At 35.4% G+C, this 72,089-nt stretch overlaps 1 long non-coding RNA gene across 1 annotated transcript; it reads right to left on the minus strand.

Moving 5' to 3' along the window:
* Positions 1-9,583: 9,583 nt before the first annotated feature.
* On the minus strand, positions 9,584-20,654 carry LOC141503360 (uncharacterized). Its single transcript, XR_012472825.1, has 2 exons — positions 20,438-20,654; positions 9,584-9,891 (listed from the first exon to the last, which is right to left on the minus strand). It is a non-coding gene; the product is annotated as an uncharacterized LOC141503360 (long non-coding RNA).
* Between the last annotated feature and the right edge of the window lie 51,435 nt (positions 20,655-72,089).

The following is a 72,089-nucleotide window of genomic DNA, read 5'->3' on the forward strand; positions in this document are numbered from 1 at the left end:
TAGGGATCTTAAAAGGCATCAGACAATGCATCATCCTAAATACTGTGTCTGTGTGGAAGACATGACAATTACAAAGTGCTCACTAATTGCCTCATAATGGCTAAGTCACCTGATACTGGCAAGGGTCTCATTTAGGGAATTGAGCTTTCCAAACAAAGGAGCTATGAAGTAGGTAGAAGAAGAGTAAATAGGCCAATGGGAAGAAGACTAATTAGTGAGTTCTGGCATCTTTCTTCTAACAGCTGTTTCTAAAGATTCTTGTCTCTTCACATCCTTAGTGGAGCATAGGCTAGGGGCCATATGGTACCTCCTAAGATCACTTGTTTCCCATTTCTCTATAACTTTCCCAATGAGATGCTATTAATAGAAAAGAGCTCACTTTATAAGCCCTGGCTTTAATCTTCAGGACAAATAGGCATTAGAAAGAATGAAATGAAATGCTGAGAATCATTGAAATGTCCTGAGTCCAGTTTATTTGGGGAAAGATTCTTTAAAGCTCTCATGCTTCTGACTCTTCTAAGTGTCAAATCAACTATGGGCTGTGTTTAAGTAATTTTTTCCTAAGGAGTGAATATAAATTGTAGTGAGAAAAAACACTAGGGAGAATAAAGTAAAAATAGATTGTCACAAACTTGTTTACTAGGTGATATTTATTACAATTAAGGATCATAGGATTTAGAACTAGAAGAGATCTCAAGTCCAGGTCCCTATGGTTTTTAACAAGAGAATTGAACTGGAAAATTTAACTGTACTCCAAGTTACACAGGTGCTGAGACACTCAGCCGTAGATATTAAACACCTCATTCCCTTCAGTCTTCTCTCCCCTGTGATCTGATGAGGGCAGAGGGTGCAGCACTGAACTTAACCTAAAGCTTTCCTTGAGAGAGAGCGTAAGAATTGGATTTCCAATTCATTCTATTCTCCATCAGCAGTTATGCTCCACTTCAACTCCACAAAACAAGATACACTAGCATTGAGCAATCATTGCTTTTCCCTTTCCAGTTTCCTTTTGTATGTTGTCTTTCCCAATTCTATGATAAAGTCCTAGAAGGCTGGCCCTATCTTTCTTTTTCTTATTTAAATCCTCACAGTTAAAATTTCCAGTCCAATTTTCTCTTAAAAAACCATATTGCTTTGGATCTTAGGTCTTTTCTAGTTCTAAATCCTATGATCCTTAATATAGGACAGTGATGTGGTGGCTAGGTGGCACAGTGTGATAGAGCACCAGCCCTGGAGTCAGCAGTATCTGAGTTCAAATCTGACCTCAGACACTTAATAATTACCTAGCTGTGTGATATGGTCAATTATACTGATAGTTTTCCTAAAACTGCCTCAACCCTGTATTCCTAGTATAAATCCTACCTGATCATAATGTATCATCCTAATGATAGCTTGCTAGAATTGCTTTTCTTAACCCCACTTGCCTTACAAAAAAACCTAAAAAAATACAGGACAGTGATGGCACATATTAAAATGTTATAAATATTTATTACATTTTTGAATTGATTTATTAAATAGAAGTTCCAAGAAGAGACATTACTTTAGCTATTTTCACTTGGGGTAAAATATTTTTAAATGTCAGTAAGGGTAACTTGCCCAAAGTTGCATATGTAATTAGTGGTAGAACTGAGACTTGAACTCATTCATGTCTTCTGACTCCAAATTTAGTGATCAGTTTTATAAATGTGAAAAAACGAGGCCCTGAAACAAGAACCCAGTTAAATGTGATAATATATGAGAAGAATTTTTCAAATATTATAATATTATGAAAATTTGACCTATTTTATTAATTCTTATTGATTAACAAACTTATTATTAATTATTGTATTGATTATTATATTAATTATTATTTAAGCCATTTATTATTATTAATTTCTCAAGGTCACAGAGCCAAGAAGACAACATTATTATAGTAGGAGGAGGAGGAGTAGAAGTGGTAGTAGAAGTAGCAGTAATAGTAGTAGTAGTAAGTTCTTGTCCTTTATTATCAAAGAAGACAAGATAGACAACACTATGTCTGAGACAAATTATAGTATATCTGACTGTGATTGATCAGATCTTGGAATGCTGAACCACACGATGGGCACAAATAGTCCGTGTGAACACCTATGTCACATTCCCTTTGAACTGCTTCTATTCTGCCCTTCTCCTAGACTGTAGCACCCTCACTCATGAGGGCAAGCCAATGCTGAATGGTCCTGTGCCAGGGTCTCCCATCCTTTACAATCAATTGTAAAGGTCTTAAGAGAGACCTTCAGGGTATCCTGGTAATGCTGCTTCTGACCTCCTTGTGAGCACTTTTCCTCTGTGAGTTCTCCATACAAGTCTTTGTGGAAAGCATACTTTTGACATTCTAACATGACCAGCTCATTGTAGTTGCACTCTCTGTAGTAATGTTGGAATGCTTGACAGTTCAACTTGAGAAAGGACCTGAGTGTCTGGTATCTTCTCCTGCCAGATGATCTTCAGAATCTTCCTAAGACACTTTAAATTCAGTTTCCTGACATGGTGTCGGTAGCCTTATCAAGCTTCACAGGCTTAGAGAAAAGAGGTCAGCATAAATGGTTCTGTAGATCTCTCCCTCACTTTCAGACTTCCCAAATACTGAGTTAGCTCTGGCAGTGTATGTGTCAACCTCATTGTCTAGGTGTACCTACCTGGAAAGGACGCTGCCAAAGTAAGTGAACAGGATTCAGAACTTCTCCATTTGCTGTAATCGATGGTTCCACATATGGATGGTGAGGTACTGGCTGATGGAGCACCTGAGTTTGGTGTTAAATGTTATGTCAAAATTAGCACAAGCAGCAGAGAACTGATCCATTCTTTGTTGTATCTCAGCTTCAGAGGCTGCATTGAAGGTACAATAATCTGCACCAAACACACCCTCTGCTTTGATCTTGGTTTGTAGCCTTTTCAAGTTGAAGAATTTGCCATCAATGAGGTAGCTGACCTTGATACCATGTTCAAACTCAGTGAAGATGTTTGATAAATGGCTGAAAATAACATGCTAAAAAGCATGGGAGCAAGGCCACATCCTTGTTTCACCAGGAAATCTTGAGAGAGTAGTAATAGTAGCAGCAGTGCTGGCAGTTAGCAATAGCAGTAACAGTAGGAGCAGCAGAGTAGAGGCAGTAGTAGCAGCAGTAGCTGCAGTAAGAACAGTAGCAATAGAAGTAACAGCAGCTGTAGTAGTAGTAGCAGTGGTGGTAGTAGTAGTAGTAGTAGTAGTAGTAGTAGTAGTAGTAGTAGTAGTAGTAGTAGTAGTAGTAGTAGTAGTAGTAGTAGTTGAAGATACCTTTGAAGTGCTCAGTATCTACTTTAGCTGTCTTCATGGTAGGAACAAATTGTTATCTGCCCATTCCATCAGGGAATTTTCAAATTCTTGGAGTAAACACCCTAGTATCTCACCAACAGATTTACTGCCAATCAGGGTGAGGTCTTTGCACATGCTATAGCTTCCTGGAACCACAGGTGAGAATTGGTAACCCACAAATACTAAAAGTGGATGAGCAACCCTGAAAAGGACTCAGAAGCCATCACAACAGAAGTGCTAGTACTCCTTGAACACCCACATACCCCATGGTAAAAAGAGTGTAGAAATTGATACCACTAAGAACCAGACATGTAATTTGCTTCTGATCCTGCCAGATCTTAAGCAACTTTAGTAAATCACAATCTACCTCAACCTACGGTTTTATTTTTTTGGGGGGGGTGGTGCTTGCTATTTTCAGCTGAAAAGTGAATGGGAGGATCTCAATTACCTTTAATGTTCCTCTCAGTTCTAGAGCTATGATCCAATTACGTGATCCCGCCTCTCTGCTAATTCTTTCCTTACTTCTTCTGCCTCATTCTGCTAGTTTATTCAGGTCAAGGGTAGAATGCAGCAGGATTAACACAAAGTTTGTTCTGGATATTATTCTTCAGGTAATGTCACCTAAGATCACATGATCTTGTTTGGTTTCCTCATCCCTGTTAAGTGAAACTGACCTTTCACTTAAACTAAAATTCCCATGTTTTCTTCATATAGTTAGCAACAATTCCCTAACTTTATACCACTTCAGCTGATATTCCCCCTCCCACACACAAAGTAGTTACCTAAACTTATTTCTAGAAAAGTTCTAGAAATAATACTATTGAAGGAATAGATAGTAAGCATTATTTCTTTTAACTGGAATGTAATTTAATTTATTTTTTTCCCAATTACATGCCAAGATAGTTTTCAACATTCATCTTTTTTGTAAGCTTTTGAGTTGCACATTTTTCTATCACTCTCCCTTCCCTCCCCTTCTGCCCATGACAGCAAGAAATCAGACATAGGTTATAACTGTACAATCTAGTTTAATATTCCCATATTAGTCAGATTATGAAAGGAGAAGCTGAATGAAAGAGAAAATCCATGAGAAAGAAAAAAAGGGCAAAGGTTTTATTTTATAAAGTATACAATCTCCATAGTTTTTTTTTTTCCTTTGAATGTGGGTGTCATTTTCCATTATAAGTATTTTAGTATTATCCTTGATCACTAAACTTCTAAGAGTAGCAAAGGCCATCCTAGTTGATAATCACAAAATGTTGCTATTAATGTGTATAATGTTCTCCTGGTTCTGCTTCCTTCACTTATCATTAGATCATTCAGATCTTTCCAGGCTTTTTTGAATTCTATCCCCTGGTAATTTCTTACAGAATAATAGTATTCCATTACAGTCATATACCAATGGACATCCCTTCAATTTCCAATTCGTTGTCACTATATTAAGAGCTGCTATACATATAATCACAGTTGTCAGATTAGTCAATATGACAAAAAAAGGTAAAATGATAAATATTGAAAGGAATGTGGGAAAACTAGCCTACTCTTGGTTTGGTTCTGAACTGATCCAACCATTTTAGAAAGAAATTTGGAACTATACCTAAAGGGCAGGAAAACATTGCACCCATTGAAATAATCATATGATTTCTATTAGGTTTGATATTGATATGGTCAATTATACTGATAGTTTTCTTAATCTTGCCTCAACCCTGTATTCCTAGTATAAATCCTACCTGATCATAATGTATCATCCTAATGATAGCTTGCTGGAATTGCTTTTGTAATATTATATTTAAAACTTTTGCATCAATATTCATTTGAGTTATTAGTCTATAATTTTCTTTCTCTGTTTTGACTCTTCCTCTTTTAGGTATCAGATCCCTATTAGTGTCAGAAGGCATCTGACAAAATTCTGCCTCCAATGTTTTCAAATAGTTTACATAGAATTGGAATTAATTATACTTTAAATGTTGGTAGAATTGCTTTTAAATCTATCTGGCCCTGGAGATTTTTTCTTAGGAAGTTCATTGATGCCTTGTTCAATTTCTTTTTCTGAAATGGGCTTAAGTATTTAATTTCCTCTTCTATTTATCTGGGCTATTTGCAGTTTTGAAAATATTCATATTTCATTTAATTGTCAAATTTGCTGGAATGCAGTTGGGCAAAATAGATCTGAATTATTACTTTAATTTCTTCCTAATTGATGGTGAATTCACCCTTTTCCTTTTTGATACTGGCAATTTGCTTTTCTTTTTTAAATCAGATTAATCAAAGGTTTATCTATTTTATTGTTTTTTTCATAAAATCAAATCTTAGATTTAATTCATTAGTTCAATAGTTTTCTTTCTATTTTATTAGTCTCTCCTTTGATTTTGAGAAATTTCTAATTGGGTATTTAACTGTGGATTTTAATTTTTTCTTCTAGCTTTTTCAGTTGAATGCCCAATTCATTCCCATCCTAACACAATTCCTTTTATTTAATGTCTTAATTTTATTTGATCATCCTATCAAAATCAATTTATTCCCATACTTTCAGTCTAAGTATAGTCCCTGTAATGAAAATTTAGGTGGTACAATGATAAAGCACTGCCCTTTAGAGTCAGGAGGACCATAGTTTGAATCAGACACAACACTAACTAGCTATATGACCTTGGATGAGTCATTTAACTTTGACTACCTCACATCCAGGGCCATCTCTAGTCATCTTGATGAATATTTGGCCATTGGTCTTAGTTGATTCTGGAGGAGAAAGTAAGGCTGGTGACTTAGCACAGCCCCTTACTCAAATCCAATTTACATGCTTGTCATAGCATCACCTTCCTGATGTTGTAGTCTTCTTTGAGAATGAAGGACAAACATTATTTATTATTGTTATGATGATGATGATGATGATGATGATGATGATGATGATGATGATGACTTCCTCTAATATACTTAAAATTCTCAAGAGCTGTGATATCTTGTAACTTGGGGTATAGCCATTTTAATCATATTGAATAACAGTCTTATTCTTTTCCTCTCTTTACATTTTTATGTCTCTTGAGTTTCTTGTTTAAAGATTGAATTTTCTGTTCAGTTCTGTTTTTTTCATCAGGAAAATTTCATTAAATGTTTAAATATTTCATTAAATGATTAACGTTTCCCTAGAAAGAGTATGCTCAATTTTCCTGGATAGTTGATTCCTAGTTGTGAACCAAGGTATTTTGTCCTCCAGAAACTTTAATATTAATACTGCCAAGTCCAGAGTAATCCTGACTGTGATTACTTGGTATTTGAATTGCTTCTTACTGCCTGCCCTGCAGGAATTTCTCCTTATTCTGATAATTCTGGAACTTGGCTACAACATTCCTTGGTGTTTTCATTTTGGAATCTCAGGAAGTGATTAATGGATTCTTTCACTGACTATTTTAACCTCTGGTTCTAAGATATCAGGGCAGTTTTCCTTTATGATTTCTTGAAAGATGTTGTCTAGGTTCTTTTTTTTTTTGATTGTGTCTATCAGGTAGTCCAATAATTCTTAAATAATCTCTCCAGGTTCTATTTTCCAAGTCAGTTGTTTTTCCAAGGAGTGGAATTTTACATTTTCTTCTATTTAAAGTTTTTTTTAATTTGCTTGACTGATTCTTTTTTATTGATACTTTATTTTTTCCAAATACATGTTATGAAAGTATTTTCAATAAAATTCTCTTTCACCCTCCTTTCCCACCTTCCTTCCCTCCATAGTGAATAGTCAGGTTAACATTGTACATACATATTTTTGATAAATATGTTTGCAGAGTATTCACTTTTGATATGAAGAATTATGATTAAGGGAAAGAGATACTAAAGAGATAATTTTTTTTTAGGTTTCTGCAAGGAAAATGGAGTTAAGTGGCTTGCCAAAGGCCACACAGCTAGGTAATTATTAAGTGTCTGAGGCTGGATTTGAACTCAGGTACTCCTGACTACAGGGCCGGTGCTCTATCCACTGTACCACCTAGCTGCCCCAAAAGATAATTTTTATAAAGTGTTCATCAGATTCATCAGCTTCATCAAATTCAGAATTTGTTGTTTTGCTTTGTTTTTCTTCCTCTGTATGGGGGTAGCATTGTCCATAACCAGCTTAATACAGTTGTTCTAGCTCTCTGAACTGCTGGGAGAAGCTGCTTCCATCATCTCAAATAGTATTGTTAATGTGTACATTGTTCCCTTGGTTCTGCTCCTTTCACTCATCATCAGGTCATGTAACTCATTCCATGCTTCTTTAGAGTCCACGATTTTATATTTTCTTACAGAACAATATTATTTCTATGGAATATTATTCATGTACCATAACTTGTTTAGTCACTCATCAATTGATGGGTATGCTTGACTGATTCTTGATGTCTCATGGAACGATTAACCTCTGCTTGCCTCAGTCTATATTTCAAGGAATTAATTTTTCAATTAGCTTTTTATCTTTCATTCCATTTAGTCAATAACATTTTAAAGGAGCTATTATCTTTCTTCCATTTGTTTTTTATTTGCTGAATTTACATACACACACACACACACACACACACATATGTTTTTGCCAATGGGGCTTAATGATTTGCCCAAGGTAATTATTAAGTGTCTGAGGTCAGATTATTTGAACTCAGGTCCTCCTAATTCCAGGTCTGGTGCTTTATCCACTGAGATACCTAGCTGCTCCCTAATTAAATTTTTAAAAGATTTACTTTCTTCAGTCAATTTGTGTGTTTCTTTTTGCAAGCTGTTAACTTTCTATTGCATTTCTTTTCCCAATTTTTCTACTTGATTTTTTTCAATCCTTTCTGGGTTCTTTCAAGAAATCTTTTTTTGGGCTGGAAACCAATTCATATTTCTCTCTCTCTCTCTCTCTCTCTCTCTCTCTCTCTCTCTCTGTATATATATATATCTGTATACATATGTATATGTATATATATATATATATATTTATATGTAATGAATCCTTTATAAAAAACACAATATGGATCTCTTTTAAATTCTGGCTTTCTAGATTCAATTCTTCATTCTATACATCACTATATATCAAGTTCTTTGTGGAATCTACCTCTGTCATTCAGTGCTTCAGCTATGGGTTCCAACTTCATATCATTTGTGGATCTGATAAGTTTACTGGATATGGCTTCATTGTAGAAATTATAAAAACTCTTGAAAGAGCAGAAGGACAGTTTTCGCTGGGCCACTCCTCCAGAGACCTCTCTGGACCCACTTTCTGTTCTCCACAACTAGAGTACTTTATTTACTCATCTCTGTCTTTTGGCTTCCCTCAAATCCCAGCTAACATTTCACTTTTTATACCACAGGAAGCCATCCCCATCCCTCTTCATTTCAACACCTTTCCTCTTTTGATGATTTCCAATGTATTTTGTAGAGCTTAGTACATAGTTTGTATTTGAATGTTGTATCTTCTATCTGATTGTGAGTTTGTCAAGGACAGGACTTATCTTTAACCTTTCTTTAAATCCCCAAATAGCATACAAATAGTAGGCACTTGATGCATGTTTATTGACTGACAAGCTAAACACTACATGGAGGTTGACTGTACTTTTCCAATAAGCTTTTATTTCCTTATTTGTTTATTTATCATGACTCTAAAGTCCCTTGAGATCAGAATTTGATTATCACTTTTTAAACATCTCCAACACTTAACACAGTGCCTTACACCTAGTAGGAGTTTAACAGATGGCTTGTTTAATTGAATTGATAGTAGCTATTCATGCTTCTTGAGTTCTGCCAAAAATCAACCTAATCCTACTCTCATCCAAGAGGAAATTGAAGTATAGAGAGATGGCACAGTGCAGGGAGTAGAGTTGGAGCAAGAGTTTAAAAAAAATTAAATGAAAAAAGGTTCAAATCCTAACTCTGATTCTTGCTACATGGATGAAATAGGAGAAAAAAACACAATTTGTTGAGTTCAACTTACCTTCAATTTGAAATTAGAGATAACATTATATAGGATAAAGAATGTTTAACTTTTAGTTCTAAACTTGGAATCTCCAAATCCGCTTTTGAATCTTAAATATTTCACTAGTTAAGTGAATTTAGTCAAAACACTTTATCTCTCCTCACCTCAATTTTTATATTAATAGAGGGATTTGAATCAGGCAACCTACAAGGTCTTTCTAGTTCAGGATCTCTGATCCTAGGTCTCAATGACCATTTATGTCTCTTCAAGCTTAAAATAAATATAATAAAATATTAGCTGAAGTAGTTTGCTTTCTTCAGTTCACGCAGTTATTAGTAGAACAAGTGAGACCTTCTGAGTCCAAATCCTATTCACTCACTTTCATGCTAGGAGACTTTTATTGCTTAGAATAGTAATTGTTTGTCTTAAAGTCAGGGATGAATGAATTGAGAACATTTGTTTCTCTTCTCCTGCTTCCAAGTTAACATTTATTCTCCATTGATTTGCACCTGGCATTATATCACATCCAAGAAATCCTAGTGACAATGATCAGTGATGAAAAGTAGGGCTCCTGGCTGAGCTTGATTAAATAGAAAAACTGCAGAGGGTGGAGGCAGATGGATCTCCTGAGGAGCTGTGCAGAGAAGCACCCTGCTGTCCAGAAAAGAGGTTGCTGCCAAAGAGAAGAACACAGAACTTGACTGCAGGTCTCAGGGGTGTCTTTCACATAAACTACACCACTAAACACCTTTTGGAGTTAATATGAGGATCCCAGCAGTTTGAAGTCCATAAAGCATAGAGCACAGTTCTGAGGAAATATTGCTTGATGAATACATTAAAGCATGCAAACATATGACAAATGATATAGAGAAACAGAAAGGAGGGAGAGAGGAAGGTGGGAGAGAGGGAGAAAGGGAAAGATTGATAGAGAAAATAAAAAAAAGAAATGTAGTGATTGACAAAGGAGATTTAAAAAGATATAAAGACATCAGTAATATGAAAGTCCCCATTTCCCCTAAAATTATAGCAATATGTTTAAGATTACTAAGAACTGGAAGGGGTAGCTAGTGGATAGAGTGCCAGGTCTAGGGTCAGGAAGCAACCTCTTTCTATGTTCAAATCTAACCATAGACTTTCTAGCTGTGTGATCTTGGGCAGTCATTTAACCCTCTTTCCCTCAGTTTCCTTATCAGGAGATGACAGACTTTGCTATTATCTTTGGCAAGAAAACGCTAAATGGTGTCTCAAAGATACAGACATATCTGAAAACAACTGAACAACAACATAAATTGGAAACAAAATGTATATTTGACAATTGGGGAATGATCAAATAAATTGTGATATTTGAATTTAATGGAATATTACTCCACATCATTTGTGAGAAATAATGCTGGTGGGGCAGCTAGGTTGCACAGTGGATAGAGCACTGACCCTGAAGTCAGGAGTATTTGGGTTCAAATCCAGTCTCAGACACTTAATAATTACCTAGCTGTGTGGCCTTGGGCAAGCCACTTAACCCCATTGCCTTCCAAAAATCCTTAAAAAAAAGAAAAAAAAAAGAAATGATGTGGGTGATAAAGAGAGAAAGTATGGAAAGCTCAACATGAACGAACAGAATAAAATAAAGGCCAGAAAGCAATATACATAGTAACCACAATTATGTAAATGAGTAACAAGAATACAGAAAAAATAATAGTAAGCAAAACAAAATTATAAAGGTCAAGAAGGTCTCAGATGAAGAGATATGAGAGGATTCCCCCCAATCTACTTTGTGAGATACATTGCACAACCGGTCAGATTTTTTAAATAAGATTGATCAGCTGTTCTGATTTTATTCCCCTCTCTATAAAATACTATTTGTTGTAAAGGACAGTTCACTGGGAGGTATACTTGGGGGTAACTATGATGATTTAAGAAATGGAAAATATTAATTCCAAAACTACATATATATATATATATATATATATATATATATATATATATATATATATATATTGAGAGAGAGAGAGAGAGAGCAATAAGAAGACCTAAATTATTATATTATTATGCCATAGTGTCATGATCCTTCTATGATCACAATTTAGAACCAGAAGAGAAATATCCAATACAACCCCTTCATTTTATTGATGAGGAAATAGAACTAGAGAGGCTAGGTGATTTACCCATAGTCACAAGTAACAAATGCAGAAATGAGATTTGAGCACAAATCTACCAAAAGGAGAAAAGGAAAATCAAAACAAAGTAGAGAGAGGAAAACAAGAGGGTTACCTCTATCTATACTAACTTTATAATTAAAGTCAGACCAAATCAAAATGAAAAAATCTGGGAGGGCTGTGGGTTCCTTGGTTCTAAATATATTTAAGCAAAGAATACTGAATGATCACTATGTTGTCAAAGAGATCCATGATTTGGATAGGAGACAGATTAGATTTTGGGGGGGGTACATTTGAGATTCCTTCTATTTCATTTCTAACTCCAGCATTCTTTTCATTTCCACAACCAAGATGTCTGTGGCAATGAAAAGCACACTGGATTTCAAATCAGAGAATCTTTGTTTGAATCTTACCTCTGCTACTTATCATATTGGGCAAGTTTCTTCACAGTGGGCCTTAGTTTCCTTATCTGTAAAATGATGGTATTCTAGCTCATGTTCTATGAATCCACTGAACTTATTTATGGGACTTTCCTCTTTGACACCCTCCTTCACAAAACCTCTCATTGTCATGAAAAATAAAAGGACTTCCTAGCAGCAGGAAGCTAAGAGGCCTTTATTTCTATACTCTTTTTTTAAAAAAAGACATTTCATATATATATATATATATATATATATATATATATATATATATATATCTGTAAGCAGCAGTGGAAAAAAATAAATATGAAACACACATACTAAACTCTGGAAATACCAAAAAAAGTCTCAAAGGCCAGAAACACTTTTCTCATTAAGCAAATATATATTTTTCCTGAGAACAAACATTTTATCATGAGGCAAATATTGTTCTTTCCTCAAGGTCTTTAAAACAAATAACTTTAATTTTTAAAAATGGCAAAAACTTTAATGAACTGTAACAAATGTGCAAAAAGTTTGAGGTTTTTTTCTTTTTAATCCTCTACAATTTCCTGGAACTTTTAGGTAACAAGAAGGACAAGGTTGATAGCTTTTGGGATCAATTCAGAGGATCATAAATTTCAAACTGGATGAGCACTTAGATGTCATCCATTTTCATCCATTCAAAACATGAGTAAACCAAAGTCCAGAGAGAAGTAAGGTAGAAAATCAAAATTTAAGTAGTGGTCTTCTGGTTTGAAAGCCAACTGTACTTCCATGAAATCTTCAGATTCGATTTTTTTGGGGGAAAGTATCTAAGTTGCTTTTAACACAATACATGATCATGAGTAAAACATCTCCAAGAGTCATCAGTTATTGTGGAACAGTGTCCAGGAGTAAGGCACTTTTTAGTGTGACTCAGGGAATGACTGGTCCTTCAGTTTGACTGGGAAGCCAATTTCTTAGACCCCCATTACCATACTAAAAGACACCTGAAGATGAAAATTCCTAGACAAAATAGTCAAAGTGATACCTGATAAAGGTAGGTCATGTTGCCCAGTCTGTCTCATAACAAGTTAGGAGGGCAATATCACTACAGTGACCTCAATAGATAATCAGCCATCAGCCTTGGGGTGACATAGGGTGAATGGGACAAAGGTGAGCTGACACTTTCCCAACTCCCTCATTATTTTGAGATCAATCATATTTGGTACAAAGGTCTTTGAGCGTACCTGGGGAAAATCTGATGCAGAAGTCAGGGTGGGGAGAAACTCATATTTTAGATCTTTCTAAGAATTTTCCATTGTCAACAACTGGATAGTTGAATACTGACATTGTTTATATTGCTTTTACTGGAGTAAAGAGGCCATGAGTAATCCTTAGTAGACAAGGTTGGAAGACTCCTATGGGAATGGGAGCCTGAGTTATTATTTTGATAGGTTATGAATTATTATTAGAAAATTCATACCTTTCATATCCTAGATAGAAATCCAAGAAAAGAAGATGATAATGGCACTATGGATTTAAAATGTACAGTAGGAATTGAGATATTGCTTAGTCCCCACAAGGAATAGTTCATTTGTGAAAATAAACTGGAACAACATCATATTGAATTACCGTCTTGTGGCCCTTAAAAACATTCCATCATGACTCACTAGTTGTAGTAGAAAAATGTGGAGCACTTGATATGAGTAGTTTCATTTTTGAAGAAGCTTTCAATTCAGTGTGAACATGCAGTCATAACTACTTCGTAATGTTTTTGTTTTCCTCTACCAGTCTATAGGTGAGGCCAAGCCCACAAAATTAGCACATTAATCAGATGAAGTCAACAAGCATTTATTATCAAGCATCTACCAAGTGTCAGTCACTGAAAAAGCAAAACAAATAAAATAAAAGCAAAACAAATGTCCTTTTTCTCAAGGAACTCATAGTCTAGGAGGGGAAGTAAAGTACACAATTATGCACAAAGAAGAAAGAGAGGGGACAAATATGAGATAATCAGCAAAGGGATGACAGAAAGACTTCTTGTAGGTGATGGGATTTTAGTTGGGACTTGAAGGGGACTCAAGTCTAATGATAGACCAGCATTTTTTTTTTCTAGGCAATGGGGTTAAGTGACTTGCCCAAGGTCGCACAGCTAGGTAATTATTAGGTGTCTGAGGCTGGATTTGAACTCAGGTCTTCCTGACTCCACAGCCAGGCTCTATCCACTGCACCACCCAACTGCCCGACCCTGCCTTTTTCTTTTTTTTTTTGTTACTAAAATTCTTCAAAATTATTTTTATTCTGAAGCCTATTTGTCCCCTAGGGAGTTCCCTTCTTTATGGGCCCATTAATTTCTCCATGTTATAGTTTAATCAAAGAATGAGATAAATCATTTCTAAATGTACTGTTGTTTAAGTGTCCTATTAACTAAATTGGAAGCAGCTCATCACATCTTCTACACACACTTTCATATATATTGATATATAATAATGTGTATTATATATGCATGTATGGACATATGCATATAGACACACATTCTAGTCATTTACTCTTAGTAACTTAGAAATACAAGAAGCACTGATTGATTCTCTTTGTGGGTATATGTCCTCTAGGTGTCTTCTACAGATTATAATCCTTATGAGATAGTAGCAGCTATATTCAATGGGGAAATAGAGATTGGATAACAATCCATGAGATGGACGGTCCCATTTGTGGAAAGTCGGGGTATTATTAAGCCCTATTTATATGAACTTCATCTCAAGGGCTCTAGGGAATTATTGGCTACCGTGTTTCAGAATAACCTTAATTGTCTCTCAACCTGCAGAGGAAGAAAAAGCTCCCAATAATAACTTCACATAATACCACATTATTCTTATTTACATTGAGAGTTCACTTTTTTACAGATATTGGGTCTCACACTGTTGAGGCAGATCTTATTTGCCTTAGGATCCACTTCTCCAGTAGTTGATGTGGGTATATATTTTATTCCTTGGGGGCAAGAGTTCTGATAAGCCTCTCTGAGCGGAGTATACTGGTCTTCACATAGATGCACATAGAACAAATACAGTAACAAGTCTATACTCAATAATTTTCTGATTTGGTAGGAACTGCTAAAGTATATCCTTAGTCAAAAAAGATTTTGAGGAATAATAGTTACTTCTATACCACCAAGATGTACTGAAAAAAAGATTTTAGTAGTCAAGTTGTTTAAGTGTCTTTGACTCTTTGTGAGCACATTTATGATTTTTCTTGGCAAAGATATCAGAGAGCTCTGCCATTTCCTTCTCCAGTTCATTTTACAGATAAGGTAACTGAGGCAAAAAAAGATAAATGATTTACCCAGTGTCACACAGCTAGTAAGAGTCTGAGGTTGGATTGAGCTCTGTTTTCCTAATTTCAGACCTGGCACTCCATACACTACTCCACACAACTGCTGTTGTTTGTAACCCTAGGTTTTCTTTTTTTTTAATTTTTTGGAGTTGCTTTTTTTTGGCAAGGTTTTGAATTTTGCATTTTTCTCTCTCCCTCTCTTCCCTTCCCCCTTCCCCCTGCCCCCTGACAGAAAGTCATAGCCTTTTATATGTAGCACCCCTTCTGCTTTTTTTTGTGAGTTTGTGTTTTGCCCATCCTTAGTTCCAAATAATTTTCAATGGACCCTGCTTTTCTCTGGCCTTTCTTATTCATTTTGAGATTTGATACTTACCCCAAGATTCTTATGTTGGGGGAGGGAGCTTGCTTGCAAACATTTAGTGTTTGAGAGACCTAGAGGCTAGCTAACTGCCCTGGGCTGTTGTTGATAGGAATTCCTAGGGGTTGCCCAATGGATTGACTGGTAAGGGACACCTGAGTCTTTCTCTCTCCCTGGGACATCTGTGCTGAGGATGTCAGCTTTTCCTCCCTACAATGGAAATCTTCAGGTTGCCCATAGTAGCCCAGTGGGCTAGGTCTACCAGACTGGAAGTGTCTCTATGGATCAACTGTCAGCTCTGGGAAGGCTTCAGGCACCCTGGGCTGTTCGGAAATGCAGGAACACCTGGGGCCATCTTCAGGCTATATATTCCAGCACACCAGGCCCTCTTTCCTGCCTAGGAATGCCAAAGGCATTGTTGTCATGGTCAGGCCAGTCAAACCAGCTGTTTATGCTGAATGTAGGTCCTGAACACTCAAGCTATAGCTTTCCCAGCACACTGGAGCCACCCACCTCACAGCCAAAATCTAATCCCAAAATCTCTGCTCCCATAGCAAAGGATCTAAGGTTAATTCCCCTGCCTTTTCCTACCATTCCTGTGTTTCTGTTTTCTTCCCTGGGCTTCCCCCCCCACCTCACTTCCCCATGACAGATCTTCTGGATGATGATTCACTCTGATTTTTTTTTTGTGCTTTATATCACTTCAGAATCTGTAAAGAGGCTTAATTAATGTCAGTTCTGAGGAAAATGCAGAAACACCTTACAGAAGTCATGGTTTCTCTCTGCCATCTTAACCAGAAGTCTCGACCCCAGTTTCTTGACAAAGAAACTAAAGTGATTTGCACTTCCTTCTGCAGCCTATTTTACTGATGGGATCCTGAAACAAATAGCATCAAGTGATTTGCCTAGGGTCACTAAGCTAGTAAGTTTCTGGTGTCAGATTTGAAGTCACGAAGATGACTCTTCCCAACTGCCCAAAATTCTATCCATTCCAACACAAAGACTTTAAACTCTGAGTAAAATTTTTGATCTAAGCCACTAACAAACCTGGGTTTCTCTGCCCCAGTCATGTAAATTAGTATGAGATTCTTGTATATCTTTTTATGAAGACTTAATGGGAAACAGGGAAGATGTCCAAGAGTTATAACGTATTTAGAAAAATGAGGATACCAAATGGTATTTAGGTAGTCATTTCTTTAAATTTAAGTCTAGTAATAGTCTTGTTAACATATATTTTAGATGCTCCTAAGTAGAGATATTTTAAATTAATGATAATTTGAAGAGAAGATCAAAAATTTAGAATAGAACCTTTTTCAAGTATATACTTTGTTATTTGGGTCATAAAATATATACCTTGCTTCAAATAATTCAAAATAGAACAAAGTACTAAAGAAGAGACAAAAGGATCCTTCACTACTACGTTTGAATATTAGATCATGACCATTTGATCATGAGAGTACATGAGCCCCTCCTATCTCCCAGTCTTTTTAGAGATCAATAGCATTGAACTTGATTAAAGGCAGAGAGGGCATAATCACATTTTCAGATGTGACACAAGTCTGGGAGGGACAACAAACATAGTGAAGAGCAGAATTAATATCTAAAAATATCTTGAAAGGCTAGAGCTTACAAATGAATCCAGAAATTTGAAATTTAATAGAATAAATGCAAAGTCTTACATTTTGTTTCAAAAAGATTATTCCACAAGTACTAGAGACATGATTAGATAAACTTTTTTTTTCTTTCTGGACAATAAATCCTGGGGTTTTCTTGTAATAAAAGTACAATATGAGTCAACAATTTCATGTAACAGCTAAAAGGAAGCTAATGAAATCATTGAGTATACTAAGAGGCATGATATCAAATACTAGGAAGGTAATGATCCTGCTGTATTGTGACTGGAATATTGTTTTCCATTTCTAGTTTTGATATTTTGGGCTATAAATTGATCATCTGGAGAGGGTTTAGAAGATGGCATCCCATATTGTTAAGGCCCTCTACATCTTGCCATATATGTAGATGAATGGAAGCTCTAGGCAAGGTTTAACCTAAAGAAGAGAAGATTGAAAGGTGAATTTGATAACTATCATCAAGAATTTGAAGGATTGTTATATGAAAATAGGATTAGATTTGCTCTTGATGAGCCTACAGTCTAATTAGAAGCAAGGCATGGAAGTTGCAAAGTGGTCAATTCAGACTTAACGGGTTATTGATTGTTTTTTTTTAAACTTGCTAAATTACAGCTAACCAAAAATAGAACTATCTGCCTTAGATTGAAGAGTGCTCTTCCAGGCTGAAAATATTTTAAAAAGGGTGATGATAACTGGTACAGGATATTGCACCAAACACAATTCCTGTTCTTGATAACCCATAGAGGCTCCTTTGAAATCTGAGCTTCTAGGATCCTGCAATTTTTTGATTTGGATAAAGAAGATCCAGACTTGAGCTCCCATTCTGCAGCTGAATACCTGTGTGACTAAAGAATTGATTTCATCTTTCTGGAATTAGATTCGTACAATAAGGAGAACTATAGAAATGTTTCATTCTTTCTATTGATTTGTCATGAGTAACAAACTATCATTAATCAGAATTATTCACCGGTAGAACAAATACAAATTATATATTGCCAATATTGGACTGAATAAAAGTCTTCATCTAAAATGGAAGTAGGATTAAGTATAAAATTGCCTGGGTAGAAAGTCAAGTGGATAATTGAGACAATTTCTACATAATTCCAAACTTCACTTTCCCACTCTCCTAAAACATCACATTTTTGTTTCAAATAATCTGATAATCTGGTCTAGATGATTGATTTTCTTGAATTGTTTTGAGACTCACCTCACTAGTCCTCTTTGTGTCAATAGACAATGTCACTCAAATTTGGGAAGCCCTTCATCAAACAATTTTCTGGTTCACTTTGCCTAAAAGACTTTAAATATCCTTTCTGATTATTTTAAATATGCTTGAAACTATCCCTTATAAGTCAAGGTTATGAAAAGAGGAAGCTAAATTGATGATTATCAATAAAAGGTTTCCAATGATAGTAAGTATTCTGTAACTAAGGCTAGATTTACAGCAGCAGAGGTTGAATTTTAAAGTGGCTGCTGTAACTTCAGCTGACAATGACTTGAATCATTGTGGAAAGTAGAGATATAACCAGTTCTTTGGGACTGCAGAAGTCAACTGAGCCTTTGAACAGGGAATGGAAAGATACTCATCCTTTGAAAACACTGTTCCCATGTACCCCAATACCAATGCCTTTCATTTCATCTTTTTAGCCTGCCATTGTACAAAGAATACTAGATTTAAAAGTCTGAAGGTCCAGGTTGAAGTCTGAAAACTTCTCTTAACCATAGGCAAGCTTCTCAAACTTTCTGAATTTTAATTTCCTTACCAGAGAATATAAAGATAACTGTATTTACATTGTCTTATTCACCAGGGCTTATATGAGGATCAAATGAGGACCAGTATAAATAAAATGCTACATAATCACACAGATCTACGTGAATAGGAGCTCTTCTTATTACCAATGAGAAATCTGAAGTAATGGAGAGCGAGATGGCTTTAGTGGCAGGACATAAGTTTTAGCCTAGCTTCTCACATATTAATGATGAAACTCTAGGTAAGTCTCTTTAACTCCTAATGTAATAAACTACATTTGAAAATCATAAAAGTGAAGACATTGCTAGCCTTCATAGCTAGAAAAATTTTCTTCCCTTGTAGTTGCATGCCAGTGAAACCAGAGGATTTTTATACGAGGATGTATAATATGGATATATACATATGTAAATGTATATTATATATGTAATATACATTTATTATAGATATTGTTATTTCACCATATATAGAAGTATATATGTATGTATATAAGCACATATACATATATGTATATTACACACAAAAGGACATATATATATATATATATAAATTTTCATTTTTTATGGGGAAAAATGAACCCTGAACTTTTAATCTAATACAAGCTCAATATGAATGCAATATGAATAAATGTATATTCATGCACACATTTGTGTGTATATTTGTACAGATATATCTTGATTTATTTTTATAAATCATATATTATGTATGTCTCGATATTTAAAATTAAATATTAATTATCATTAGATAGAACTCTCTAGTTCATATGACAAAAACCTGATGTGATAAAATTTTGCCTTTTACTCAGTTTTAGAAAACTCAAACTGACCTAGCCATTAGATTAAAAGGTCAACATTCTGAATTTCCTGAGATTTGGTATCTTGGAAAAAATATGTATATATTGAAGTCCCACATGGAAGACATAACATAGCAAGCATTGTGTGATATTATATCTTTGCTTTCTACTACCATATGCTGGTCCTTTGATTAAAAGAAATGAAATTTTGTCTCTGAAAATCTTCCATTAATTGAACTTCTCACTAATTCTAGCTGGTCTGTTTCCCTGTTGGTGTGAATTGATGTCAAAAACACATATGCTATTTCTTGAAATAGATTATATTTCTTTGGAGTTTGTATCATTCATTATTTAATGTACTTCCCCCATCCTGCAAGGGTGCCCAGCATTCTTATCTGTCTCCTCAAAAGATCTTACAATTTGAGCCAGCAGTGTGATATTGACAGCCAAGTATGAAGCAAAAATCACTCTGGCATGATTGATGATGCATAAAGAAAGGGTCAGGGTCCAGAGTGAAGAAAGTGATACTGTCTGATCAGAACACTTTTAGAACAGAGGGTTCAGTGTTAGTATATAGGTTGACCTAGCTTATTCATAGGCAATTGTTCAATTTTAATTTGAGTATTTATATTTTAGGGATTGGCAAATGTTATAAATTAACTTTGATTTACTGTTTTCTTGATTATTAGGCCCTAATAAAATGATGAGAAAAATATTGATAATAAATATGTAAATGTAAATGTGTTCTGGATACGCTTTCAAAACTAGAAACCTGATTTTAAATATGTGCTATCATATCTCTGGATTCAATCTATGCTTCTTACCTTCCTAGAAGAAAATGTGGAGGCATAGTTAGAAGTTGCAGAGTCAGATTTCAGATCAAGCTAAAGCAATAAAAGGCTTATGATTAGAATTGTTTTGAAAAGGAATGAGTTATCCAAGCCAGATATTTTCAAGTGGAGGCTAGAGGACTACTTGTCTGGGTCTCTGTAGAGGGAATTCTAGATATCACTGGAAATGACCTCTGTACTGCTTCTAGTCTAGCACTCACCACAATCATCCTAGAAAGCAGGACCTCTGTTGTGAACTCGTCAGTTGCTTCTGTGGATGATGTAGTCACAATTACAGAGGATACAGAAAAGAACATTCTTATCACCAAAGTTCCTTATGTTTTCAAATAATTAAAAGTGAGTAACTGATAATATTTTATCAGTGGAAATTACATTATAAAAGGATTGCCCTATGCTTCATCACTGTACCCCTAAGGACCGTAAGACTTTCAATAAGACTGGTAATTGAAACTTCCTTTATGTATTGTCTGCTAGTAAGTGAGCTTCTTGAAAGCAAAATCTTCTACTTTTCCTTTAGTATCCTCAGTATTTAGCACAGAATTTTGTACATAGTACACTTTTAAAAATGTTTTTTTCATCCATCCATCTATTCTATAAACAACAGTAAATCACTGAAGAGTCTGGATACAGTAGGAAGGAGGGGAGGAAGTCAGAAAGAATCGGAAAAAAGTGTTACTGACACTTCAATATCCTTGTGTTTCTACAGGGGACCTCTTTAAGATGACTATGATTTACCAAGTCATAAGAAGTTGAACTCTAGACATAGTGCCACTGAGATGTGAGAAAGATTCTTATTCAAAGATTTTGTCAAGTGTTTCTTAAATCCCCTTAGTCTCTATTGAAACAATCATTATAGTTTGAAAAAACATTTTTGCTTCAAATTAGCTCTAATTATTTCTCATCTTCTCTTCGTTCATTCTAAGTCCTTAAGTCATTTAGATAAGAAGTTTACAGAGGATGGTGACTCATATTGAATATTACTAATTGACTGCAAGTGAGCTGGTTCAAGCTGGCTCCAGCATATTATTGTTCTTCTATCTGACAGAGCTACAAATATTTGAAAACAGGGATCAAGTCTTGTCTTCTGGCTGTCCTCAGATTTATCTTGTTTGTTATCATCTCCCCATCTTACTTAGCATTCATAAGGTGTTTTCTAACTTGTCAGGGACCTTTCTAAGTATAAATTAGCACTGAACTCCTTCTTCTCAATGTCCTAACTGAGCACAATCATTTCCTTCCTTCTGGCCACAGACCCTTTATTTATTCATCATTATGTAAAACAGGGTAGTTGTCATTTAAGTTTTAGATTCCATGTCACACTATTGACTCATATGGAGGTACAGACCAAACACAGATGCCAAGGACCTCAGGACTAGTTACATTAATTCTCTGTCTATTATTCTCTTAGAGCATTGTGAGGCTTAAACATGTGAATGAAAGCAAAGCCAGCCCGCAACTAAAATATCTAATGCCAATAATAACGACTACAAATACTTAAAAGCACCTCATGTGTTCAGAGCTCTTTATTAAGCACTGAGGATGATGTACAAATTAAATAATATATGCTTGCCCCCCCCCTAGACCTAAGGATGAAGTCATTGAACTTCAGTGAAACACCTTGCCTCTGGCAAGGATTCAGAAAATCCCCCCGGGGTCATAAAGACAAATCCCCATATCAACAAGCCAATAAATCCCTGTCTTAACCAGACAAAATGAAGTCTTTGAGGTATGACTCCTCTTCTGCTTGGCCCTGATTACTTTATATTCCTGCTCCTTTAAAAGCTCACCCTCTCCTCATTTGAGTTGCTGGCTCCTTTTGTGAGACTAGCCTGCTTCTGGGGAGGATGATAGACCAAAAATATGCCTTCATTTGGCTTGGGAAAAAAGTCAGAGTCTAAATTCTTTCCATAGATGACCTGTGTCATGGACCTCAGCACTAGAGCCTTTCTCAATCTGATCCCTTCCTTCTTTTTCAATCTTCTCCATATTCTTTCTGATCATTGCTGATTTTTTTACATAAGATCATTCCTCTCCCATCAGATAATCTTCCGATCTCTTCCCTCCTCACTTTTACTCTTACCTCCCATCTTTCTTTAAGACACACCTCAATTCCCAACTTAAATATTATATCTTTCTCTGTCTGACTCATCTCGATTCTTGCTAGTGTCTTCCCTCTGAGATTACTTTCCCTTTACACTTTACAATGAATATATTTTGTACGTATATAGTTATGTGCATGTTGTGTTGGCAGAGACCATATTTTTGTCCTTTGTATTGAGCACTTAAATATAAGATTGGCAGATAGTAAGTATGTAATAGTAGAAGTATAAATTAATTATAATATAATTATATTATTTTATATAATGTATATAAAATCAGAATTATATATAATATAATCAATAATAATAGAAGCATATATTAATTTTTGTCCTATTTAAGGCTTTAGAGCAAGTTTTGGGAATACAGAGAAAAGAAAAAAAAATCTTAGTCCTCAATAAGTCTACAATATAATTGGGAAACAACATAGAAATTACCATGAACATAATGAATACTGACTGAGTGATCAAATTAAAGATACTTCACACATTTATATAAGCATATAGGAGAGGCACAAAACTAAGACTTAGGTGAGGCATGAAGAAGTAATTTTTATGAACCTGCTAATAAGGGGAGACTATACTAATATTGAAGATGTGACAATATGCTCATAATACTCTCATATTAATTAGTTTAGATTTTTGAAGATCTGCTAATTATTCAGGACATATAGATACTTAGAAATAAAAGTTTTGATTATACTGGTCATGAGAAGTCTCCCCCCATGTTCCAGGAAACATGAGCTGGGTTCCAATTCCACAATGTGACATTCTGAATTTGACAAAGGTATCTTTGTGGCAAATGCATGCAAATGTCATGGGAACCATTTCAACTATATTTATAAAGGCATATTGGCCAGAAGCCTAGTGTCAAAAATAAACCATAAGGGAAGAACTCTGTAGGTGTAAGAGGATTTAATTGAGTTGAGGGAAAAGCAAAGATTATTGTAGGTATTTCCTGCCAGTAGCACCTGAGGAAGTATACTGGACAGAAAATGGAGGACTCTTAGGGTGAGATGTTGCTGATCACATGATCAGAAATGTCACAAGTCCATGACATCTAGGGATCTCTCAAATTATGGTGATATTTTCTCTTCTTGGGCTTTGCATTTGCAAATTTTGAAGTCAACAGATTTCAAAGGCTCTACCAATGAGATAATGGAATAATGATATAAGAGAATTAAAGGATCTCCATTAGAAGAGATCGCAGAACTGATACTGTATAAAGGTTCCTGAGCAAGTATTCCTTCTGGAACAATATCTTGACAAATAGACATTAAGCAGTAGAGGACCTGTTATCTTCAGGAAGCAGACTGCCCCATGCTTCAGTACTTCTTATCATTTGGAGGGTCATACTAATTCTTGCTGAAGTTTGGGAGCTTGGAATCTTTTCAAACTTCGATGTCATACTAAAAAAGCAACATTTTTTAACTGTTTCAGAAACAATTGAACTACATAAAGTTAGAAGTAATCATTAAAATAGGAAACTGCTAGACAGCAGATAACTTCTCTGATACTCCTCTTTCCCTTCCCTTCCCCAACCCCAATTCTACTACCATAGTAAACTCACTAGTTATTTCTTTCTAATGAAATAGAGTCTTCTGACACATAAGTGATGCAGGGTGTTATAGACATAGGAGATGTTGTGATTAGAAACAAATTCTGTAGAAGAAAAGATATTGTCTGTGTCTATCTGGGGAATTTCCTGTTGTTCAAAGTGACTGCATTGTTAAATATGAATTCAATAAGATGGGAGCAGCCTCAACTTGTTCCCCCTCCTTCAGCTTCCAGTTTCTAGTCTCCCTGAACTTGGTCATTGATGGTTCAAGATTACACTGATATGAAAATCATCTTTGATAGGAAATGAAATGTTGGACTTAGAGGTAACATACCTTGGGAAAGGAAAGACCAGCATTTAGCTTGCCTATTGGAGAGCACCTAGAACCAGTTGCTGGACCACTTCCCAAGCACCATCCACTACAGAAATATATTTAATTTGGACCTGAAAAGAATCTGTCTCTCTTCTTCATCCTGGAAAGATGGCTCTCTCTCTCTCTCTCTCTCTCTCTCTCTCTCTCTCTCTCTCTCTCTCTCTCCTTCCTCTCCAATCACTCTCTCTGTCTCACTCAATTTTTGCTAAAATTTTCTTGAGAAATTTTTTAAATTTCTGTTTATATGGAGGATTATAGTTCTCAAATCTCCATGAACAGAAATTAAATTTCTTAAGAAATCTATTGCTTAATTTCCTTGTTACTTTAACATCACAATAATGTATAAAAACACTTTTTTGACCCTAATAATTCTAGATCTAGAGTTAATATTTTAAGTGAATTTATTCATTTAAACTAGACCATCTTACCATTTTTTCCTTCAATAAGTTGACATTGTCACAGAATACAAATCACCTAGCCAGAGTAGTAAGAATATCCACGTCATGAAGCTTGAAGTGACATTGGCACACGTACTCCCTACATGAATACCTCACTACTGTTGTAATGTGGTATAGAATGTGTTCAAGAAAGACTAGTGTGATGTGAGGGCTGCTGAATCCTTTCCAGGCTTGCTTTCTACCTTTGATGTCTACCTGTGTCACCCAACTCTCAGCTGTTGCTCCAAGAAGTTGTAGCATACATAGTGGCTATACCTGGTAAATTGTTTCAGAAGATAGGCTAAACCAGGTTGAGGGTAACTGATGGGGGTCTCAGCCTCTCAATGAGTTGTGGATGGCTGTCTACTCCAAACATGTGAAGACTTCCACTAATGAAATGGGAGGATGAGGAAAATTCCTTCTAATAGTCACGAAGTCAGCAGAAGCAGATACTATGGAGTTCTTAGAACTTGGTTAGGCATCAAAGACACCAAGGTCATCCACTGCATCTAGTTATCATCAGTTGTCTTGATTCCATTGTGCCACTGGACTGTGATGACTTTGGAAGAGAGAGTGAGGCAGATGACCTCATGCAAATATATCTCAATTAAATTCAATTTATTCATAAATCAAAAAATATGACCCTTACCATTTTTACCATTCCTATTTCAGAGTACTGTAGTGATAGGCAAGTGATGAAACAGCAGGTGCAGATACACTGGGAGCTGTAGTACCCAGGATACAGGTGCCCTAGGACAACAGGGACATCTCACTGGAAGAAGCTGTAGAATTTGGCAGCCCCTTGTGTGTGTCTGAGTGACCTTTTAAGGATTGTTCTACTCATCTGCTAGTGATGAAGGCACTAGAAAAGGTGTCCTAAAAATTGTCTGCTTATCCAACCCTGGCCTGATTAACCAAGCAGGCAGGGATCCCATCCTATACTTGAAGCACAAAAAATGTACAAAGACTTCTTCAGAGTTGATTCTTCTCATATCAGTATGTGGGAATGTGCACACACTAATAGACAACACAAGATCCAATAAACCTGAAAGATGAACAACTCTTGTTGCAAGAGAACTCAGCAGGCATCACATCCAAATAGCAGCCCTGAGTGAAACAAGGCTTGTAAATGAAGACCAGCTTACTGAAGTTGGAGATGGATACATGTTTTTCTGGGGAACCAGTGAAGGGAAGTACCATGAAGCTGGATTGGGTTTTTCAATCAAAACTAATCTAGTTAAGTCATACAAGTTTGTATGTCTACAAAAGAACAGTCAATGGCAACAGTGCCTATGATCCTATCATGATAAACCCCTATGAGGTCAAAGAAAAATTTTATTATGACCTGAAGACCTTTATCAAAAGGGACAAGCTTATAATTCTGGGAAACTTTAATGTTAGAGAAGGCTCAGATAACTAGACATGGCAGGGAGTCTTTGGAAAGAATTGAGTTGGAAACAGCAACAGTAATGGTCCCTTGCTACTGATCTTGTGACTTTCTCTCTCAAACACTGTCCTCTATTATCTAAATGCAATGAAATTTCCTGGATGTACCTTCATGGCAAACACTGACATCTAATAGACTATATGCTCGTAAAAAGAACAGACAGATAGGAAGTGAGAGTGAGAAAGGCAATGTGGGTGGAGAGCTGAATTGATCACACTCATGCCTTCCAAACTGAATATTCACATACAGCCTCATCAGTGTCCCCAAGGTAAAATGGATATCAGAAGAATTAATGTCAAGGAACAATTTGTTGCTAACTTGGAAGGCAAGTTGAGCCCCCACAGAGTTGACAACAGTGAAGCAGAAAAGGATTGGACAACTTCCAGACATCTGGTATATAGTACTGTATTTGTTTATGTGGGTCAGAATATTCACAAACATCATGACTGATTTGATGAAAATAATGGGGAAATGAAGAAGATGCTACATGAAAAATGAGAATTCCACAGGGTTTACTAGTAGGATAGTTCACCTATTTCTATGAAAGTAGCATTTAATTATTTGAAAAATAAAGTAAAGAAACTTAGAGAGATACAGAATCCTTGGCTCAGTCAGAAGTCAGATGAAATTCAGTTTTAAATAGATAGTAACAATCCCAAGTGCTTTTATGATGCCCCAAAGGCTGCTTATGGGCCAAGGATGTGGAGTGCATTTCAACTATCATTGCTGATGAGCTGAACACTTCCATAGTGTTCTTAACAGGCTATCATCAATCAATGAATAAACATTTGAAAGTTTACCTCAAGTTGAAGTCAATTATTCCTCAGTTGAATTTCCAACAGAAAAAGAGTGCTCCTTTCAAAGCACTAGGTATTGATTCTATTCCAGCTGAGATCTACAAGTTATGGGGTTCATTGATCATATAAAAGATAACTGATTATATAGCATGAGAAAGTTATCCCCCAGGAATTCAAGGATGCCTCCTTTGTCCAGCTCTATTAAGGAAAAGGGAACGGATTGTCTTGTGACAATCACACAGGTGTTTCTCTTGGTCACTACTGGCAAAATTCTTGCCAGAGTCATCCTTAACAAGCTTATCCTTCATCTGGAAGATGGTTACCTACCTGAGAACCAGTGTGACTGGAGGAACAATTTGCTGCTTGCTGCCTGACAACTCCAAGAAAAATGCCAAACGCAGAAGAGAGTTCTACATACAACATTTGTAGATCTGACCAAGGTCATTGATACTGTCAGTCATGAGGGTTTATGGAAAATTATGTCAAAATTTGGTTGTCCAACTTCCTGACAGCATGCATACCTGGGTTCTTGATAAGGAACAATGCTTTCAAGATTTTCCAGTCACCAAAGGAGTGACACAAGGGTTGTGTCTTTGCTCTCATATTTTTTAGCATAATATTTTCAGTCATGCAATCAAACATCTTCACTGAGGATGAAAACACCATCAAGGTCAACTACCACACTGCTGGTAATTTCTTTAATTGGAAAAGGCTACAAGCCATGACCAAAGTAGAGGAAGTGTTAGTGCGTGGTTTTCTCTTTGCATATGATTGTGTCCTCAAAGCAGCCTCTGAAGCTGAGATGCAACAAAGTATGGCTCCATTTTCTTCTGCTAGTGCTAATTTTCATCTAACAACACCAAGAAAACACAGGTGTTCCATCAGGCAGCACCATATACCATACAAATGTGGAACCATCGGATATGGCAATGGAGAAGTATTGAGTACTGTGGACAAGTTCACTTACCTTGGCAATGAAGTACACATTGATAAGGATGTTGATATACACATTGCCAGAGTTAGCTCAATATTTGAGATGCTCGAAAAGAAAATGTGTGATAGAAGAGGTATTAGATTAACTACCAAACCAAAGGTCTACATAGCTGTTGTGCTGACCTCATTGCTGAATGCTTTTGAAACCTGGACAGTCTTCCAGTGCCATGCCAGGAAACTTCCATTTTAATCCTCTTAGAAAGTTTCTGAAGATAACCTGGCAGGCAAAGATAACAGACACTGAGGTCTTTTCTCAAGCTAAACTGCCAAGCATTCAAACATTACAACAGAAAGCACAACTATGATGAACTGGCCAGATTGTTCAAATGCCAAATGTACACTTGCCAAAAAGACTATTTTATATAGAACTCACACAGGGCAAGACCTCACTGTGGGGTTTCAAGGTCTCTCAAGAACTTTGGAATTGATTGTGCAGCATGGGAGACATTAGTAGACAACAGTCCCGTCTGGCATGCTCTCAATAGAGAGCTAAAAGGAAGCTAAAAGGAAACTTGAAGTGCATAAGTTCAAAATACCCACCGCAGGTGTTCACATGCACTATTTGTGCCCAACCTGTTGTAGAACTCTACAAGCTCATATTAATTTGATAAACTAGTTGGACACACTGTAACTTGTCTCTGACATAGTAATGTTACTTTTGGCCTTTTTTTAATAAGGAAAGACAAAAACCAACCCATCCACACTATTTTGGTTTTGTTTGTATTCACTTTTCCTTCAGATTATTTGTATTTGTGAGAAAGTGAGCTGCATATTTGGGGTTTTTTTCCTTTATTTTGTCATCTTTGAGCAAAAATGATTTCAAGGCTCAGGTATTTTGCATGCTGCTGCAGAAAAAGCATTGATTTAATTTGAAGATTGCTTGACACTAACATGCCTGTGTGAGGGGAAGAGTTTGTATAAGGTCTTGGGGAAGAAATAGTTTTTCTTTCCTTCTTTGAGAGAAACCAGTGAGGTTGCAGAATTTTGGGGGGATCAACTCCAAATATATGAATAGTAAACTTTGCAGGGCAGCAATTAAGAGGGAAACTAACTCTTCAAAATGTCCTCGATTTCTCACTTAAACTGTCATTAAATTTCCACTTGGGTGATATCATACTTTTCTCTTAACTGAATGAGACATTTCCTCTTGCTTCCAACTATATTCTAATAAACATATTATTATTTATGATGGTCTTTTATGTACTTAGTATTTAGTGGGAAGGAATCAGGCCGAAAGGCATAGACTTCTGGATACCTCTCTCATTATGACATAATGACTAGGAAAGCTGCTTGAACATAAAAATTATGCTCCTAGATCAGAAATATTTAGATAAGCAGAGAAGTATAATATCCAATCCAATATGTCTGTCTCTTTTTACAAGAAAAAACAGAATGGCCAAGGTTGTGGTCTTTTCTCATGATCCTTGCCTCAACAGAATCAGTAACTCTTGAAAAGGGGTCTCATATTGTAGAGACATTTATCCATACCTCTTCATGTGTTGCATTTAATCAACTCATTTGTACATAGAAATTTTACATGGGCAGCACACAACTCTACTTTTACTAAGAACTAATTGTATGTACTCACACTTCTACAACAATTGTGAGTTGTAGTGCCAGGAGTAAATGCCCAAAGAACAAAGTAATAACTCTACCCTACTTCTCCCCCTAACCTATATTCTTTATAATAAAGAATAAGTGAAAGAAAGAATGATTGACTATAGTTAGTGAATACATAAACAAATTATCTTTATCTGTAATAATCTAATATTGTCTATAGTGTTCTTTCCCCCTTATCCGGATTCATTGCAAAAAAAGGTGGAAAGTGCTGTCTCATATTTCTTCCTTGGGGCCAAGTTATAATAAGCTTTTGTCAAACTGATGATTCCAAAATTCTTTCTATAGTCTTTTTATCAAAGAGACTATATTGTGTAGTGTATAGGTACCACAAAGGTTTAGTGTATAGGTGCCATATATCAACTTTTGATTCATGATTCTGCTAAAATGACTGAAACTCTAAGCAACCTAGGCAGCTCTAATAATTCAGTTTCAGAAAAGGCAGTGACTTACATTAATGAAGCATCTTCTTTACCTGGAAGTTCTCTGTACTAATCAAAGCATGGGTTCATTCTAGGAATCTGCTAATAAATGTTTAACAATCAGATCTCTGGAAATTAATCTAAATTAAAAAAAAATCTTTATTATTAGCATTTTCTCCTTCATTTTCTTAAGTCCAGACACCAAAGAAAGCAAATACAGCCCTGATTTAAAATTCATGAATTGGGGCAGCTAGGTGGTACAGTAGATAGGGCACTGGCCCTGGAGTCAAGAGGACCTGAGTTCAAATCTGGCCTCAGACACTTAATAATTGCCTTGTTCTGTGACCTTGGGCAAGTCACTTAATCCCATTGGCTTGTATAAAAAATATTTATCAATTAACAATGTATGGATATTCACGCTGAAAACTTAATAATCTGGTCTTAAGAGTCAGATCAGAAGCTGGCTCAAATATACCCCTGGTCTCTGTCTCTTTTGTAGATAAGCAAATTAAAGTTAAGAGACCTGAAATGACTCACTGAAAGTTACATGGTTGGGAAATGGTAAGATTATAATCCAAACCTAGTTCTTCTGCCAGTCCTCTTTATACTACAGACTTGAGGAAATTTGAGGTTAGTAATTTTCCTATAGATAATACATAGTAAAACTCAGATTTAGACACAAATCTCTGTACTTGGGGATGGTTAGGTGGTACAGTGAGTAGAATGCTCTGTCTGATGTTTTTGTCCTTCAAAGAAGATCATGACATCAGGGGAGGTGATGTCATGACAAGCACATGAATTGGATTTGAGTGAGGGGGGTGCTGTGATAAGTAGTCAACCTCACTTTCTCTTCCAGATCCATGTGGAGCCAGATTTGAACTAGGATGACTAGAGATGGCCCTGAATTCAGGCATACTCATCATCAACAGTTCAAATCTAATCTCAGACATAATAGCTGTGTGACCCTGGGCAAGTCACTTAACCCTGTTTGCCTCAAATTTTCATCTGTAAAATGATCTTTGCCAAGAAAACCGCCAAATGGGGTCACAAAGAATTAAACATGACTGAAACAACTCAACATCAATAATTTCTGTGCCTAGTCAAATCTCTTTCCACTATAATTGATCCTAATTGTTAGATAAATCTAGACCTAACTTTAATGAAGACATAGACAGCTATCTTATCCGATATTCAAATAGTATAAAATTGGGAGGATTAGCTATTTTACTGAGTGACAATCAACGGACCAATCAGCAAGTATTTTCTTGGATCAACTATAAGTCAACAACTCTTTTTTGAGATTCTGTGTATAAAAAGACAAAATTGAACAGTCCTGACCTTTTGGGAAAGATAACATGTAAATGGAAAAAAGATTTTATAAAATATACACAAAATTAATATAGGTAAATAGTTTGTGGAAAATAAATTAAGAGCTAATGATATCAAGAAAGCCTTCTCAGTGGAACATATTTCTTGAGAAGTTTGGAAGAAAATAAGGAATGTGAGGAAGTAGAGATGGGGAGTGGAGAACATTCTAGACAATGGGGATAGTTAGTGCAAAAGTATGGTGACAGGAGATAGACTATTGAACATTAAAGACCAGTTTGCCTGAAGGGGGATTAATATATAAGGTTGAAAATAGGTAAAGACCAGGTTGTGAAGGGTATTAAAAACCAGAGGAACTTATCCTTGATACTGGAGGGAATAAGAAACATTTGAAGTTTAGTGAATAAAGGAATAACATGATTAGATTTTAGAAAATGTAATTTAAAAGTTTTAGAAAAAGAGCTTTTAAGCTTGAATGTTAGCATATAAAAAGATAGAAATCAATAGATATAAATGTAAAGACACTTATTTGGGTATGAAATCAATTGTACAAGTACAGGAATGGATAAGGCAGGTTAAATAACTTTTTAAAAATCTGTTGTTACAGCAAACTATAAGGTCAGTAGTAGTCAACAGTGATGTGGTAGCCAAAAAGGTAATGCAATATTAAAGGGACAATGTCTAGGAGAAGGAGAGAGAAGGAATGGTTCCCTTGTCCTCTCATCTGGAGCACATCTAGAGGAGGGCAATCAGAGTTAGAGACATTGTTGAAATATCAATGGAAGACCTACAAGATCTTTTATCCTATAAAAGACAGAACTAGGATGTTATTTGTTTTCGAGAGTATGAAAGACAGTCATATGAAAAAGATATTTGATAAGCTCTGCTCAGTTCTGGAAGGCAAACTCACAAAGAGGCAGAATTAAATTCAACCCAGTGGATCTCACCTTGGACAAGACCTTGAACCTCAAGACAATGGAAGACCTAGTAAAGGTCTCCAAAAGTCAAATGGGCTACCTTGTAGCATGGCAAATTATTTCTAATGGGAGGCATTTAAATACTTACTGATCACACAAAAAAAGAATATTATAAAGGAGATTTCATTAGGGGTATGGGATGTACAAATGGACCACTTAAGTCCTCTACCTCTAAGATTCTGTGGATCTTGGAGCTAAAACTATGAATTCACTGAAATAGAAAACCCCTAGGTGAGATAATTGCTTTTACCAATATTGCTCAGCATATTATTTGCAATTTCTCAAAAATTGCCTAGATAATAGAAAGGGTAAATGAATTACCTAATGTCTAACAATTAGTATTGGGCAAGTCTTTCTGGATTCCAAGACTAGAGCTCTATCCACTATATTGTGCTGCTCCTATGGTTCTTTGAGTTCACTCATAATGTTGCTTCATGTGTCTCTCCTGGAAATTTCCTGAAGCAAATTTCCCTCTGGATTCCAAGAAGCATATCCATTCATAATGCTACCCAAGAGTCATTTGTCCTTCTTCTCTTCCCTGGGCCTCCAGGCAATCCACTGCCATTATAGACTCACTTGGAGCCAAGCGAATGCTTTCTCCTGTGAATGTCAAAGTCATCAAATTGATGTCTCCTACTTTTTCCCAAATGGAATTCTTCTTTGAGTCAGCATACCTATCAATCATTACCTTCTTCCATGCTTGACACTCATCAGCGCCTGAGGTGAGAAAAGCAGCAGGTCTGGAATTCACCAGTGGATCCCCCCACCTGCTTTTATGAGCTAAGAACATTAACTTACTCTAGTTGCCTTTTGAACTAAAAACAAATACTTGGCATGAATGCTGACTACTTTCCAGATAGTTGACACTTACCATATTCTTGCTTGACTTATAAATAAGAAAAAAAAAAGTTGACATTCCCTCACTGGGAAGCTGTCTCCAGCTAGACTGATATTTGACCATAACATTTGCTGTATACATCTCCAAGTAAATGGGCATGTTCATTATTTGAAAACTGTTTAGGCTTTCAATTATCTTGAATTGCTCAACAGCATGAATACCCCCTACTTTTAATGTGTATTTTTTAGGGGGTTTTTTGCAAGGCAAACAGGGTTAAGTGGCTTGCCCAAGGCCACACAGCTAGGTAATTATTAAGTGTCTGAGACCATATTTGAACCCAAGTACTCCTGACTCCAGGGCCAGTGCTTTATCCACTACGCCACCTAGCCGCCCCTTAATGTGCATTTTCTGTAAGGGATGTGTTATGGCTCTGAATTTTGTAACATCATGATCTCAGGAGAATAACAATAACTGATAGAGATACCAAAAAAAGCAGTGAAACAAACCAAAGAATACCAGAAGGAATCAAAGTTCTCAAGGGGACAGAATAACATTTTTGATATGACCTCATTAAATTAAAAATAAAGTTTGAACAAAAAAGGTTGCATGTCTTAGAAATTCAGTTTCATGTATAATTTTTTCATTCGTTCTTTCTGTATTAGGGTGTTTTTGTTTGTTGAAGATTGACAAATTCACAATGAAAAAGAAATAAATGATTACAAATTTGATAACAGCAGCTATGGCCACTTCCATTTACATAGCATTTTAAGCCTTGGAAAGCTGATAATGATAGTTTTACCCTCTACAAAGAAAGCACAGCATTTGAAGGGTAGGAAAACTATAGTTAAAAGACTTTTCCCAGGAATTCAAGCTAGTATGTTTCTGATTAGGAATTCAAATCTAAGTCTTTCTGACTCTAAGTCTAATTATCTCCACCAAACCAAACTGCCTCTTAAGACAAATGAAAGGTCAATGGAAATATTCATTCCAGAAGTATCATAAAATCATCATCAAATGTATGTGTTATCATAAAAGGAGAAAGTTGGTTTTAAAAGAAAATCACCATTGCAAAATGTTTATAAAGTATTGGATCTGAAATCAGAAACATCTGAGTTTTAATCATGCCTCAAAAACATGATGCAAAGCAAGTAATTTAATGATTATGAGCCTCAGTTTCCTGAGCAGGTTTTAAAGAGCTCTGAACTGTTGTTGCTAATAATCAGATTAATATGCTTATAGTGAAGAATGGGGAATGGAAGTGCTTGTATTTTTTGATAAACATTTACAGATTAGTTATTTTTCATATCAGGAATTAGGATTAAGGGAAAGAAATACATGAGATAATTTTTATAAAGTATTCTGAAGGATTGCTGTGTGTGTGTGTGTGTGTGTGTGTGTGTGTGTGTGTGTTTTGTTTTGTTTTTCTTCCTCTAGATGGGGATAATATAGTTCAAAACTGGTCTAATACAATTGTCCAAGCTCCCTGAACTGCTGAGAGCAGCTACTTCCATCAAGGTTGTTTATCTCACAATGTTGTTGTTGATGTGTATATTATCCTCTTGGGTCTGCTCCCTTCACTTAGCATCAGATACTATAAGTAATTCCATGTTTCTATAGAGTGTGTCCATTTATGGTTTCTTATAGAACAAACAGCATTCCATAGTATTCATGTACCATAACTTGCTTAATCATTCCCCAATTGATGGACATTCCCTCACTTCCCAATTCTTTGCCATTTCAAAAAGGTCTGCTATGAATATTTTGGAACAAGTAGGATTTTCCCCTTTTTTATAATTTCTTCTGGATATAGAACTAGAATTGTAATTGCTAGGTCAAAGGGTATGAAGAGCTCTATTGTTTTTTGGGCATAGTTCCATATTGCTCTCCAGAAACGTTGGATCCATTCACAACTCCACCAGCAATGTATCAATGTCCCAATCCTCCCATAACCTCTTCAAAATTGATTATTTTCCCTTTTCCTCATCTTGACCAGTCTGATAGGTAAGAGGTGTTACTTCATTGTTGTTTTAATTTACATTTCTCTAATCAATGATTTGGAGCATTTCTCATATGATTATATATAGCTTTAATTACTTCATTTGAAAACTGTTCATATCTTTTGACCACTTATCAATTAGGGAATGAATTGTAACCTTATAAATTTGATGAAATTCTCTATATATATTTTAGAAATGAGATCTTTATCAAAGCTCCTAATTGTGAAAATTGTTTGCCAGCTTTCCGCTTTCTTCTAATTTTGGCAGCATTGATTTTATTAGTGCAAAAACTTTATAAATTTATTATAGTCAAAATCATTCATTTTGCAGTATATAATGTGCTCTAATTCTTGTTTGGTCATAAATTTTTCCCTTTTCTATCAATCTGATATAGTATTTTTTGGTCTATTTATTTTAGTATCATTCTTTATGTCTAAATCCTGTACCTTTTGATTTTATTTTATGGATGTGGATCTATTTCTAGTTTTTGCCATACTATTTTCCAGTTTTCCCCACAATTTTTGTCAAATGATGAATTTGTATCCCAGAAGCTGATGTCTGGGTTCATAAAATAGTAAATCACTGTTGTCATTTACTATGGTTTCTTTTGAATTTATCCTAATCCACTGATCTCAATCAGTACCAGACAGTTTTGATGATTGTCACTTTATAGTATAGTTTTAGATATGGTAGTGTTAGGCCACCTTCCTTTGCATTTTTTATCAGTTCCCTTGTGATTCTTGACCTTTTATTGCTCCAGATGAATTTTATTATTATTTTTCTAGCTCTGTATAGTAGTTATTTGGTAGTTTGATTGGTAAGACCCTGAATAAGTAACTTAATCTGGATAGAATTGTCATCTTTATTATCTTAGCTCGACCTAATCATGATCATTTGACATTTTCCCAATTATTTAGATCTGACTTTATTCGAGTGAGAAGTTCTTTTTGTTTTGTTTTGTTTTTTAGGTTTTTGCAAGGCAGATGGCGTTAAGTGGCTTGCCCAAGTCCACACAGCTAGGTAATTATTAAGTGTCTGAGGCCGGATTTGAACCCAGGTACTCCTGACTCCAAGGCCAGTGCTTTATCCACTATGCCATCTAGCCATCTGAGAAGTTCTTTATGATTGTTTTCATACAGTTTCTGGGTTTGTCTTGCGAGGTAGGTTCCCAAGTATTTAATGTTATCTGTAGTTATTTTAAATGGAATTTCTCTTTCTATCTCTTGCTCTTGGGCTTTGTCAGTATATAGAAATGCTGATGATTTATGTGGGTTTATTTTATATCCTGCTAATTTGTTGAATTTGTTAATTGTTTCAAGGAGTTTTTTAGATGATTTTCTCATATCATCTGCAAAGAATAAAAGTTTTGCTTCCTCATTGCCAATTTTGATTCCTTCAATTTCTTTTTCTTCTCTTATTTTATGGCTAGCATTTCTAAAAATATATTGAATAGTAATGGTGATAATGGGCATCCTTGTTTTACCCCTGATTTTATTGGAAATGCTTTGAGTTTATTTCCATTACATATAATATTTGTTGATGGTTTTAGATAGATATTATTCATTATTCTAAGGAAAACTCCATTTATTCCTAAACTTCCTGGTGTTTTTTAATGGAAATACTGTTGTATTTTATCAAAGACTTTTTCAGCATCTACTGAGATAATCATATGATTTCTATTGGTTTTACTATTTATATGTTTAATTATGTTGGACTTTCAGATTCTTAGAGACAGTTGTCATAAGATAATCTTTGGCTGCAGGACTAGAACCAAGTGTCAGAGAAGAAGTTCAGCTGCAGGAAGACCTGAGGTCAAGTCCATCCTCAAGTACTTGATCCTAGGTAACTGATCCCTGTCTTCCTGTTTTATCTCTAGTAAAATAGGGATAGTGATAGCTCTTGACTCCCAAGCTTGTCTTGTGAATCAAAATGAAACACTGCTTAAGTGGTTAGCACAGTGCAATATATAATGGGTACTACTCTGTCCCTCCCTTCCTCCCTCCCTTCCTTCTTTCCTTCATCTTTTCTTCTTCTCTACCTTCAATTCCCTCAAGTGATCTTTTTATCACCCAGTCTCCAATTGTTTCACAATTATTCTTGCCTTCCTTCAAAGTGATATCAACATGAATACATGATTCCCTTCTCTTTATCATTCCCTCAGGATCAGGTCCCCACCATTTAATAGCTATAGCTCTATCAGTTGACTTTAGAGGGCATGAAACATTCATTTTTCCTAGTTTCTCAGCAACTATGACACTATGTAAGTGGTAACAGTAGCAGTAACAGAAACAGCAGTAGTAGTTGTACTAGTAATGACATAGTTGTAGTAGTAGAAGTAGTAGTAGTAGTAGTAGTAGTAGTAACAGAATTAACAGTAACATCATCAGCAACAGTAGTAGGAGAAATAGTAGTAGCAGGAGCAGTGATAGTGGTAGTAGTAGTAGTAGTAGTAGTAGCAGTAGTAGTAGTAATAGTAGTAATAGTAACAAACAGCAACAGCAACAGTAACAGTGGTTGGTCAGTTCTAGTCCTTCATTATCGAAGAAGATCAAAATGACATCACTACATTTGAGACAATGGTTTTCTGACTATGGCTGATTAGACCAATATAAGCTTGGAATGTTCTATCACAGGTCAGGCACATATGATTCATGTGAGCATCTAGGGTGGGGACTTTAAACTTATGGATGTCACATTTCCTTTGAGTTGCTTCAATTCTGTCTTCCTCCTCATAGAGCACATCACCCTCACTAATGAGGGATCATCATGCTGAGTGGACCTGTGCCAGTGTCTCCCATGCTGCACAATTAATTCTAGAGGTCTTCAATGAAACTCTCAGGGTATCTTGATATTGTTTCTTCTGACTCCCTTGTGAGAACTTGCCCTGTGTGAATTCTCCATAAAATAATGTTTTTGGCAAGCATATTTCTGGCATTCTAACAACTCGACTAGCCCATCATAGTTGCACTCTCTGTAGTATTATTGGAATGCTGGAGAGCTTAACACGAGAAAGGACCTCAGTGTCTGTCAGGACCTGTCAGGTGATCTTCAGAATCTTTCGAAGACAATTTAAATGAAAGAGATTGAGTTTCCTGATATGGTGCTGGTAGACTGTCTGGGTTTCATAAGCATAGAGCAATGAGGTCAACACAACAGCTCTGTAGACCTTCAGTGTGGTCATCAGTCTAATAATACCTCATATCTCCCATATGTTCTTTTACAACCTCCCAAATACTGAGCTAGCTCTTGTAGTGTGAGTGTCAACCTCATTGTCAATGTGTACCTCCTTGGAAAGGACACTGCCAAGGTAAGTGAACTTGCCCATAGAACTCAAAGCTTCTCCATTTGCTGTAATTGATGGTTCTGCATTTGGATGGTGTGGTCCTGGGGGTTGGAGCACCTGTGTTTTTTCTTGGTGTTAATTGTTAGGCCAAAATAAACACAAACAGCAGAGAACTGATCCGTAATTTGTTGCATCTCAGCTTCAAAGGCTACATTGAATGCAGTCATCTGCAAACAGATGATCTTGCACAACACTCCCTCCACTGTAGTCTTGGCTTACAGCCTTTTCAAGTTAAAGAATTTGCCATCAGTGTGGTTGCTGTTCATCGTCCATGAAGGTGGTTGATAACATGACTGAAAATATCATGCTGAAAAGTGTGGGAGCAAGGACACATCCTTGTTTCACTCCATTGGTGACTGGGAAAATCTTGGTTCTATCCAGAACTAAGGCATGTAGACCATCATGAGATTGTGGTACAATACTGATGAATTTCTCTGGGCAACGAATTTTTGACATAATTTTCCATAAACCCTCATGACTGATGGTATCAAAGACCTTGGTCAGATTTACAAATGTTGTTTCCAAACATCTGTTCTCTTCCTAGCATTTTTTCCTGGAGTTTTCGAGTAGCAAACACCATATCAATTATTCCTCTACCCTTTCTGAAACTACACTGTCTCTCAAGGAATTGACTATCTTCCAGGTGAAGGATCAGCCTACTGAAAAGGATTCTCCAATAATCTTATTAGCAATGAGAGAAATACCCTTGTCATTGTCACAGCTTAATCTGTTCCCTTTACCTTTATAGAGATGGACAATGGGGGCATCCTTAAATTCTTGGGGGATAACCTCTTCCATGCCATATAACCTGGAAAATTTCAGTCAGATTTTGGATGAGCAATGTAACTCCCCAACTTGTAGATCTCATCTGGAATAGTATTAACTCCAGGTGCTTTGCCACCTGAAAGAAATCTAATGGCATTAAAAGATCTTCAGTTAGAACTTCAGCAAGGGATAAAATGACTTCAACTTGAGGTAAACAGTCAATGACTTCTGCATTGATTGATGATGGTCTGTTAAAAACACTATGGAACTGCTCAACCTATCTCTCTAGGATCATGTCCCTATTGTTAATCAATGTGGATCCATCAGCACTGAGTAGTTGAGATACTGCATAGATCTTTGGCCCATAAGTAGCCTTCAGGGCATTATAAAAAGCATTTTGGTTTGTTACTGTCTGCATAGTAGCAGTAGAAGTAGAAGCAGCAGCAGCAGCAGCAGCAGCAGCAGCGGCAGCAGTAGTAGCAGTTGTAGTAGTAGTAACAGAATTAGCAGTAATAGCAACAGCAATAGTAGTAGTAGTAGTAGTAGTAGTAGTAGTAGTAGTAGTAGCAGCAGCAGCAGCAGCAGTAGGAGCAGTAACAGCAATAGTAGTCATAATACTGGAATTTTATATGATGCTTTATGATTTTGATCATCTTATTTGATCCTTGAAAGTAGTATTGTCCTTTTATTAGAATGTGAGTTCCCTGAAGGCAGGGACTTATTAACTTTCTTGGTATTTTTAGCACTTTTGACTGACGCATAATAAGCATTTTTGAAATGGTCCTTGATTGACTAGTAAAAAAGAAAATGAAAGATGAATCTAGTTCAAAAGTCTAGGAAGTATAAAAGTAAGAATTTGAATCCACATCTTTTTACTTCCATGTTCTTTCTACTATATCATGCTTCTTCTCAACTCTTCCTAACTGTCTGACCTCTATATATCTGTTAGATTCTAACTTTTTCAATGTGTGGACTTCTTGAGCAGCATAAGAGAGATTCCTATCTCTTTTCTCTCCCCAGTGCAAACAACAATTAAAAAAAAAAAAAACTTCAAATACTTTTTTGTACTTGAGCACTCATTGATGGCATTGCTTTGATTGAAACTCTAAAGAAAGATAAACTCATTTGTATTTTTTGTCCCCAGTACAAACTCCTCTCAAATCCTCTGCTGCTTTTGCATCTTGGCATGGAACCATAACTTTCACGAAAGGAGCACAATCTGTCATGTGTGACCTTTGGACTAAGAATACTTTCATTTTCCACTTCTTTCATTTATTGCCATGTAGTCTTGGGCAAGCTACTTAATCTTTCTAGGTCACTAAATGTGTATGTCTATATGATTGTACATGTAGATGTATATATATATATATATATATATATATATATATACATATATATACATACACAAACATACACACATATCTATATTTATATACACATATATTTGACCCAAGTCAAGTCCATTTACCTGTTTTAGTTTCCTCAGTTGAAAATGGTGTTAATAATAGGTAAATATATGTAAATGTATGTATGTATGTATCTATCTATCTATTTAATATGACCAAAGTCAATTCCCTCATTTAAAAAATGATAATGATATATATGGAAAACATACAAATACATTTAAATAGTTATTATATACATGTGCATACATATTATGTACACATTCATATTTATGAATGTGTATGTTTATACATATACATACACGTGTTTGTGTCTCTACCTAGAGCTATATCTTCATCTATATCTATTTGACCAAAGTCAAGTCCATTTATCTTTGAGTCTTAGCTCCCTCATGTACAAAAGTGTTAACTGCATATACATATACATACAAATATATGTAAACGTGTTCATGTATATGTATGCATCATACAAATATGTGTAAATGCTATGTGTTTCTACATATATGCACATACACAAATATATACTATATATTTATACACACATACACAAATATATATATATATTATATATATATCTACATACATTCTTTACATGTAGATTGTAGCTGTAGAGGAGCAGAGAGATGAATGGATTTGAACTTGGTCACATAGCTTGTAATGTCTGCCTTTCATTCTTGAAGAAGACCATGACTTCAAATGCACATGAATTGGATTTGAGTGAGGGGAAACTGTGCTAAGTCACCAGTCTTTCTTCTTTCTCCAGAACCATTTGGATCCAGCGGCTAGATGTGAATCAGAATGACTGTATATGGTTCTGGATGTAAAGCAATCAGGGTTAGTGACTTGCCCAAGGTCACATAGCAAAGTTATCAGGTGTCAGAGGCTAGATTTGCACTCTTGCCCTTCTGACTCCAAGGTCAGTGTTCTATCCACTGAGCCACCATAGTCAGAGAAAAGCTACAAATGCAAATCTCGGACTCTAAGTACTGTACATTTTGTGCTATCTCACAAAGTTATTACCCCAACAATTAGGTCCTTATGATTTGAAAGCTTCCTATCCCTTGTATTTTGAAGCTTGTTGAGCATATCCAGTATAATGCCATCTATCAAAACCTTCTGAAGTTGATGATCATGATGATGATGATGATGATATAAGGGCACAATTGCCTACCCTTGATGAATTTAGTTAACCTAGTTTAGAAGAACTAGGGTACTGAAAGATCAGAGAGAGATATAATTGCTGAATTATTGTTAGTGACTTTTGAAAGCACATAAAGAACTAGAAAATTACCACAGATTTTTCCCCAGTCAACACCCCCCTCCAATAAAAATGGAGAATAAATAGTACAAAGTAATAGCTAAGCTTGATTTCAATGCCTGGAGAGTGGGAGAGTTAGAACCAGAGCCACAGAGACAGAGAGAGATAAACAGAAAAAGACTAAATTGACAATTAAAAAAATAAAAAGATAAATTTTCAAGGGAGAAGATTTTGGGGAAAAAATCAAAATGCACTATACAGAATTAAATATTAGTAAACCCAAGAATTTAAAAGAAATGAATGATTGCCTCCAAAATATAAAATAACTAATTTAAGAAAGCATTTAATAGAGATCTTAACCCAGAATCAGAATTAAAGATTTTTTAAAAGCAGCAAATAAAAAATCCTATATCATATCAATTTACAAAAGGAATTATACTACATAATTAAAAAATCAGAATATATGTTATACTTTATTATTAAAGCAAAAAATACCTGAGAATAAAAAATTAATGAAATAAACTAAAACCCACATGGGAATAGAATACAGTATGCTATTCCTGACTTCTTACCTTATATTTGAATTTTCCTTAAGCTACTGTCAGTGATCAATTAGTCAAGAAATAGAGATATATTAATTGCCCACTATGTGCAAAGTGCTGTACTAAGTGCTAGGGATATAAATAAGAAAACAAAGTTATAAAAACAGTCACTGTCCTCAAGGATCTTACAATCTAATAAAAATTTTAAAAAATTGAGAACTTCCACTCCTAATTCTTTTTTTTCAGTAATTATTGTAGCCATAGAATGACTGATATCTAGATAATGACTGATCTTAGGACAATTGCTATCTCAATTCCATCAAAAAAGCAGAAAATCTACTCTAAATTACTTATTCAGTGCCATACCAATTAAACTACCAAATAACTAATTTACTTTACTTTTATGAGCTAGGAAAAAATAGTAACAGGATTCATCTGGGATAAAAAAAGGCCAAAGATAGCAAAGGAACTGATGGGAAAAAAAATTAAAGGAAGGTTGCTTAGCTCTACCAGAGATCCAAAACCATATGATAAAACAGCAGTCATCAAAACTGCCTGATAAAGGTCTCTTTCTAAAATCTATAGAAAACTGCATCAAATATATAAGGTTGCAAGTCATTACCCAATTGATAAATGGTCAAAGAATAGGAATAGACAGTTTTCAAATAAAGCAATTAAAGGTATATAAAATCATATGAAAAAATACTCAAAATCATTATTGATTAGAGAAATGCAAATTAAAAGAACTCTGAGGTATCACTTCACACCTATCAGATTGGCCAAGATGACAAAATGAGAAAATGATCAATGTTAGAAAGGTTGTGGGAAGATTGGGACATTGATGCATTGCTGATGGATTTGTGAATGGTTCCAACCATTCTGGAAAGCAATATGGAGCTATGCCCAAAGAACAATAAAATTGTTCAATCCCTTTGATCCAGCAATTCCAATTCTAGGCCTATATCATAAAAAATGGAAAAGCCCCCACATGTTCCAAAATATTCATTGCAGCTCTTTTTGTAGTGACAAAAAGTTGGAAATTGAGGGGATGTCCATCAATTGGGGAATGGTTATGCTATATGAATTCTATGGAATTTTTTCTTTTATAATAAATGGTTGGACTGCAGAGAAGCATGGAATGACTTACAGGACCTGATACTGAGCAAAGGGAGCAGAACCAAGAAAAGAATATACACATTAACAACCACATTGCATGATGAACAACATTGATAAAAGCAGCTCCTCTCAGTAGTTCAGAGCTAGAACTACCCTTTTAGACTGGTTGGGGACAATGTTATCCCAATCCAGAGGAAGAATAAAAACAAAAAAAAAAATCAACCCTTCAGAATCTGATGAACACTTTATAAAAATTATCTCTTATACATCTCTTTCCCTTATTCCTAATTCCTCATACAGAGAATGATGAATCTGTTGACATGTTTAACAAAAACATATATGTACAATGCTAACCTGACCATTTACCATTGAGAGGAGGGGGGTGGGAAGGGAGGGTGGAAGGAAATTTTTTAACTTAAAAATATACATGTACATATGGATGAAACAAATAAATAAATAAATAATGAATAAAATAAATAAAGCTGAGAATTGGGTACTAGTACTAGTAGTAGCAGCTGATGATGATGATGACGATGATGATGATAATGATGATGATAAGATGATGGTGATGAGTAAGGTGATGATGATGGTGATAATGGTGAAAGTAAACAGTCACAAAAACAGCTCCCTAAAAGATCTACAACCTATGATTAAGCTATGCATGTACATTCAGGGAGAATGACTAAAGTGGAAGATACTAGTTAGGGTGAAATTCATGTGCCCTGACTTCTATATTATTGCTGTGAAGGTTTGGAAAGAAAACTGAAATATTATAAAAATTGTGATTTGTTGATTTCACTGATTGGTTAACACTCTGGTCATTCTGATATTATTGCTCCTAGGTAAAAGAAGTAGATATAGTAGCATAGGGTTATATGCAGGTTCTACTCAAAAATCATCATGGAGATCAATTTGACATTGAGGAAAGGAAAGTGAGTGCTACTCCTTCATGTTTTGCTAACTTAAATAATCTTTTCTGTCCAGAATCGTTAAAGATATTCTACTCCCAGACTGATGTTTTATGATAACAAATTCTGCCTTCTTTTGTATCATTTCTTACCTAACCTTAATCATTGAATGGGAATTGCCTCAGAGATCCTGAGAGCTGGAAGAGACCTTCATATAGAAAGGCCAAGTCATGCACTGAATGGCCATCACCCATCATCTTGATATTTGTCTTTCCACTGGAAGTTGATAACTTTGTAGGAGAGAGTGAGACTGACAAATTTATGAACTCTGCATCATATCTAATTCACTAACAAATTAAAAACATCATCCTCTTGAAGATATTGGCCCTCTTCCATAATGAAGGATGAACAAGCTCAATATAGTAAATTTAAACTAGGATCAACAGAAACATAGAAGTTCTTTCTTAGGCTCCTAACTCAAAAGTCAGGAAGATAAGAGATCTGAATCAAGAGTAGGCAGGGAACCAACATGGATCAGATCCAGTGTTTGAAAGGCAATAAATCTAGAGAACCAGAATTCCAGGAGGGAGTGAATACCTGCAGGCCTGAATGCAAGTACTTTCATTGTCTCATTCATTTAATCCTTATGTGCCAGATGTAAGTATATAGTGCAGATGGCCAACATCAACCAGATGAAAAGATAACAAAGTTTGCATTAAGCTAACAAGTACAGAATATCAGAATACTTAAGGTATATTTCTCCTGCCTCATTCTTTTGCTTTTGGTCAACCCTCACTAGTTTGAAACACAATAAGAACACAAAGGAGAGCACCTGCAAATCACTTAGCCCCTCTGGGCCTCAGTTTCCTTATTTATTAAATGATTGAGCTGAGCTAGGTTACTCTAAGATCATGTACAGCCCTACCTCTTTAAACTGCAAAGTGCTTTTCAATTGTGATATTCTATTTTTCTATGTAGAGTGGATTCTATTCTGAGGTCCCTTGAAATTTTAGCATTCTTTTCTTAGTTTTAAATATTCTATAGTACTATGGTTTTATTTTAATACTCCTAAACTGAGACTTGTTCTAAGAGATCACAATAATAGGAAGACCACCTTTACATCCTTCCAACACTTTTGAGGCCTTGCTATAACAATACTTCATTATTTCTCACAATGGCAGCTAGAAAAATTTTACTCTACTAGCAAATATAATAGAGGAGAAACAATTATTTTGTACAGTAAGAAAATAATCTTATCAAGATAACTGCTCATGATCTTAAACCAAATCCCTTGGCAATCTACATTTCACCTGGAATATTAAAATGCATTTATACAGTTCCAGACTTTGGCTTTTCAGGATTATTTTATGTTTCCCACATCTCACTCAGAAAAACAAAAACAAAAACAAAAAATAACAACATGTAACTGGTAAACTGTTTGACTTTCAGTGCCCATTTGGTGCTTTGAATCAGAATTTCAATGTGAATATGAAGCCCAATGGGATTTCATTTTACATCATCCCCATCAATTTGAGGTTTATTTGCCTGAAGGCCCATGACAGATATAGCTATCTCAACTGGGTTCTGAGATTTTATGAGGGAATATAGGTTAGAAATGCTATTTTAAGGCCCATTTAGGGTTTGCTCAGACTGATTTTATGGGGAAACTTATGATTCTTCATAATTGCAAGAGTTTACTTCCAGAGCATTCATGGGAGATATTAACTCTGACATCTTTTCCTTTTTTGAATAATACTATCAGGGCAACAGTGGCATCTCTTGTACCATAGATCCTGGCACATTATTTATGAGCTAATGACAGGACAATAAATATGGCATTAAATAGTGGTGAGATGACATTTGTGAAGCCAAAGTCCCAGGTGGCTGATGGCATGCGTATGTGAAATTGCTCTGCCATTCTTCCCCACACTATGAATCATAGCTTCGATAAAAATGTTTCCACCCCCAAAATTTATTTCTATTTTCTTATAAGATAAATAGACCATTTTTAATGGAAACTGCCTTGTGAATATGCTTTCCTGCAAGAAGCAATCCTTGGCAGGCTTGAAAGTTGATTATGGGAGAAACTCATAGAAATTTCTATATGCCTTCATGCTTTCTATTTTTTTAAAATAACACACTGCAGGGAGGATTAACTCCATAATGACTGGGAACTTTAGATTATGTCTATTTGGATGAAAAATATTTTCCTTTCTATTTATACCCTCTAGTTCTAAAAGTTCACATCAGGAAAAATAATGATCAGTAGAATTAGCCAAGCTCTGTTTAGATAAATAACTAAGATGAAGAAGAAGAAGAAGAAGAAGAAGATGTTGATGATGATGATGATGATGATGATGATGATGACGACGGAGGAGGAGAATAAGAGATGAAAGGAAGAGAAGAGAAGAGCACATTTGTTAAGTAATTACAATGTACTCCAATGCTAGGGTAAACATTGGGAATACAATTGGAGTATAATTTCTATTCTTAAGGATTATGCATTCTAATAGAGGCAGGTAACACACACATAGGTAAACTGCAAAACTGGAGAGTAAATCACTACGTAAATTAGTAACCAACATGTAATAGGTATTAATACTGACTGACTTTAATTGATCCCATGTAAGGGCATGGTGGTTAGTAAGGAGAGAAGAAAAAAAATCTGTAGTATGGAATGATGAAAGAAGGCATAGACATTTTCCTTCCTAACTAGTGATCTGAGAAATTCAAGGAAATAATCATTTTTTATATCTTCAGGTTTTTTCTTATCTTACATCTTGTTGTAAAATACTTTTAGTAGCATCTGATTTCATATTTGACATAGAAAAAATATTCATCATCAATAATATTCAAATTCAATGTTGGCTATATGCCACATGGGAAGCAGGGTTTCAAATTTCTTTCTTTCCATATTTTCAAAAGGAAAGGGGGGACAGAATAAAGAGCCTGAAGTTAAGATTCTGAGTCGATCCTATATAGCTGGTGTGATTCTGGGCAAGTGCTTTAAATCAATAACCATTTCTCTCATCCACAGTGGGGATAATATTTGTACAACTTATAACTTTTTGAAGATTGAATGAGATAATGTATATAAAATGATTTTGTACACTAAACACAAATTGCCATTAAATTGATTCAATCAAATAACTCCCTTCCAGGATAAAATGGTTTAGCATGCTGACAGTATATTTTAGAGTCTTAGAGCTGGAAAGGACCCTAGAAAGCAAATGAATTTCTCAAGAAAGTTAACAATGCAGAGTAGAAATATAAGGTCATCGCTCACAGAGATAGTAGTATTAGGTGAGGATTTTGTAAGAATGGAGAAAATATACTTAATGTAACCATCAGGGACAGAGACAGTGAATAGGGAGAGACTGAAAATAAGAGAGTTAGGGATTATAGTGAAGATAATCTACTGAAAAATATTGTAGAATATATGGACAAGGGTTGGCCATGGCAAGGAGAAATTTAACTCTTTATCCAAGACTGATGAGAAGGAGGAGATGGTAGGGAAATGAATCTGAGTGATGTGAAATGAAGGGGTGGGGAAGATAGAATTCTCATCGAATGACCTGAAGAGGGGATGCTATGGTCAGTTTGAGGAGAGAAAAGGATCCTAGAAATAGCCGCTGTGAAATGGGATAATGAATTGCCTAGAGATATATAGAATGATTATTGTCTTATTACACTAGAAAGCCCAGTTGAGATCAGACAATGTTAATTTGCAGTGGAGTCATTCCTCTGCTTCCAAATTCAGTGTTGTTACCTGTTGAAATAAGGACTTGCCCAAAGTCATGGGCAACCTGGGACCTAAGAACAAAAATAGGTGAATCATATCATCATTGCCTTTACAATCATCATCATTCTCATCATCATAACCCTTTCCCCATTATTATCATCATTACATCCCAAACTCATGCAGTGTAGATTATACAAGGAAGCAGTAGAAACTATAGAACATATAAAAGTTTGTGCCTACTGTAAAAATTTAGCAAGACATTACCTGTTAGCCAAAATTATACATAAGAATATGTATGCTATATTTCACAGATTGGCGTGATGAATCTCACCTTCCAAATACTGATCTCCAAATATTCTCAAGAACTTGCCCAGAAACAAGCTGAAATTAAAGCACATTGTTCAAGAAAAAAATTTTTGTCCATAATCACTTGGACAACACATCGATAAAAATTTACAAATAACATTATATATATATATATATATATATATATATATATGTAAGTATGTATGTATGTAGGTATGTATAGCCACACAGATATTATAATGTACAATCCAGGTTTGGACTCAAAGGGGAATTCTAAGGGGAACAATTCTGAATATGTTCTGGTTTTCTTTTTTATGACTCACAGATAATCAGTATTTTATCAAGTATAATACTCCATAATAAAATGATATAGTCAAAGTTATAAAGATATCTAAGAGAATTTTTCACTACTAAACAGGATGTTTTGAGATGACTTACAATTAGAATTTTCCTATTCTTTCTCTTATTCAAATGGATAAGCATTTATTAAGCTCTTCTTATATAGTATATATTGATCGAAGTCCTGGGAATATTGAAAGCCAAAAACAATCTGTTTTCAAGGAACACAGAATCTAATGGGAGAGATAACCTGCAAATAACTATGAAAAAAAACAATATATAACCTCAGGATGGAAGAATTAAGGGAGATCAGAAAGGACTACTTTAATAAAATGGAATTTTTAACTAGCATTTGAAGGATCTCAATGAAGCCAGGAGGCAGAGATGAGGAAAGAGAACATTCCCAGCAAAGAAAATGGACAGAGAAATGTTTGAAGTATAGGGAATTCTATGTCTTATTCAAGAAACAACAAGAAAATCACTGTCACTAGATCAAAAATTTTTTTGGAGGAGTAGGATATAAGAAAACTGGACAAAAGGACAGGTTTTACTAGTCAAACAGAGGATTTTAAATTTGATCCTGCAAGTAATAGAGAGCAACTGGACTTTGTTGAATGAGAAATAGGAAATTTGAGGCAGACCACTGTGAGACCTCAACTTTAGGAAGATGGGTTTAAGTGCAAGACTGATGAGTAAAGAATGATCTGAAGTAAGGAGAACAACTAACAGAACAATAGTGCAGGCATGAGGTGATGGGGGTCCTGAAGCAGGGAGATCAAGTATTAGAGGAGAGAAGAATAATAAATATATATGAGAGATTTTTAGAAAGTTAGAATCTGTAGGACCAGGCAATTGATGGCCTATAATGGGTAAGAGAGAGTGAGGAGTAGAGGATGATGACCAGGTTTGAAACCTAGGTGTTTGGGAAAATGGTGGTCTTAATTAGTATTAGGAAAATTACCTGTCACTTTCTTTTTCCTTCAAGTAATCAAGTAATCTCTTCAAATTCCTTAACTGCTTGTGGGTTTTAGGGAGCAGATTACTAACCCATATTTTTAGCATGATATATGAAATAAAATAAATTAGCAATCCCAATGGTATTTTTGTTTCCTTCTCTGATTTCTACCGGGATTTCAATAGTTGAGGCTGCCAAGCGAAAGAAGTACAAGTAAAGGAGGTGTCAATACCACTGAATATTTATTACAGCACATTCCATTTGTCATGTAGACATTGTAACATGAGAAGTATCTGGCATGCACCAAGGTTTTCTATAACTACCATGACTCCGGTGGGCAGAGAGGAAAAGATCCGAGCATCTAATTTGATGACACACATTTGGCTCAGGTTTAGGCTTCATCCTGTCTCCCCTTTATAATCTGCATTTCCTCCATCTGGGATTTCACAGGCCAGCAATAAACAAATGCAAACTTTCATTTCCATAATATGAGGGAAGATAGGTCCCCAGAGTGGAGCATGCTTTTTACCCTTCATCCTGGAAATTTAAACCAACAGATTTGATAATAAATGTTAAGGGTGTGCAATTAACATACAAAGTAGCTGCTTGGAAAGGGCACGGCAGACAGGAGTCTGGCTCCAGTCACTTCTGTGCACTCTAGATATGAGACAGCTAATAATACTCTATTTATGTGTTTCCCTTGGAGGTACTCTGAGTGCTTTATATAAAGCATCTCATTAGACTTTCCAAAAGTCCCCTGGAAAAGGCCGGTGACCACTGTCATGACCCTTACTTGGAAGGTGAAAAAAGTGAAGAGACATAAAGTTTTCAGAATGGCACAAAGTCTCATTGATGGCAAATAACAGAGTTGGGAAGAGGGGAAAAAAGACTCTTGTTTTGTAATCCAGGGTTCTGATGACTGGAAATGAATGTGGACCCAGAGATTGTCTTAGGAAAACATCCAACTAAGGCATTACTAAATTGTGGGAGCAAGGGATGAGAGAGGGAGAGGTTTTGTACACTGATGGAAGAGAGATTAGTCATTGCTCAGTTTTAGTAGTAGAGAAGAGACTACATGAATATACCTCTGGAGAGGCTGCTATTGGAGGAAGAGAGGGTCAGATGAGGAAGGAGCTCAACAGATGTACTGATACTCAAGGGATGGAAAATGGGGAGCTGATTATTTCTTGCTAATTAGATGATAGGAATAGTTGTTTTCACCTGCAAAAGGAACATAAATGTCAAGAGTGATCTCTAAACTTTGAAGCATAACCCATAGCTCCCCACCCTATCAATAAATTTTGGGGTAATGCTTTTAGAGGGTGTACAGAAAGAAAGCAAAATGAAATTCATGTACGAACATTAAAACATAAGGTACCAGAGGTTCTTGAGAATGGCAAATCTCAGGAGCTGAGATGAAAGAGAGAAACTAGGAGATGGAACAAAAATTTCAAACCATCGAGGTCTCAATAAAATATAAGTAGAGAGACGTTTAAGATCACTATCTCATTTGATTTGCCTCCTTTTGAGTTTGTTCCTTTTTGTCATGGACACGCATCCTACTCTTCTATTTTGCTTTGTCATGGCACAACCCCTCTCCAGTGGTTATCGCATGCCCTCTTCTGATTTGACCATATGAATAATGTTGAACACCAGGACCCCATTTAATAGTACTACTTTCCTGAGCTGAACCATCTCCAGGATAAGGACTTGGGAATGGGGAAGGGTGGGTTGCTATGATTTTATTATTAAAAAAAAGTTTCCAATGATGAAATTCTCCCTATGAATACCAGTCAGTTTTCTACCACTTCTTAGAGTTTAAGAGAGTTGACTTAGGCACTGGAAAGTTAAATTATCTGCCCAAAGCCAAATCTACAATTATGTCAGAAATGGGACTTGATCCCAGGTGTTCCTGTCTTTGAGGGCAGCTCTTTATTAACTTTTTCAAGTCACTTATTCAGATAAATGATCATTCCTTCAAAGGTGGGATAGATGTTATAATTGAGGAGTCCCTTATTTGCACCATTTTCTATCCTGCCTGTTTGTATATGTCCCTTCAGTTTTCTTCCTTCGGGTCATTGGCAGCCAACTTCTCATTAAGCTTTCTGTTTAGGGAGCAAAGAAACAAATAAGTGCAACATGATGCTATTAGTATTCCACTATTATTTTTCACAGTGATTACACCTAATAGAATGGAGAGAAGATTGATATTACTTTTGCTAATGACCCAGCTCCTTCTAATGCAAACTAGAAGTATTCATATTTATCTCTAAATAACAAGTCAAGTCACCCAGTGTCTCTCAGGGTAAATAGCTTTGGGATTTGGCAACACCTGTCTTTTTTTAATCATTTTCTCCTCATGATGTGACCTTTAAATAAACCATAAGGCGAAAATTCATAGAATTCCTTTCTCATCTTCATATATCCTTCAAAATAGAGGGACAGCTGTGCCAACTGGTCATTAGCTAGGCCTTGTATTGTTTCACTGAGAGAGCAACAACACTATCTGCAACTGAGGAATTCTACATGACAAGTTAAAGAAGATATACATTCTAGGCATGGCAGATGGCCAGTACAAAAGCACAGAAAGGAGATGGAAGTCGTATGTGCTATGGTCTATGGTTCAGGAAAGGAAATAATGTAAAAAGATTTGGATCCAATCCTGAAGACCTTTAAAAACAAATATAAGAGACAATATTTTATTCTAGAGGCAATAAGGAGGCATTTGAATTTACTGAATTCAGCAGTGATGTGGTGAGATCTACATTTAGGGAAAATGATTTTGGCAGTAGTAGAAAATAGACTAGAATGTGGAGAAACAAAAAGCAGAGAGATCCATTGTAAAATAATTTTGATAACCCAAGGAAGAGGTGATGAGAAGATAACTAAGGTGGTGACTTGTGATTGATAAGACAAAAAAACTTGAAGAGAGAGAAGTTGTGAAAATAAAATGACAAAATTTGCCAATTGATTAGATATGGAGATTAATAGAGAATGAAAAGTAGGGTATCATATTGTAATTAAGAACCCAGAAGAATGCTGATATGCTTAAAAGAAATAGTCCTTCAAAATAAGGAAAGATAAGATATGCAAAGTATGAAATGTCTCCAAGACATCTATTTTTGAAAAGAACAATAGGCAATTAGTGAATTAATGGTATGGAACTGGAGAGAGACTAGTTCTGGTTATAGAGATCTATGAGTCATTTGGTGAGAGAGAGAGAGAGTAATTAAACCCAAGAAAGATGATCAAGTCTCTTACAGCTTAAAGAGAGAAGAGGTCAAAATCCTGGGGTATGTTAATCGTTATGAAGTATAATGTAGATGATGAGCCAGTAAAGTATATTGAGGAGTGTTCAACCATGTGGAATGAGAACTAGGAGAAAATAGCAATACAAAAATTAAAGCAAGAGAGAGTATAAAGTAAGAGAAGGTAGAGTGTCAAATTCTGTATTGAGATTAGAAAGATGAGAAATAGTAAAAGACCATCAATTTTGATAATTAAAGCATCATTGATAAATTTAGAAAGAAGTTTCAGTTAAGTAATGAGGTGGGAAGCTAAATAATCAAGAGATAAGACATGAAGAGGGGGGAAAAGATAAGGTGGCAAGTGTAGGCTGTTGTTTTAGAAGTCTGAGAAAGGAATGGCAGCTTAGAATTGAATATTGAGGGAATGATAGAATCTGAAGAGAGATTTTAAGAATGAGGATAATTGAAAGCAATAAGAAGCCACTAGTTAGAACATGAATGAAGTTTAGAATGGGAGGATGATAATGGAACAATCTTCTGGGGAAGATAGAAGAAAAGATAAAAGATTCATTCAGAGGGATTGACCATGGCAAGGAAAAAGACTGAAAGAAAGCATGAAGGATTATGACAAGATGTTTTGAGAAAAAAGAGGAGAGTAAAAAGAACTCATGGCAAATGATCATAATTTTGACAGAAAAATAATAGTAAAGGTTCTTAGCTAAGAGAGTTGCTGAAGGTGCAGATTTAAAATGCTTGAGGAGAGAAGACCAAGTTTAGAATAGCTTTTGGGAGGAGTAGAGTAGGTCATAAATTAGGAATGAGTAAAAGGAACTATTTCTTTCAGTAAAGTTCTGGTTGAGATGCAATAACATCAATTTGGATTATTTCTAAACAACCTAGTTGTGTGATTTCCTCCAGTTCTACATGTATAGCAAACACAAAGTTAGTAATCTGGATTTGGAGTGTAGTGATGATAGGAAAGGGGTCAAAGATTTGATAGTAAAAAAGTTTTGGTTTGGAATGATGGAAGGTCAATTGATGGTGAGAACCTTAAAATCCATTATATCAAGAACTGATAAAAATTAGAAATTACATGGAGAATAGAGATATCATAGTTCTATTCAAATATTTGAAGATATGCCATAAGGTTGAAGGATCAGACTTCTTCTGCTTGTCCCCAAAGGGGACAACAATTAGAAATTGTAGAAGAAGCTTTTAGCTTCATTTAAGGATCAGTGTTCTAAGAACTACAGTGTCCAAAATGGAAAATATTTTTCCAGGATTCCCTTCCTCTTCATTGGAGGATTTCATGTAGAGGTTCAAACACTTGTTAGAATGGTACTGAATGGATGTTGTGAGTGTAGGAACTAAATCATATTTAACTTTTCATTCACCATAATATTTTAGGCAATGATGATGCTGGGTTATATCTCATGGTAGAAAATAAATTTCTTGAGGACAGAATTTATTTTTCTTTTCATCTGTGTATTTCCTAGACTCTAGCAAAGTGTCTTATGTGTAGAAAGGATTTAGTAAATTTGTGTTGACTTGGAAAAAAGTTATAGATAATTTTTTTAAGATGTTCCCTATCAAGTCTTCAAACTATAAAAAATCTGAGATATTCTAGAATTCTAGACGGAAGAGAAAAAAAACAGGGGAAAATGGAATGAGAGAGAAGGGAAGGAAACAGGGAAGGTTGGCAAGGTGGGAAAAAAAAGAAAGAGAGAGAAAGAGGGAACTGGATCCTCTATTCCCATTCAGCAATTTAAGTTTATGAAGTACATTCTCTATATTTTCTCTGTTATTCTCACAAAAATCCACAAAGTAGGGTGCTAATATATGTGTATGGATAGATAAATAGACAGACAGATAGTATATAACTAGGTGGTACAGTAGATAGAGCACTAAACCAAAAGTTAGAAATATCTGAGTTCAAATCTAGCCTCCTGGCTTTGTGATCCTGGGCAAGTCACTTAATTTTTGCCATAGTTTCTTCATCAGTAAAATGGGGATGATTATAGCACCTATCTCCTAAGGTTGTTGTGGAGATCAAATGATATAATCCCAGTGCTTGGCATATAGCGTATAGTAAAGTGCTATACAAATGATAGCTATTTTTACTTTCATTTAACAGATAAGAAAAACCAATTCAGGGATAGTTTAAGTGACTTGCTCAGATACTTGAAACTATTTTGTCTGAGGTAGCACTTGAATTTTATTTTTCCTTACTTCAAGTCCCAAGTTCTATCCACTACATTCACTAACTGAAAATCTTTATATCCAGTTTCAGATGATTTTTACCTTAATTATATCCTGGAAGGGAGAAATTTGTGCTGAGGGTAGTAGGGAGAATCAAGCCAACATTTATTAAATGCTAGGCATTGTGTTTAGTACTTTATAAATATTATCTTATTTGCTTTTCACAACAGCTTTGAAGGTAGGTGTTATTACTTTCTCCATTGTAGAGTGGAGGAAACACAGACATATAGAGGTTGTGTCTTGCCAAACTAACATCTTCTTAACTGCAGACCCAGAGCTTTATTTATTCTAGAGCATGTTCAAAGAACACATTTTTCTGCCCCAAACACATTCTTCTTCCAAACTTTCCCATTTCTGTTGAGGATAATCCAATTCTCCACATTTCCTAGGGTCATAAATTTGGTGTCACAGCCAACCTCTTATTCTCCTCTCCAAATTGTTACCAAATCTTGGCATTGGTATAACCTGCACAATATATTTCAAATTTGTCCTTTTATTCCTATTCATACAGTCACCATCTTTGTTCACACCCTCATTACATCTTTCCTAGACCATCACAATGGTCTCCAATTTAATCTCTTTGTCCCAAATCTCTCCTGACTTCAAGCCACACCCATTTGCTAAAGTGATTCTCCTTAAGAGTAAATCTGTCTGTGTCATTTTCCTTCTCAGTAAATTTCAATGGTTTCCTATATCCTCTAGAAGAAAATATGAATTCTTCTGTTTGGTTTTTAAAGTAAACTTCCAGTCTCATCTTAATATATCTTTCTTGTCTCACTGGACATTATTCTTTTTCCCACAAGCTGTGGGCCAGCCAAACTAGCCTTTCCTGCATTGCTTATGCATGGCTACCCTTCCTACCTCAATCTTCTGGAATTATTTCCCCTTAAAACTTAGCTCAAAAAGAACAGTTCAAACAACAATTTCTACATACATTCTTTGGCACTGCCCCCCCAATTGTTACTGCTCCACCCTTTAATTATTTTGTATTTTTTAAGTCTCTATTCACTTCTTTATTATTTATTATTGTCCCAGTTAGAATGTAAGTGGTTTGTGAATAGGGACTGCCTCATTCTTTCCTAGTCCTAGGTATAAGTTTGTAGTTCATTTGATTATTTAAAGGAAGGGAATGATGTGGAAAGAGGGGGAAAAGGACAGCACAAAAGAAATTGAACAGATGCAAAGTCATCCTACCTATTTTCCCATGTTTTTCCCAATTCCTGACCCTATCTCTTCCCCTCTCATGACAACCAACAAAGAAAACATAGGAAAAAAGTGGGAGTAACTGAAAGGAGCCCTGATGTCCACGGTGTTTTGAAATTTATATAGTTTTGATGAAGAAGGTTCTCACTCAGTTGAAGTTAAGTCAACCTCTCTTTTCAATTCTGTTTTATTTTCAAAGCCCAAATGAAAATTGAAGACTAGCAGTGAGGAATTTAATCCATCAGCAAAATTCTGAGGTTACTCAAAAAAGACAGGATCCCAACACAAACAAATTGAGGGCATTGTCACTGCCTTCCTGAAATGACAATATATTTGGTGAGAAACCCATAATCATAAGGTAGAGAACATTATCAGAAAGATAGATCTAAGAATATAATGGAATGGCTCATACCATCTTGTTTTACCTTAACAACTATCATAGAATGAGAATAACCCCAATCAGAGTGTTCAGGAAAAAACTCAAATATTTATTTAAGAACAACTTTAAACTGTTTAAGACGACTGCAGGTATCTGGGGAAGCAGCAGCCCTAGACAGTGAGGTGTGACCTTCCATGGAAGGCAGCTGCTCATTCTGAGCAAGGCCTTCTGGCAAACTGTGAATCTGAGAGTTTAGACCTTGAACCAAATAAAGAGAAGGGTCTTCAGAAAACAACTGCAAGTGCTAGTTGATTCTGTCACATAAAAGGCCCTTAACAAATGATTAGGCATTTATTAGACTTCACAGATGCTTAAGATGAATGACACAACCTTTCTAAACCAAATCATTTAAAGATTGTAAGAACTCTTAGTGTTTATATTTAAAAATATGGGAAGAAAGCGCATGTCATTATATGACTGCCAATTAATAACTTTAGTCACAATTTGTCTTAAGAAAAAGTTGGGTACAGTGGATATAGCTCTGGATCTGGACCCAGGAAGAGTTGAGTTCAAATATGGCCTCACACAATTTGTCATATATGTGACCCTGGGCAGATCACTTAAACCTCTGTTTTCCTCAGTTTCCTCATCTGTAAAATGTGAATAAAAATACTTTACATGGGTTCTTATGGGGACTGATTGAAATAATATTTACAAAGTGCTTTTTTAAACATTCAAAATGCTATATAAATATTAGTTGTTAGTGCTATTATTATTTGTTGTTATTCGTTATTATTAATAAAATGGAGCCGGGTGGTTCAGTCTTCTAGATAGGTAAATGGAGAGGGAGATTCCTAAACAATATTAAATTCCTCTAGAGCTTCAGGGCCAGACTCTAAAAGCTAGAGAGGGATCCTTTAGACAAGTCACTTTCTTAGAATGAAGATCCTGCATGTGCCTGTAAAACTAGAGGACCAGCAAAAGACTGAGCTACAGTATAAAGGAACAAAAACTCTGACCTTTCCCCTATACTTCTAATGGAACTTATTTTAATGGTATAGGAATACTGGGAAATGGAGTTGCCTCTAGCCAGAGGGAGTTGTTCAAGCACTTATGATAAATAATGGTCATGGAAACAAAATAATAAGACAGTCCCAACATTTAGAATTTTCATTTTAATGGGAGAGAAAAATCATACAGAAGGTTTTCAGTTACAATTCTTTGGAAAGGTCCCATGGTCCTTAGGGTGCAGAAGCAAAACAAATGGTCATGTCTCTTTTTTAATGTCATTCCCTCTGATAAAACCATGTCACATTCTGCTGTTGATTTATTTGACAATGCCAAGTTCTTTGGTATCCCACTCTGAGATAGTTCTGATTGTCAGAACAATTTCCCTTCTATCCAACCGAAATATGCCTTTCTGCAATTGCCATGTAAGTCTCTAGTGCCACTGTCAGAACAAGTCTAACTCCTTTGGGTCTGTAAGTCCTTGATGCATACTGGGGAACAGGAGACTTCAGTTAGGATGACTGGGGACCAAATGACTGTATGAGACATTACTGTTGTCCTACTGTGATTTTGTTGTTGTTGTTGCAGTTGCCCCCTCAACTTCCAAAGAAAAGACCTGCTGTTATTTCCAAGAATGATATCACAATGTATCTAATTCTTTTCCTTTTATTTCTTGCCTCCATCTTACTGTTCATGGAACAGAAGTTAACCATCTAAGTCTGCATGCTGAAGAAAAGAAATGGACTCAAAGCTTCTGAGAAATATACAAATGAATTTCATAGAAGTTCTTTTACTTTTTTCTTTGTTTTTTTTTTCTCCTCCATTTGAAGGTTTGGAGGAGCAGTCCATGAAATCCTTCTCTTCTTAGGGCAGTATTGCTATCTCTAATTCATTAGATGTTGTCCTTAGATTCACTTTTCTCAAAACTGGCAGTATTTCTGAATAAGGTAAAGTTTGCAAGATAATAGGAAGAAAGGCTATAGCAACTGATTTTACTACTCAGATCTGGGAGAGCTGAAGAAGTTAGCCCAAAGAATCATAGAATCCTATAGTTAATGTCATTGGATTAACAGTGACCTCAGAGGTCATTTTAATCAACATATCTTTCATAGTACTTAGCAAAGTATTGCACGTATGATCAGTTTAATTTAATTCAAATTAGTAAATAAATCCACAGTGTGTTAGGACATAGACAAATTATAAAGCTAATCCCTGACCTCATAGTAATTACATTCTACTAGAGAGATGAAAAACAAGGATGTTAATAATATTAAAAAATATAGGATAAACTCATTAGAGGAGTGCAAAACACTATATAATGTAACAAGGGGATGTTACTATGGAAATTCCGATTCTATGCAATTATTGACCTGAGGAATTAGAGAAGATTTCTGAGAGGAAATGGAATTTGAATTGATCATTTAGCTATATCTATATATGTGTAGATGGGTATATGTGTATATATATATATATATATGTATAGACATATTCATCTTTAGACATATATGTTATATATATATATTCATATATGTATATTTCTGCCTTTATTTAGTATTTTAGTTTCCCCAGTTACATGTAAGAATAATTTTTAACATTAATTTTTAAAACTTTGAATTCCAAATTCTCTCCCTTCCACGTATCTCCACCCCACATTGAGAAGGTTGGCAATTCAGTACAAGTTATACATATGAAGTCAAGGAAACATTTCCAAAATGGTCATGATGTGAAAGAAAGCAGAAATTAAATTAAATGGCCATTTTGGCTCTGCCTCTCGATAATTCTATTTTAACTTCTTTCACTCTTCCTTGTACCCTATGGCATCATTCCTAACAAGTGATCACCTAACTATGGCTGCTAGTTTTTTTGTCCTTTTTAAAAATTTATTTATTTATTTTCATTGATATGCTCATATATATTTTTAAGTTACAAAAGTTCTTTTCATCTTTCCCTCCCACCCCCCAGCCAGGTTAGCATTATACATACATATTTGATAAACATGTTTACAGATGAGTAATTTTTGGTATGAGGATGTTGTTAGATTTCTAATAAGAGGGAAAGCCCATAGAAAAGCCAATTCCATTTGGATATAGCTCTAATTGACAGGAAATCTTTTCTTTTTCCTTTATTTAAAGAAGGAGTAGGGAACCTTTTTTCCCCCAAGGGCCATTTGGATATTTAAAACATCATTCACAGACCATGCAAAATTATCAATTTAAAAATTAACCTATCATATTTGGTCAAACATTTAATTACTTCACCCCCTAAAGCTCCTAGATTTATTGAATTTTGAGCTCCACCTGCTATTATGGCAGTGCCAGACCCAGTGATTTCATGGGTCTTAAATAATCTTTAAAGCTAGACATTTTCCTTCCCTGATCTAAAACCTGATTTGTTTCTGTATTTTTTATAATTTACATGCATTTATTACCCTTGGTTTTGACCTCTTGAGGCAAAACTAAATAAGTCTAATTTCTCTTTTAGGAGATAACCTTTCAAATTCTTGATAGTTATCATCTCTCCAACCCCTTCTCTCCCCCTCCCCACCTGCCCAGGTTTCTCTTCTCAAAGTTAATCATTCTAGGTTCCTTCAATTGGGCTTCATATAACATGAACTCAAGGTGTATCTCCTCATTTATCTACTTTATATTTCTATAGTTTATCAATAGGAAAATGGTAAGGGGAATAGATGGAATGTTCAAGGTTTAGGGAACAAGGAGGTAAGTTTCAGAATATATTCAGCAAACTGAGAATTATGGTTTATCTGTATTATAGAGTGATTTATGTGTACAACTACCTTGGGTATGTGTGATGGGAGAGGCTTTTCCCATCCCCAATCCCCCCCACACACAGATGAGTCATGGATAGAACATTTGATTTAATATCAGAAAGACCTGATTTTCAATCCATACTTGGAGACTTACTAGCTGTGTGAACCTGTGTAAGTTAAATAACCACTCTCTGCTGTAGTTTCATCATTTTTAAGTGGAAATAATAATAGTACCTCCCTCCCAGGATTATTATCAGGAGAAAAATAAATGATAATTCTAAAGTGTATAGCCCATTATGTTCCACAAAGTTGATGTTGAATAAATGTTTTTTTTTTCTTTCTTCCTTCTTATTTCTCATAAGGGCTCTTTCTTGATGGATGAGTCAGTTCTCTATGAATTTACTAAAAGGTTAATCCTTACCTCTCATATCTCTGCATCCTGTTGGCCTGGAAGGGTAAGATGATTTTTGGAACTCCCCTGATGGGAAGAATGCCCTTCCACAAATGGGACTGCAAGCAGTGAGCTCAGTTTCCCCGTTTTTGTCTAGGATAGGGTTATCTTATGTTTGTGTCTCCTATTTATAAGTAATGGGCTTTATGGGATCTGGAATGTTATCCCTTCCTGATTCCTGAACAACAGAATAAATACGCTGGAAAAAGTGGAAGAATAGAAGGGGTAGAAAGGAACAACCCATTGAGAGCAAAGTTATTGAATGGAAAGAGCCATATTGAGCAAAATGAAATGTAAAATACTTCCTAAGTAGCTCTCACAAAGAAGTAGTCTGCAAATATCTCATTGAGAATTGAATATTAGTCTCTCAACTGATTGTAATCATTTGGTTATTCTTGTTTAGCATGTTTCCTTGGAAGGAATAAAGTAGTGCCATACCCAATTTTTCTCTGTACTCTATAGCTCTTATACTTCTGATGGACAGGGCCGCTTATGTTAGAGCCCCAAATAGAATCATTGACTGGAGTCTGAGATAAGGGTGAAAATGAAAACCTAGAAACCCCTTTCTTCACTATGAAGACATTGAGAACTAAATAAAGGACAGAGATGGGGGAGGTTGCCATGGCCTGTGACCTCAGTCTAGTGGTGTGCTGCTAGCAGCAGTACTAGAAATAAACTTATAAAAATAAACTATAAGAATCTGAATACTTGAGCGGGATCTAAATGAGATAACATATTGAAAGCACTATAGAAATGTAAGCTATTACTTTTCCCTACCACTGAGGAGTTTCAGTAAGGGCTTATTGCTTATATGTCAGTTTTTATTCATGACCTCAGTAGTGGGTTGAATGACAAAATTTCTGAGTTCCCTTTCAGCTCCTTTTTAAAGCTTAATTTCTTTCCCACAAGTGACCACTTGTGCTATCATGAGTTGGGACACTGGATTGGTTTGATATATTATAAGTTCTTAAATGCACCATCTAACTGTATAACCATGAGCAAATATTAACCTCTCTGAGACTCTGTTTCTTCTTCTTCTGTAAAATATGATCCTGCTTGTATTTCTGATTTCCCAGGATTCTTAAAGAACAAAGAAATAGCATCACTGCTGAGATCTTCTATGCATTCAGTGATAGATGTTGGTACTAAAAAAAGGAAATCTTGAAATGAATTCAAAGAAGCATAAATTCCTGGCATGAGGAAATGATTCTCTACATTCTAATCAAACAACATTTTTTATTCAACTCTGGCCCCCACACTTTAATAAGGCTAGTGTCGCTCTACAAGGGGGAGGATATGATAGTAGTCTTTGGGTATAACAAGGTCTTTTTCTGATGAAAATAATTTTTTTTCTTGGTTTAATCTCAAAACGCAGCACCAAGAAGAACAAAGTGATGTTGTAAAGTAATAAATATAAGCTTGATCAGAAAAAAAAATCCTCCATGATCAGAAGTGAAATAGGCTGCTTCAGGAAGTAGGGAGTTTCCTTTCCTTGAAATTCAAATCAAAACTGTATAATATTTTGTTAAGTATACTGTAATAAAAGAGTTCATTTTGAGTATGGGTTGGCCTAAATTCTTACTGAGATCCTTTCTAACTGAAACTGTGATTACATAACACAAGATTTGGTACTCAGCTATATTTAGAATGGATGGGCGTTTAATGGTGGGAACTGCAAAAAGAAAGATAGAATGAATTAAATTCAACTAAACATAACAGGAAAGCTCATTAGTTCTCTGGTGGGCTTCAAAGTTATGAGGTGCTCTGGAAAAGGGGAAAATATGAAGGATATACATGAACCATCAATTTCAAGGACCAGAGCATGATAGGATTCCATTTGGAACAATTCTTAGAGATAAGACCAGTGGTTAAATATTTGTTTATATATATATATATATATACATATATATGTATATATATATACATATATATAATCATAATTCATGAATTTTATTTTAGGCATTTTAAAAGCATTATTCTGTAGAGTGGGCTTTAATATTTTTATAATTATTTCAATTTCATTGTAATCCTAAAATTAAAGGAAAAACATTTATTTATCTCATTATTTTAATATCATACAATATGAAGACTATTCAAGAGCACTGAAATATTATAAGGTTTACAGAATATTGTATGGAACAGTTTGGGGTCAGTTTCACTCATTTTTATGTAGGAGAAGTATATAGCGTGAAGATAACTGAAACAGTAAAATCTAGCTTTGAAACCTTGGGCTCTTAGCTTCTTAGAGCTTTAATTTCTCTGTCTCTAAAATGGGAATTGTAATGATTTATTACATGTCTACCATGTTGAATTCCAAGGGTGTGAAGATCTTTTCCAATGTTACCCAAAATTTATGCTCTATTACAAAGTAGCAAATACATAATTCTCATTGATAGTAAACTAAAAAAAAATCTACTATAATTCTACCCTAAGCTTCTAAATGACAACATGAATAAAAGTATAACAGTGATGATAATAATAATAATAGCAGCAGGCATTTTTTTAAGATTTACGATTTAAGGTTTTGCAAATTGTTAGATTTAAGATTTGCATAGTATATTGTATCATTTTATTTGAGTCTCATAACAACCCATTAGAAGAGGTTTTAAGGATGTTATCCTCATTTTGTTGATGACATCACTGAGGCTTAGCAAGGTGAAATGATTCGGCCATGTTCAACTAATTAGAGATAGGAGTAGAATTCTGATCTATCTGACCCCACAAGTGTATTATTCTGTTACACCAAGTTGCCTCCCAGTTAAGTCATTGCTGCATTTAATGACAAATTTTAAGCTTTTCTGAGAATCCATAAGCAATATTTTCTTTTATGTAAGTTCTGTCTTGGATTAACAGAGACGTTTAAAGAGGTTTTCCCATAACTGTTTGTTAAGGGGATGGGGCCTCCAGAAATAATAACTCTATATATTTTGTTGAAGTTCTATCAATGCTACCATTTAATGCTAAGATTAAATCAGTAGATTTTATAGGAAATAAAGAGTTTATAAGACAATAGTGTCACTAAACTTAAGGTCATTGCAGTGTTCTTGGAGCAATATTTAAAATGCATGGTTTTTTTTGAAAGGTAATAGCATGGGTTCTAAATGAAAAAAGTCCCTCTTTGTAGCATGCAAATCAGAGTCAGAAAACTTGATTTCAAGTCAATTTTGGTAAGTCTTAGTCAAGTGGTGTAATGGGTAGAGCATTAAGTGTGGTCACAGGAAAACCTGAGTTCAAATTTGCTTCAGACACTTACAAGCTGTGTGACTCTATACAAGTCATTAATTCTATTTGCCTCAATTTCCTTGATTATAAAATAGTAATAAAAATATCAACTACTCACTGTGTTGCTATGTAATATTTGTAGTGTTTAGCACAATGCCTGGAACATAGTATGAGCTAAATAAATTCTTGTTTCCTTCCTCCCTCCTTCCCCTCTTTTCTTCTTTTTTCTCTTCCTTTTTCCCTCCCTCCTTCTTTCCTTCCTTCCTTCCTTCCTTCCTTCCTTCCTTCCTTCCTTCCTTCCTTCCTTCCTTCCTTCCTTCCTTCCTTCCTTCCTTCCTTCCTTCCTTCCTTCCTTCCTTCCTTTCTTCCTTCCTTCCTTCCTTCCTTCCTTCCTTCCTTCCTTCCTTCCTTCCTTCCTTCCTTCCTTCCTTCCTTCCTTCCTTCCTTCCCTCCTTCTTCCTCCCTCCTCTCTGAGCCTCAAATTCCTCATCTATAAAGTGAGAGGAAGGACTGTCCCAGGTTGAGCTAGATGTTGACCTGTAATACTCTAATACTGTGATTCTATGACTCTGAAATTTGGATGCTATAGACAAAAGTAACAGCAGTTGGCAGACTGAAATACTCTAATCATCGAAACAGAGGATGAAAAGTATTAAGGCAACCTAGTGAAATTTCAGTAGAAGTCACTCAAATAAGTAATAGTATTCTTGTGGGCTGTAGAAATCATTAGTATGATTGGTAAATATTTGAAAATTAAATGCCTGGGAAAAGGAAGGTGACAAAACCTTATTTAAACTTTTGGATATTATTTTGGTTTCCCAGTCTGCCTCTATCAAGCAAGAGTAGCCTCCAGTAATTCAGTTTCTCCATCTCTAAATCAGGCTGAGTCAAGCCTCAACAGATTAGATTTTCAGTTCTGATTGATGTATTATTTACTATTAATTCATTAATTTGTTTTTTCTTTTTATGTCAATATGCTGGAGGCTCTTTTCATAAGTAAGAATGCAGCTGTCAAGCTTCTCACCTACAGCTGGAACACAGAAAAGATTCATGCAGAATCAGAAAGCATAAATAGGTTGCAATCAACCACACTGAAGGGAATGACTACAAAGATCAGATCATGGATTCATTAAAGAATTCCAAGGCATCTTTTAATTTATTAATTTTTTAGTTCACTTTTAAGTATCATCAGAGAATATTAGACATGGAGTATCCCATATAACATCTTATAATCAATATTCCCTAGGGTCTTTAGTCTCCTGGATGTGGATTTTCCCTCCAGTAATATAGAACTCACTGGGAAGCAACATAAATCAGTAGAAAGAGTGGATTCAGGAGAACCTGAGAACAAATCTGGTCTCAGACCAGATTAGGAATTATGGCCCTCGGCAAATCATTTAACTCTGTTTACTTCTGTGTCCTCTTATGTATAATGAGCTAGAAAAGGAAATGGCAAACCATTCCAGTATCTCTACTAAGAAAACTCCACAAAAGTCACAAATATTGAGCATAGCTGGAAATGACTAAGCTATAAAATCAATATAATTTCCATTTCCTCCATGTCTGATCATCTTCTATAATTCTTGTTCATTTCCTTCCACAGTTCATTATTCATCTTCTCTTCAGTCAATGGATAAGAATATCACAAATTCTTCTTAAGCTCTTCATTGCATAACAGTCAATTGCCCCAAACTGAAATCTTCCATATGAACATACATATATACATACTTACCTATATGTATGTGTGTGTGTGTGTGTGTGTGTGTGTGTGTGTAGTGTTTTAAGGTTTTAAAATTTATATTTCATCCCTAGAATAACACCATGAAATATTATTATCATTCCCATTTTACAGAGAAGGAAACTGAGTCTGAGAGAATCTAAGTGATTTATCCAGGATCACATACCTAGTGAGTGAGGAAAGATTCAAACTTATGATTTTGAAAATCTAAGTCCAGTGCTCTATCAACTTATGCCTATTAGATGCATAAACAATCATAGAATTAGCCATACATAAACGAAAAACAATATATTAGAACTTTAATCAATTCAGGGACCAATTCACCACTTGTTTCAAAGCAAGACTCACTATACTCAGCAGATGGAACTCATTGAAGATACCAAGGTCATGCACTGTATTCTCTGGCTTTGCCAATCATCTGGACTTGTCTTGCCATTCTACTTCCATGACTTTGAAAGAGGATCAGAGTGAGTGAGAGTGAGGGTGTTGAGTAAGTGAGGCTGAAAACTCTGCAATTCTGTTTCACTTAAATCCAATTCACCTGCAAGTCAAGACTTCACCCCTTGTGCCATTGTTCCTTTTTGAAAACAAAGGATAAGCAGTAACAGACATCAGTTACAAAATATAGAGTATATTGTTAGACATGGCTGATATGTTTATTTGTTTCTTGCTGCTAGAGGTCTTTAAATAGAGCTGAGATATCTGCTTGCCACTGATGCTATCAGAAGGATTGAAATTTCAAGGAGGATTTTAGATTCGTAAAGTACCTTAAAGTACCTTTTAAGACAGAGATTTGAAGATTGTTTGTAAGTCCATACTCAGGAACCTTAGAGGACATCTGAGTCATCCTACAGAAAAAAAAAACTTAGTGATATTAAATTTCTGGTTTAAGGTCACACAGTAAGTTCATGGCAGTCATTTCTGTAATCCAGGTCTCTTATTTCCCACTCCATTGTTCTTTCTACTTTTCTAAGCTGACTCATCAGTCAGACAGCATTTTCTGATGTAGTCCTAATTTTGTCCAAAGTTTCTTCTGGCTCCAAACTTTACTTTTCCTTTTTTCCCCCTGTAAAGTTTCTGTATGTTTCATTCACAAATAAAGCTCCAACTTCACATCATAGCATGAGCTGTAATATGACATCAATTGACTTGGATTGGAGGTTTAAATTTAAGCCAATAGATGAATGACATAATGTCCATCATGTCCATCATATAATGTAACCTTGTCATCTGCAATTACCCATCATCAACTATGGTGATGGAGAAGAATAAAGCATCATAAATTAAAAAGATCCCTTCCTAGAATGACTTATTCATTGTTCTTCATATAATACTTCACTTCTAAATGGAAATCATTGTCAAATCAATGTAATAAGACCTTATTCAGTGCCTGTGTGTCCTTCTATGCTGAGCACTTATTGTTCTACACTCTGTTGGAAAATTCAGAGGGAGAAGTATGGTTCAGGAAGAAAATATATTGGGCATAGAACTGGAAGATCTTCATTTGAGTTCTGAAATTGTCATCTATCTATTCTAATTTTGTCAAGTCTTGTATCATGTTAAACTTAGTTTCTCGGTGTCAAATTTATCACAGAACTAATTGAGGCACCCTGATTTAGTAAACATAAGGTCTGACTTGAAGTTAGGAAATTCCAAGTCTTTTATTTCCTATTTTTGTGACCCTGGGCAAGTTACCTAACATGTATATGACCAAGAGAATGTTCTAGGTCTTGTCAAACATGAGACATAATGAAATAGCAGATATCTGAAAGGACAGTACACAAACAATACTTTGAACAGGTGGAAAAATTGGCTCTGTCATGAAATAAGAATAGTTAACATATAGGTAGTGCCTTAAAGTTTGGGAAGTTCTTTATCTACATATGATATATTTGAGAATAACTACAGGTATTATAATTCTCATTTTATAGATAAAGACACTAAAGATCACAGAAGGAAAGTAACTTTTCCAATGTCACAGCTGGTGAAGATTAGAATCAGAATTTTTAAAAAACTCTTTCTGACTCCACAACCTATGTTTAACCAATTACATATTCTCTGGTTCTCATGGTGGGTCAAGAGAAAAACAAGAAATGACATTTTGTGAAATATCAAGCAAACAATTATTTATTTATTGCCTAATATGTATCAGACATTGTGATTGGTGTAGTGGCTACAAATAAAAATTATAATACAATATTTATTTCCCTTCTAATAAGGGAATGCAGCAAGTACATTCATAAATACATATACACACATATGGAGAGGCAGACAGATACAGAGAAAGAGAGATAGAAACAGAGAAAGAGAATGATATGAGTGAAAATAATTTACATTTCAGGACTAATGATAAAAATAAATGGATCATGAATATAATTTTCATTCACCTATCAACATCTTTTAAAATGAAATAGGGAAATTCTATGAAATGAATTTTATTAAGTTGGTCCATATCAAACAAAAATATATCTTGATATTCAATGACTTCAATAAGACATGATCAGAAGACAAAACACTGAAAATGTTATACAACATGATTCAGAATTGGGAAGTTAAAAAGAACAAATGATTATAAAAAGTGCTACTTTGGAAGAATGCTTATTTCAAAGAGAGAATCAGGAAGTTCACTAGATAATAAAGAACAGTGAAAATAAACAACAGGAAGGAAGAATGAAATAAGGATGGAAGGAAAAACCAAAAGAAGGAAGGAAGAGCAAAGACTGACTAATTCTACAAAATAAATTTTCACAGGGCAGGAGAGCAGAACTTAAGCAACTAAAAATGCTAAAGAATTCCTTTGGGAGACAATAATTTTTTAGCCTGGATTACTTTATCTTTGCCAGGCAAGAAATGTAGCATCCTACCACTGAACTGATTCCAACATTGACTGGTACAGAAGCTTTAACCTATTCCATTTTTAAAATTTTCTTTTTTTTTAAAGTAATAAATTTATTTATTTATTTTTCCAACTACATATAAAATAGTTTTCAATAATCATTTGATGGTTAGGTTTTTAGTTGCACATTTTTCTCCCTTCCCTCATTTCCTTCCCTCCTTTCCCTTGACAGAGAATGATCTAATATAGGTTATACATATATAACTAGGTTAAACATTGTTTCATATTAATAATGTTATGGGGGCAGGTAGGTGGTGCAGTGGATAGAGCACCAACCCTGGAGTCAGGAGTACCTGAGTTTAAATCCAGCTTCAGACTCTTAATAATTACCTAGCTGTATGGCCTTGGGCAAGCCACTTAACCCCACTGCCTTGCAAAATTTAAAATAAATAATAATAATGTTGTGAAAGAAGAATCAGAACAAAAAGAAAAAAAATTAGAGTGAAGAAATAATGTAAAACAAATTTTATAAATGGAAAAGATTACACTTTCCTGAATGTGGTTAGTATTTTCCATTCGAAGTCCTTTAGAATTGTCTTTGATTATTGTGTTGCTTGAGGAGAGCAGGTCCAACATAGTTGATCATCACACAGTGTTTCAGTTAATGTCATGTACAATGTTCTGAATCCTTTCACCTCATTCAGTATTAGTTTATGCAAGTCTTTCTTCTTGCAAGGTTTTTCTGAGTTCTGGTTGCTCATTTCTTTTCTATTTATTTATCTATTTTCCATTTTTACAATGGTCTTGTTATAAAAATAAACATTATCCCCCTCCCCCCATAAAGATAGAGAAATTTCAAGAAAAATAAAGTGAGGGAAGAAAGTGTGCTTCAGTCTGTGTTGAGATATCATCAACTTTGTCTCTGGGATGTATCACATTCTTTATCGTAGGTCCATCAGAGAAGTTGCTTCAATAATTTTTTCCAATAATTGCTATTTCTAGATGTATTTCCCTCCATCCTATTTCTCCCATCCCCATTTATTCTATTCTCTTTCTACTTTCACCCTGTCCTTCCTCAGAAGTTGTATCTGACTATCCTCTCCCATGATCTACCCTCTCCTCTATCCCCTACAAGTCCCACTACTGTCCCCTTTCTCCTATCCCTTTCCTCTCCTTTTTTATCCTCTAGGACAAAATATATTTCTGTATGTTGAATGTGTACATCATTTCTTCTCTGAGTCACTTCTGATGAGAATGAAGGCTTATTAATTCCACTTCAGCTTCCCCCTTCCACTCCATTGAAAAAGTGTTTTCTTGTCTCTTTTACATAAAATATCTTAATGCATTTTACTTCTCCTTTCTCTTTCTCCCAATATATTCCTTTCTCATATATCCATGCTATCTTTATAATATATTATACCTTCATATTCAGCTCCCTCCTGTGCCTTGTCTATATATGCTCCTTCTAATTGCCCTAATAAATGAGAAGGTTCATATGAGTTATCAGTATCATCTTCCCATGCAGAAATGCAAGCAGTTCACCATCATTAAATCTCTTATAATTTACCCTTCCTGTCCACCTTCTCTATGATTCACCTGAGTCCTTTACTTGAAGATTAAACTTTCTGTTCAGCTCTGGTTGCTTGTACAGAAAAATTTGAAAGTCCCTTATTTCAAACAAAGTTTTTCTTTTCTCCTGAAAAGGGATGTTCAGTTTTTCTGGATAGCTGACTCTTGCTTGTAATCCAAACTCTTGCCTCCTGGAATATTTTATTCCAAGTCCTACAAACCAACAATGTAGATGCTATGTAATCCTGAATATATCTCCATGGTAGTTGAATTGTTTCTTTATGGCTGCTTGTAATATTTTCTCTTTGAATTGGGGGGAGTAGGCAGCTAGGTGGTGCAGTGGATAGAGCACTGGCCTTGGATTCAGGAGGACCAGGGTTCAAATCTGGCTACAGAAACTTGACCCTGACTAGTTAAGTGACCTTGGGCAAGTCACTTAACCCTGCTTCCTCATATCCAGAACCATTTCCAGTTATCCTGATTCATATTTGGAAAGAATAGTTTTCTTCAGAGAACTTTTGTATCTCATTTTACATTTGACTATTTCTGCTTTATAAACCCATTTTCTCCTCATTGCTCTTTTGGACTACTTTTTCCACTTGATCTAAACTGGTTTTTAAAATGTTTTTTTCTGCAGGTTTTTTGTATTTCTTTCACCAAATTGTTGAGTTGGTGGATTTTATCACATTGTTCTCATTCCTCTTCCTAATTTTTCCTCTACCTCCTTTACTTGATTTTCAAAGTCTTTTTTGACTTCTTCCATAGTCTGAGACCAATTCCTAATTTTCTTGGAGGCTTTGGCTACAGGAGTTTTGACTTTGTTGTTTTCTGAGTGTGTATTTTGATCCTCCATGGGACCAAAGTAATTGTCCATGGTCAGATTCTTTTTCTTCTGTTGTTTGCTGATTTCCCCAGCTTATGACTTGACTTTAACTGCTTTTTTAAGGTGGAACTCTGCCTCCAGGATGAAGGATGCACTGTCCCAAGATTTTGAGGGTTTTTTGGGGGAACACTACCCTCAGGGATCTCAATTCCTCCATGGTTTTATGAGACACTCTGACTGCACACCTGGCATGTGTTCTGCACTCCCCTCTGCCCTGTAACTATGAAGAGGGTCCTGGCTCCACACTGTGAAGTGGATCTGACTATGGGCAAAGCAACATGACCTGTCCCAGGGAAAGTGGAAAGATCTCTGTCTTCCTAGACCTCCTTGCTGTCAGTAGGCTGAATGATCTGGAAGTAGTGGCTCCACAGGTTCCTGTATCAGGGCTGTACTGAGGCCTACAATGGCCTGGACTCTGCACTCACTTTGGTGTGGAAGAGTTTTCCTGCAGATGTTTCAACTTGTCCTTGGTAATCAATGGGCTGAGAGGTCTGGAACGCCATGAAC

The sequence above is a fragment of the Macrotis lagotis genome, chromosome X (genome assembly GCF_037893015.1).
Source record: "Macrotis lagotis isolate mMagLag1 chromosome X, bilby.v1.9.chrom.fasta, whole genome shotgun sequence".
Taxonomy (NCBI): domain Eukaryota; kingdom Metazoa; phylum Chordata; class Mammalia; order Peramelemorphia; family Peramelidae; genus Macrotis; species Macrotis lagotis.